The 71,739-nt window shown below is 38.0% G+C and overlaps 4 protein-coding genes and 3 long non-coding RNA genes across 8 annotated transcripts; 3 read left to right on the forward strand and 4 right to left on the reverse strand.

The window, feature by feature from the left end:
- Positions 1–2,544: 2,544 nt before the first annotated feature.
- LOC106412337 lies at positions 2,545–5,615 on the reverse strand. Its single transcript, XR_007319463.1, has 4 exons — positions 4,920–5,615; positions 4,319–4,432; positions 2,992–4,174; positions 2,545–2,839 (listed from the first exon to the last, which is right to left on the reverse strand). It is a non-coding gene; the product is annotated as an uncharacterized LOC106412337 (long non-coding RNA).
- A 12,128-nt stretch (positions 5,616–17,743) lies between these two features.
- Positions 17,744–19,485, forward strand: LOC106396961 (transcription initiation factor IIE subunit beta-like). The gene is made up of 5 exons (XM_013837476.3): positions 17,744–17,963; positions 18,212–18,466; positions 18,549–18,680; positions 18,742–18,858; positions 18,946–19,485. The coding sequence occupies exons 2-5, from the start codon at positions 18,215–18,217 to the stop codon at positions 19,297–19,299; spliced, it is 855 nt and encodes a 284-aa protein (XP_013692930.1). The 5' UTR covers positions 17,744–17,963; positions 18,212–18,214; the 3' UTR covers positions 19,300–19,485.
- A 1-nt stretch (position 19,486) lies between these two features.
- Positions 19,487–21,015, reverse strand: BNAC02G28900D. 2 transcript variants are annotated; one of them, XM_013837477.3, is made up of 3 exons: positions 20,853–21,015; positions 19,974–20,528; positions 19,487–19,897 (listed from the first exon to the last, which is right to left on the reverse strand). In XM_013837477.3, the coding sequence occupies exons 2-3, from the start codon at positions 20,509–20,511 to the stop codon at positions 19,686–19,688; spliced, it is 750 nt and encodes a 249-aa protein (XP_013692931.1). In that variant the 5' UTR covers positions 20,512–20,528; positions 20,853–21,015; the 3' UTR covers positions 19,487–19,685. The 2 variants fall into 2 exon arrangements, with proteins under 2 accessions (XP_013692931.1, XP_013692932.1); XM_013837478.3 differs by having other exon boundaries at positions 19,980–20,528; positions 20,853–21,012.
- Positions 21,016–34,929: 13,914 nt separating this feature from the next.
- LOC125581776 lies at positions 34,930–38,103 on the reverse strand. The gene is made up of 4 exons (XM_048747758.1): positions 37,859–38,103; positions 35,561–37,757; positions 35,353–35,475; positions 34,930–35,288 (listed from the first exon to the last, which is right to left on the reverse strand). Exons 2-4 carry the CDS (start codon positions 36,089–36,091, stop codon positions 35,133–35,135), a joined length of 810 nt encoding a protein of 269 aa, XP_048603715.1. The 5' UTR covers positions 36,092–37,757; positions 37,859–38,103; the 3' UTR covers positions 34,930–35,132.
- A 214-nt stretch (positions 38,104–38,317) lies between these two features.
- Positions 38,318–39,679, reverse strand: LOC106390582 (probable WRKY transcription factor 41). The gene is made up of 3 exons (XM_013831080.3): positions 39,240–39,679; positions 38,991–39,119; positions 38,318–38,896 (listed from the first exon to the last, which is right to left on the reverse strand). Exons 1-3 carry the CDS (start codon positions 39,623–39,625, stop codon positions 38,419–38,421), a joined length of 993 nt encoding a protein of 330 aa, XP_013686534.1. The 5' UTR covers positions 39,626–39,679; the 3' UTR covers positions 38,318–38,418.
- On the forward strand, positions 38,880–39,938 carry LOC125581777. The gene is made up of 2 exons (XR_007319469.1): positions 38,880–39,057; positions 39,226–39,938. It is a non-coding gene; the product is annotated as an uncharacterized LOC125581777 (long non-coding RNA).
- Positions 39,939–45,815: 5,877 nt separating this feature from the next.
- LOC106395604 lies at positions 45,816–53,371 on the forward strand. Its single transcript, XR_001279313.3, has 3 exons — positions 45,816–48,031; positions 48,233–48,434; positions 48,752–53,371. It is a non-coding gene; the product is annotated as an uncharacterized LOC106395604 (long non-coding RNA).
- The last annotated feature ends 18,368 nt before the right edge of the window (positions 53,372–71,739 follow it).

Below are 71,739 nucleotides of genomic sequence, written 5' to 3' on the forward strand. Positions count from 1 at the left end.
GTTCTTCTTCGACGAGACGGCAAGCTGAGAATCTTCGGTTCGTTGGTGACATTAACGGCAAGGTTTCGAATAAAGCTTCGTCCTTTTTCAAGACTCGTGTTTTTCCAGATTTTCTAGCCGTCCAAATCGAAGAAGAAAGAATCGATTTTTTTTTTTTTTTTTTTAACCATAGATCTAGAGTTTTCCCAAGTTTGATATGCTATGAAGATTGTTTTCTTTGGCCCCTTCCTTCTAGCGCCAACTGTTTGAACCGAAAATGGTATGTTTGACGGATTCATACAATAAAGAATTTAAGAAATAGATTTCTTAAATTTTTGTGGCTAAAGAGAAATCAACATAGAAATCAAATGGAAAATGAACATCAAAAAGAATTTATTGATTAAAGATTATATTACATGTATGATTACAAGTGTAAATAAATCTAAGAATCAATAAGCTCTTTGTATGAAGTGTTTAATGTGTAAAATGAGAGAAGAGATGGATCCTTTCTAAGAAGGAGGTAATTCCTTATTTATAGAAAGATATGTCTAGGGTTTTATAGCCAAATGAGCCTAGTTCCTTGTCTTATGGGCTTTGCTAGAGGATCAAGATCCACCCCCAACAGTTCAGGGTTGCTGCTGAAAGTTATCAACTTTCCTCTCCACGGCTCCTTCCATTAGCTCCCAGATGGGAACAAGCTCAAGCTCAGTCATGATCTCTAGAGCAGCTCAAAGGTTTGAGGACCCCAACACCGAGAAGCTCGAGCTTGCCATCACAAATACAATTCTGGTCTTGCCTTAGACGTATGAGACCTATACATTGTCGGCAGCTCCAAGCTCTGTTCAAGCTCCAAAAAAAGAGAGAGAGAGAGAGAGCGAGAAGATGACGACATCGGGTCTCTTTAACTTGACGAGGGAGCTTAGGAGTTTGGCAAGTTGATTATTGATGAGTTAATTGCACTAGAGGAAGCTCGTGCCCTGTAATGGGAGAGGCTTTGATGAAAGAAGACATGTTATGGGTTTAGCTTTTTGTGGAGGGTTTCGGTGAAGCAATCTCTTCGCCGTCAGTCACAAGCCATCTCTGCATCGTAAGGGCACAAGACAAAAGAAGTTGTTACGACAAGAACGAGGTCTTTAAATGACGACCACAATAACTTCTAAGACAAGATACGAAACCTCATAAGCTTGTTTCTTCCTCACCCCCAAAGATAAGCTCCTTTATTAAATCATCACATGCATTAATCACTTTTAATTTACACATGTGTCATGGTAGACATTATAGCTGTGGTTTAAATTATTAAACAACTAGGGTTTTTCCCGGGCGTATACATACATGATGGTACTGATTATAAATTTTTAATTTAATTTATATTTTTGACATTTTTATTTGAGTGTATACATATATGATGGTACTGATTATAAAAATAAAAATCCTCAGATAAATATTAAAAATTTAAACTATTTCTGTCAATCAAATTTAAGAGAATTAGAACTCAAAATTTATTATTATTCTTATATTTTTGATTGAGGTTCATATGAAAACAACTGTTAAATTGGCAACTAATTTAAACTTTGGAATAATTGAGTTTTCATTTTTCTACTAACAATAAATTTTTACTTACGCTATTGAAAATTAGGTTCTCTTTTGCATTGATCCTTGGATTTTCATTATATAATTAGTATCTATATCGATTTGTTTTTATCTTTCTTCAGAAAGTGGTGGAATTAGGAACAATTGAAATACAATGATTGAAGATACAATGGTCATGAGGTGAGTTGTAAGAATCATGTCATTATTTTCTTTGCCATGCGAGAAAGAAATTTAGAACAAAATGTCCTAGATAATATTAGTATTTTGCAACATCGATTTCAGTATTTGGTATGTTTCTTCTCCAATATCCAGATGAAATGAAGACAGTCTTCGGATGATTTACTGAGAAAACCGGTAACCTTTAAATAGCACATTTTACATATTAAATCTCCAAAACATTATTTGAGAAGTGATTTGCTATGTGTCATTACTATATTGATTTCGGAAAAGAAAATGCTGACACATTATTTTAACTATGATGACATCCTTTAAATTTAGTTGTGGCATGTATATTTATATTTAATGTTGATTTATATTTTTGGTAAGTTTTTTAAAATATGTTAATAACACATAAATCATCATTAATATAACAATAAATAATACAATACTAGGAACAAAAATGCTGTTCAAAAAAGGGAAGAAAAATATTATTATAATTTTAATTTTTTAAAAACAATTTTTATATATTATGTAATTTTTACTACAAATTATTCAAAATTGTATGCAGTTTTTTTTAAATTGTAATTTTATAATCTCAATACCATTAGTTTCTTTTTAATATCTACAAATTTAAAAATATTATTTAGTTTTTTATTTGAATAATTATATGTCTAACAAAACTTTCTTTTAATTTTATAGAATTTGATTTAATATATTTTAACCAAAAGTAATAAATAAAAACCTTTTCAAGATTATAATTTAAAATATATTCATATCTATTATTATTTAAACAAAAACATATGTATTATTACATATAAATGTTAATAAAAAGTATTTATATTACCTTTTACTTTTGCATATAGTTAAATTAAGATTTAAAATTAAATTTTAATTAAATAATAAACCTTAAAATTAATAAAAATTTATTTTTAAATATTGAAACTTCTATTTCTACACATGATGCAAAAATCACCAAGTAGACTATTAATATATCAGACAAAAAGAAATTTTTTTCTTACTTCCGCTTGTAGAAAGACAACAGCCGTAAAAAGAGGAGTACGTAGTCTAGATCCTCCGTTTTCACGTATGGTAGAGACCTTTACAAATTAGCCTGCCAGAAACACACTATGAGGACGACTCAGTTTCGGAAAAGGTTAATGGCCAAATCCATCAGCTCTAATGTGAAATTAAACCTAAGAAAGGAGAAAAATAATGATAAATATAATATATCAGATCCAAATAAAAAGAATGAGGAAAAAAGACCTTATCAATTATCATCCTCCACCAAAGTCTTTAAAATAACATCAAATCCAGATGTGAATATCTCAGAAGAGATGAATCCTAAAAGAACAACCGTTAAAGTATTTCCAGAAACATTCAACAAATAAATATAATGGGCACTGAATTCAGAATACTATATATTAATTGAAGTACGTTTGGTATCAGCATCATCCCAAGGTTCTTCAACAACATACCACAATAGTTTCTACACTCGAGATTTATCACATAAGACTGAAAACATCAATACTCCAAAGTCTAGTCAGAAACTTTTTCTAAGAAATGTGAATGATGTATCGAGAAAAAAATCAGAACAAATATAAATGTATGAGTCGGCTCTTCCTTAGCACTCTTGAATAATTTCTTCCTCGTCAAGAAGCTCTTCCAATGTGATTTTTTGGTTCAAGTCAGAAAAAAATAATTTCTCTTTAGCTCAAATCTTCGACAAAATCCACCTAGTTTTACCTTTGAGTGGTTCCTTCGACCTTTCTCTTTTTCCAGAAAGTCCTTGATTTTGTAGTGAAGTCTTCTCTCATGAAATCCATCTCAGCTGTTCCCAAGAATTTAAGAAACTGTTACCCTACACACATACTATGAGACACGGCTGGCCTAATTTTTAGCCAAATCTCTTGGACCATTTTCAACTCCCATTGGAACACCTTCTAGTTCCCCGATCTGAATACTTCCAATGGCAATAAAAGTTGTCGTAAAACCCTATTTTAGCACAGTTTCAAGTCCCAATCAAGGTGGATTCAATAGTTTCACACACATCAAAAATGCTTCCGAGACAATATCTTTAAAGGAAATTGGGATCAACTACTTGATTTGCAACTTTTGGAGGAAATGCTAAGTCTTTGTCATCTCCATGATTCATAAACATAACTCTAATCTATGTTACATGAACCCAATTTTGATATTAGAGAAAATAAAATTACCAAAAACGTCAAAACAAAATAAATCACACTAAGATTAAACAGTTACCAATCTGGTATTGAGACCCCATGAGTTATGCCATGTGATTGCTTTATGCCCTCCTTGTTTTCAACAGTGATGCCAAAAAATCTTCACAATTTTTTTGTCATAAACAATGCGAGATTGCTTGATGAAGAAAAAAAAAATAATGTGAGATTACAGCTTGTATACGACAGCCAATTGTTGGGAGGAAAGCCTGCAAATGGATTACAATGTTTTATTAGCTAGAGTAACCATTTTGTGGAGTTACCTTTTCTACATGTACATGTGCAGTGGCTTTTTAGAGAATAAAATGGAAGCAGAAAAGATCCTAAACTATTATTTGTATGAAACTCTTAACTGAAGTAAGGCGTTGACTTTTTTTTTTTGCAATCCTTGCTCTTCTGGTACCTTGCTTCAGTCCTTTCTTTACTCTGTTGGCTTAGTGTCTGAACTTCAAGACGAAGAAAACCACCTTTAAGTTTCAAGTAACAGAAGAGATGATATATTAAAAACTCATTATACACAAAAATAACTAACACAAATGGTATATAAACTCAATAGCCTCCTTAAATCAAAGCTCGATGATTTGTTTTACAATTATAAGAAACTCAGAAAGCACATTGACCAAAATGGAACTTAAAATGTGAATCTAGATATCGAATATGAATTTCTATATAGTGATCCAAAATACGCAATAATCAAAGGCATTGGGATGAACTAAAAATGCAAATGAACAGAAAGCAGCGGATTTAGCACATGGTCTTTATCAGTTTCGACATACAAACTGATATCAATATTCTTGAATTACAAACGTCGGATTACATCCTAAATATAAGAGTTTTGTCATGTTTTGGAAGCTTAACAACACATCACTGGATATACCTGTAATCCAAGCCAACGACTGTTAATATAAATATCACAGTTTATTGACCCTTTCGTTTGATTCCACACAGCTTTACCTTGATTTTTGGTTGGACTTGGACCTATTTTTAGTATTTCGTTCCACATCTCTCTGGTACGACTAATCCCTCCATGAATACTCACCGCCAGTGCTGTCGATACATTTGTTCCTCTCTTCTTGCTAATTATTTGATGTTTGCTTCGAATTTCCTTTCTGTTTGCAACCTTTAGTTCTCGTATTTTGTTCCTCACTTCAAGAAATGTAACAGTCGGAGGCGTAGCTCGGAACCATATAACCCTGGTGAGATGGAGACATGTTTCTCCGTTGGGTTCATCGCCATGGATTCGGCTTATTGAGAGGAGCTCTTCGGTCGTACCCTGGAAAGTTGATCACAAAAAAAGAGAGAGGAGCTCTTCGGTTTTGACTGGAAGACGAAGTAGTTTATAAAATAAGGAGATAGAGAGGGAGGTGAAACGAAAGACATGAAGTGTGTATTAAAGAGAACGATTGATTGATGGCAGAGAAGGCTTAGTAATGGAGATCGCAAGTAGAGAAAACGGAGAAGACGAAGAGGATGGAGAGATTCGTTGGACGGCTATCGGATGTTAGGGGTTTCTGTTTAGTGGGCTTAGCAAGTGAGCCCAACCGTAGAATCCCACTTTAGGTCATTTTCGAGTTGCAAATTGCAGCTTTAGAAGAGCTGGCCTGGCACAAAGGAACATTTTTATTGGTCGATTTAATTAAACGACGTGGCATGCTTCTCTGTTGAGGATATTCTCCTTTTACTTATTGTATGATTCTAAGCTGCCCACTCTCATATAGCTTTCATGAAATGACTCTTGTTACCGCTTTATTGTTAGTAGCCTATGCATGTCAATAACTAATGGTTATCATGTTATGAGAAACGAGCTCCACCGCTTGCTTAATATTGAGACAAAGCTGGATTTTTTCTTTTGATTAGTTTGATCTGATCATGATTGTGCCATTGGTTATCCAGAATCAATTACAGTCGTTGAGCCAAAAAGAAAAATCAGAACGGAGAGCAATACAAAGCCCTCAAGCCACGCTTTGTAAGACAAATTCAAAGTCTTGTGTTTTGCTTGCTCAAGCTCAAATTCCTCGCAACTCGGCGCTTACGACTTGGAACGTGTGATAAGAAGCAAACCTCCAAAGCAAGTGTTAGCAACTCATGATCACGTCAGCACATCATAGCTTGAGGAACACACCAACAAATTTCTCAGCATACAACAAGCTCGGCACGAGACATACGTTCGAGTCTCAGCACACCAGCGAAGTCACTGCAGTCTAGTTTCGATCTCGGCAGTGTGCGCAAACCAACAAGATGACTCGACGTGCCGACTCCACCATTCCATCTGCACATGGATCGCAACAATACTGCAAAGACATGTCCACCGTGATGATTCGATTGTGACGGTTCGTCCATGGTGGTACTGATGCACCTTGGATCGTAGACCCAGACAAGGATGGGGCACAACTCAACCCAACCAAGGTTTCCCCATCGGATGAAGCAACCATGGTCGAGCCAGAAGCTAACTTTGGACGAGCTGGACGAAGTGACACTTATTTGGGCGAGCTGGTCGAGCTGAATCAAAGTGACACTTACATATCTGAGCTGGATGAGCTGAGTGAGCTGAGTGAGCTAAGTGACACTAGCTTAGAGCTGAATGAGCTAAGTGACACTGAAGAAGGAGCTGGTTTAGTTGTTGGGCGAAATGGGCATTTTTCAGCCCATGGAAAAATTCATAAGAAACTCAATTTGGGTCGGTTTTACACCAAATTCGACTGGTGATGGTCTTCTGCCCATTTGCATCAAGAAATATCAACAAAAGAAGTCAAAGTCGTGGTCATATCAAGGGGCATTCAACAACACACTTATTTCTAGTCAAAAGTCATAGTCTTTGTTTGTGTTTTCTAGGTTTCTAGTTTTCTACAAAACTCTTAAGTATCTCTTTGACTCATTATAGTATATATATGTAAACTCTTCTATGAACAAAATCAGTCTATGTTTTGAGTTTATTTTCGTTTCTTCTCTGAGTGAGAGAGAGAGAGAGTTCTTTAGCTAGTTCATTGGTGTGAACCGACTTGTTGATTTGGTGGTCAGCCAATTCATCTTTGTGTGTTGTTTGGTGGTTAGCCAACACATTCATTCTTTCTTGGGTGGTTAGCCTTAGATCGTGGGTATATCAAGAGTCTTTCCGCATCTTTTGACGATCCATTCATTCCATTTCAGTTCCAGAAGTGTCATTTGCCTTCTCGGATCATATCCAACACCCAGCTAAAGTGATCTTCCCGATTTAGGGCGTATCAAGTGGTATCAGACCCACTTTGGCTGGCTTGTTTTCTTTCATCCTTTATCTTCTCATCTCTCCACGTTTTTCTTTTCTTATTTCTTGGATCCGAGATGTTTCTTTACTCCCTTGTGATCGCCTATTATTAAAACAAAAATATATTGATAAAAAAAAAGTTTTTGGCTTCACTTCTGAAGAGAAATCCAGGGGGAGTGGTTGAAGAGAAACCCTGCTGGCTGAAGAGAAACCCAGCCTTAGGATAGTTAAGGCGGATCCATATCAAAAATCTCTTCATATTTCTTTCTCTTTTCTTTTTCTCACAAAAGTTTGTTTTGGGTTTTTCATTGCTGAATTTTGACTGCCTATCATCCTTTGAACTAGTGGAAAGAACTTTGAGTGATCACCTAAAAATCGTGAGCTAAACAGTTTGAGAGTGTGAGGATTTTTATTTGCTAAATCTTTTGTTAAGTGTTTTCAGGATGTTTGGGCTTCTCAAGAAATCAAAACTACAACAAGACGTTTACTTTCCTTTTAAAACCGTGTTAGAAAAAGAGCAAATGATTTTTGGAAATAAGAAACAGTTTGCTTCTAGTGGGTTTGATTTTGTGAAGAACAAAGAAACCAAAGGAAGGGACAAAACAGGTTCGATGATGATGAGAAGTGGGTCAGAAGTGGTGATCGTCCCTTCACCCAAGCCAAGAGAAGCAACCGTGATGTGTTTGATCAGAATGAGCTTCAGACTTATGTCAGCTTGGAGAATATGTTGCATAAGGCAATTCATGCTATCCGACAACTCAAAAAGAAGGGAAACACCAACACTTCTTCTGCACCAAAAAAACAATGTAAGTTTTCTTCTCTTTCAAATTCCGGTTTGAAAACTAAATGTGTTTTCTTTTGATAGAAGCAAAGCTGTGAAATCCACAAGCAAAGCTCATTCTACCAGAATCTTCAAATGCCATAGGATCGGTCATTATGCTAACAAGTGCCAAAACAAGAAACCGTTGGTTACTTTGGAGTGAAAATGTTGAAACCAAGCCGGACAAGGAAGGTTTTTCAGACTTATTGCCAACTTTCGATGACCATGCACATGAGCCGATGGCAGGTAGTTCTGAATTGATTTTTCCGTTTGAAAAGGATTCTAAAAAGTTTTGAACAAGAAAGAATTTTCTGGTCCTTTGAATGATATTGGCGCATATGACCTTGGTCTTGGAAGCTTTGTGTCAATACAGAAAGGGTCAGATGAAGAACAAAACTGTGGTCATCAAGCAAACCAAGAAAGATCTTCTTCCATTCAAAAACCGGATCAAACTCAAGGTGAGCAATGTTCCGATTATGATTCATTTGCTTATAACCCTATTCCTTTTAATGTTCTAGATTTGCGGACAAATCTTTTTGAGGAGGGAGGGAATGATGCGCTCTGGACCGTAGTCCCATGCCAGGATGGTGCACAACTCGACCCAACCAAGGTTTCCCCATCGGATGAAGCAACCATGGTCGAGCCAGAAGCTAACTTTGGAAGAGCTGGACGAAGTGACACTTATTTGGGCGAGCTAGTCGAGCTGAATCAAAGTGACACTTACATATCTGAGTTGGATGAGCCGAGTGAGATAAGTGACGCTAGCTTGGAGCTGAATGAGCTAAGTGACACTGTAGAAGAAGTTGGTTTAGTTGCTGGGCGAAATGAGCCTTTTTCAGCCCACGGAAAAATTCATAAGAAATTCAATTTGGGTTGGTTTTACACCAAATTCGACCAGGCCTTTGGTGATGGTCTTCTGCCCATTTGCATCAAGAAATATCAACAAAAGGAGTCAAAGTCGTGGTCATATCAAGGGGCATTCAACAACACACTTATTTCTAGTCAAAAGTCTTAGTCTTTGTTTGTGTTTTCTAAGTTTCTAGTTTTCTACAAAACTCTTAAGTCTCTCTTTGACTCATTATAGTATAAATATGTAAACTCTTTTACGAATAAAATCAGTCTATGTTTTGAGTTTATTTTCGTTTCTTCTCTGAGTGAGAGAGAGAGAGTTCTTTAGCTAATTCACTGGTGTGAACCGGCTTGGTCAGCCAATTCATCTTTGTGTGTTGTTTGGTGGTTAGCCAACACATTCATTCTTTCTTGGGTGGTTAGCCTTAGATCGTGGGTATATCAAGAGCCTTTCCACATCTCTTGACGATCTTTTCATTCCATTTCAGTTCCAGAAGTATCATTTGTCTTCCCGGAAAATATCCAACACCCAGCTAAAGTGATCTTTCAATTCAGGACGTATCAGGTACGTTCATGATGATGTCTATGGCGACTTGTTCTTGGTTGTTAGTCGATTGACGCTTCATCCATGGCAACTTGCTCCGGTGGTTCAGAACACTGTCTTCACAGATCGTTCGCGCAACCATCCCGGAGTAGGAAGTCTGATCGGAATCAGAAGTATGTCGATGACAGCTCACCCGAGACGGTCCGTCTATGACACTTCATTTATGGCAACCTAACCATGACGACCCGTTCATGACAATCATATGCGACATGGGTATGTGCCTAGTTCATTGTCTCATAAACCCCATTCGTAAAATTCGCAGAGATCGATTTCATCTCTCTCTACGAACTTGGGAGGCTTACTGTTGGGGGTGGATTTACATCCTCCCTCAAGGCCCATTAGACAATAAATTATGTCCATTTTACTATGAAGCCCTAGCTTCTTCCTTGTATAACTAAAGAGACACTTCTCTTTAGCAAGGATCCTCTCTTTTCGATTTAGACATAGAACACATCCTATAAGGATTTTATACATTATTTGATTCACTTTACACTAGAAATCCTTCTTGTAATGCAATCTTTGATCAATAAAGTCTTTTGGATGTTCTTTATCTCATTTGATTCTATGAAGATTTCTCCTAAACCACAAGAATCTAATCTTATCCTTAGATTCTTTATTGTATGATTCCAACAAACATCACCAGCATAAACACCGTTTTTGGGTCAAACATCAACCTTCGCCGGAGCTTCAACCAACGGGATAAAGCGATATAAACAGAGATCCGGGGAGAAGAACCACCTCGAGCAAATCATGCACCGCCTGACGAGGAGGACCACAGGAGATCTACAAAGGTAAAATGAGATTCGGCTATCCTCTAGATCCTAAACGCTGACCCCAACCGCTCTCCTGTCTCACAATTCTCGTCGCTACACCGGAGAAGCCGGCCTTAATAAGACAACAAAACCGGTGTCCCAGCTCTCTAAATCTAAGATCCGCTGACCTCGCTAGGGATTTAACATATCGAACAGAAGACGAAGGAGAGAAAGTGAGGCAAAAGGAAAACAGAGGAAGGAAGAGAGACAAAACCGCCGTCGGTGCACCGTCAACTACCACGCGCCGGAGGATTACGATGCTCGGGAGATGAAACTTTTGTTTAGAGAGAAAGACTTTAGTTTCGAGAGAGAAAGACTTTGAGCTTGATTGTGGTTCACGGCGCCACCGCCGGCGGTTTTGTCTTACAAAATTACACATCACATTTATGATTTTAAAATATTTTCTTGTTTATCGTTTTAATCCTTTTAGAGATAATTTCTTAAGAGTATCTCTAAAAGATACTCTTTAACTTCAAATATGAAATTTTTTGCTCTAATTTTTTTTTAAACTTCAAATTTGAAGTTCTGAAGAGTGAAACTCTATATTTGAAGTTTCACTACTCAAAACTTCAAATTTCAGGTTTCATATTTTTGTTTGCATTTTGGTCCCAATAATTAAAATCACATTTATGATTTTAAAATATTTTCTCGTTTATCGTTTTAATCCTTAAAAAATTTATATCTCAAAATATTTCAATTTTTCATAAATTTAAGTTTTACTCATAAAATTAAATAAAGCTTTAAAATAAGATTTAAAATATTGAAAAAATCATTTAGACAATAAAAATATAAAAAAGAAACTTAACAATTTTTTTAAAAAAAATTACATGAAAACATAAATATTACACAAATTTAAATATTTCAACAACACTGATAGTCAAGTAAATTTGATCCGGAATCTCTATAATATTGTCCAAATAAATTTTGTGTAACCGAAGATGGTTGTTGTGGTTGTTTTTGATGTATTATTTCGTACAATTCTTTATTTTTCAGATTAAATGTATTCATGAGTATTAATATCATCGATAGAAGTTAAGTCGTTTAACAATATTTTATTTTTCTCTTTTACTTTCCTTTTCATATATAATGAATTTACAAGTATTAATATCACCCGTTTCCAACATTTTTACTTCAAAATGCACAAGAAGATCATATATGCATTGTTGGACCCAATATTGGTTAGTTAAGTAATTGGGCACGAATGGTTTGGGCCACGCGACCACGAAAGAAGCCCAACTTCGACGAAGGAAGAAGATCGATCCAGGGAATCGAAGATCGCTGAACAGTTGCGAAGATCACGGGAGCAGCCCGTTATAAGAAGAGATTGATGCATAAGAAAGGGAGACGTTGAAAACCCTAGAGAGAGCTACACCCATACTTCGACTTTGTTTTCATCCAGTTTTAGATCCTTTCTTTGAACGATCTCAATTGTAACATTCGATCTTGTTTAACTAATTGTATTCGATCTTACTCATCAATAAAGTCCATTTTCGCCTACTGGAATCTGATTATATCGTTGCCTACATCATTTATCTTCCCTAGATTAAACTTCCGATCAATATCAAATACTTAGTGTAGATTTTAGGATCTACATTTTGGCGCCGACTGTGGGGAAGATAAACGAAAAACATCTTTGCTAATAAACCGATCTAAGTTTCCTAAGCGCGACTATGGATCCTAATCACGCATGATCTGGCTGCGTCGAATCGATCAGTCTCGACCTCTCTAGATCGGGAAAACCGAAGTCGTCGAAAATCGTCCACGACACGAAGGATCAAAGCATCTCTCTCCAAAGACAAGATTGTCTCTCCAGTGACAAAAGATCCGATACCTCGTGACAAGCAACTAACGAGCCGGGCGTCGCACCTTCTGAAGAGATAATACGCGAAGTCGAGACTATAAATTTCCACGAAAACGAAATCGCTAAGCTTGACATGCCCCACGACGATGCCCTAGTCATCACGTTAGAGCTTGCAAGCACCATCTTCTCGAAGATTCTCGTCAACACCGGAAGCACCGTCAACGTCGTTTCACAAAACACACTGCGATCGATTAGCCAACCGACCCAAGTAATCGATCACGAAATGACTCCCCTCAATAGTATCGAAGGAAAGTCGGTCCGGTCACTCGGTATCGTGCCACTAACCACCAAAACTTACGATGCCGAAACTAGATACCCCGTAATGGAAAAGCTAGCACTAGCAGTGGTAACCGCCGTTCAAAAATTAAGACCCTACTTCCAGTCGCATTCGATCATGGTCATGACATCGCAACCTCTACGAACAGTACTCCACAGTCCAAGCCAATCTGGAAGGCTGGCAAAATAAGCAATAGAGCGCAGCGAATAAGACATCGAGTACAAACCACAAAAGAGCTCGAAGCGCAGGTGCTAGCGGATTTGGTCATCGAACTCGTCCCTAAGGAGGATAACGCAGGATTGAATACCAAAAAATGGAAACTACATGTCGATGGAGCCTCGTCAAAACAAGGATCCGGAATCGTAATACAACTGGAGTCCCCGACAGGAGAAATGATTAAACAATCATTTCCTCTGGGATTCAGCGCATCAAACAATGAAGCCGAATACGAATCCCTGATCGCCGGATACGGCTCGCTCGAAGCATCGGCGCCCAGGAAATTAGCGCCTTCAGCGACTCACAATTAGTCACGAGCCAATTCTATGGAGAATATGAAGCAAAAAACAAAAGAATGGAAGCATACCTTGCAATTCTACGAGAGATCACTCAGCAGTTCGACAAATTCGAGCTCACGAAAATCCCAAGGGGAGATAACATGTCGGCCGACGCTCTAGCCGCGTTAGCTTCAACTTCCAACCTAGCAATAAGAAGGGTAATACCAGTAGAAGGAATAGAGAAGCCCATAATAGATCTCTCATGCAAGGGAACCGACCTCCAAGGGGATAATCCTCCTCGCATCGGCGCGATTGTAACACGAAGCAAAGCCCAGAGAGCAACCCAAAATCTTGACGACAAAACCGATTACGAGCTCAAAGATCAAACATCCCCTAGCGAGCCACCCGTCAGGACTAGGAGGACAGCGACCATATCAACCATCCCCGAAGAAGGCATTCATGAAACTAACAACGAAGCGCACGAAACCTTCTGAAAGGAACTCGAGACCAGACCGGACTGGAGAACCCCAATATTTAACTACATAAAAGATGGTGAGCTCCCTGGAGAGAGATGGGAAACCCGAAAAATAAAAGCCCGAAGCTCACGTTATTGTATTATGGAAGAAAAACTATACAAACGTAGCCTGAACGAGCCCTATTTGCTAGGTGTATCGCCCAAAGACGCGTTCACAATCTTGAAACAGACCCACATAGGGTCGTGTGGGAGCCACTCCGGCAGACGATCTTTAGTAATTAGGATAAAAAAACTAGGCTATTTTTGGCCAACGATGGCCGACGACAGCGAGTAGTTCGCACTAAAATGCAACAAATGCCAACGACACGCACCGATGATACATCAACCGACACAAAAATAATCTACGATATAATCACCATACCCTTTCATGAAATGGTCCACAGATATAGTAGGTCCGCTGATATCTTTGGGACCGGGCCAATTATGATTCCTTTTGGTATTAACAGACTATTTCACCAAGTGGATCGAAGAGGAGGCATACCACAAAATCATCTCTGCGACGGTAACGAGCTTCATTTGCAAAAAAATGGACCGCAATTCATCTCGAAAATATTCAATGAATTCTGCCAAAAGTGGAAAATCAAGATCAAAGTCGCAAGCCCCCGATATCCAAAATGCAACGGTCATGTCGAAGCCGCACATAAAACCATAATAAACAACCTCAAGAAAAGACTCGACCTCAAGAAAGAGAGGTGGGGCGAAGAACTGAACGGTGTCCTCTAGGCCTACCAGACAACTCCTCACACATCAACCCAAGAAACTCCATTCTCACTATCTTACGGAATTGAGGCAGTAATCCCAGCCGAAATCGAGGTCCCAAGCCAACGACGCAGAATATGTCCAGAAGACATCGAGCTCAACGAAGAATTACTGATCGATCAACTAGATATGATCGAAGAACGACGAGAAAAAGCGGCAGTACGTGTACAAAATTACCAACAAGCCGCATCACGTTACTACGACTCCAATGTAAGAAACCGCGCCTTTTCCATAGGCGACCTAGTCCTTCGAAAAGTGTTTGACGGAACAAAGGAACTAGAAGCAGGAGAACTGGGAACGAGATGGGAAGGCCCATGCAAAGTAACCAAAGAAATCTGAACCAGAGTCTACGAGTTAGAGAAATGCAAAACTCGCCTCCCCGAAATGAGACCCTAGAACGCTTACAACTTAAAGAAATACTACAAGTAGTACAAACCCGAAACTCGACCAAGTCGGTCAAGCTTCGAGCTGGGAGGCTAGTGGTATCTACAGCTTAGTAAAAACGAAACAAAACTACGAATAGGCTTGATCCCTCGAAGAGGATACGTAGGCAACTCCTCTTCGAGCTCGAAACCACCTTCGCTGTACTCGGTCAAAGCCTCAATACGAGCTCGCACCTCCTGCAAACGAATCTCCGCAGCCGTTTCCTTCTTCTTTTTCTGAAGCTTATCCTTCACCACGGCCAGAACCGCGTCATATTCTCGAGCAAGAGATCGACGAGCAAGATTACACTCCTTGTGCGTTGCCGCGTCATGACCTTCGATCTCCCGCCTATGTTTTTCTTTCATCGAGTCGAGGTCATTCTGAACAGCGACCTTCTCCGTCTCAGCAGCAACCAACTTCCCCTTCAATCCCTCATTCTCGACTGCACGCTGCTGCGCCGTCACTCGAACGGCCTCCAACTCGCCTCGAAGTTGCTGAATTTTGAGAAGATGACTCCCGACCTCCTCTTTGCTCGGAAAGTCAGCCAGTCGCCTCTCCATAAAGGCAGCATATTCATTGCTCGCCTCCATAGCCTAAGGAAAAGCGATAATAAGTTCAGGCAGCCATCATTTTATCCAATGAAACGTCAGAAGCAGTCGCAGGATAGATTACCTTAGCATTCGCGACCGCCATCCGAACGTAAGCGTCACGTTCTCGCATGTCCCCCAAAGAAGAAAGCTCGCATCCCTTCTCTCTGATCTTACGCCAGATCAAGGCTAGACGCTCAGGATTCTCAAGGATCGGTACCTCGTTATCGTACGAAAATCTCCACGAAGAGGTCTCCCGCACGTCCGGGAGACGAGCACTCGGGTCAACTCGATCACCGACAGAACCGGCTGAAGTGTTCGGCATCTTTCGGGCCCCACCAACGGGAACGACGATCGACACCGGCCTAGCCATAAGGCCAGGAGACTGAGCTTGCGACCTCGATCTAAGAATCGGTCCGCGCCGAACTTTCTGAGCCCGACCTTAGAGGACTCGTCAGGACTATCAGGTAACACCTCATTCTCCCTCGCTCCTGAACGAAACAGATTTTGGAGAATTAAGGAACACACAAACAATCTAGCTCGAGTCTTTTCGAAAAAGGAGAGAAATAAAGATCAGATTACTTTTGTTACGACGACCCTTCCCTGGTCGAACAGGATTTGCCAGACCAATGGGGGTAGCACGGTTTTCACCTGGTGGAAGAGCGTAAGCAGCTCGAATTCGATCTACGGTAAATGCGAGCCATCGAGGGTTACCTCGCTGCAGAGTGGCGATTAGTCCACGAAGCTCGGGAGTCATAGGTTCGGGACCGAAGGGCTCTACAAATAAGTGGAGAAAAGGTTAAAAACACCAAAAACGACCAAAAAGTAGAATTCACTTCATAAAAAATACTTACCAATATCGTCGGACCACTCCCTAGGGATCCTTCCGAAGTCGAAGTCGCCGACCGACGCCGGGTTAGTCTTGAAGACGAATAACTTCTCTCTCCACCGGTCATCCCTGTTAGGGATGCCGTCTATAATAGAACGGCTGGCTCAAGGAGCGAGAATCATTGTGCCAGGGAAGCCACTGTTCCGCTTAATAGCAAACAGTTGCTTTAACTCACTGAGGCCAAACTCGAGACCTTCCTCCCTAGCTCGGACCCACGAAGCCAAGAAGTAGCGGAAGAAATTACGCGCCATCTGGGTAAAAGCCATCCCAAGCTCCGCAAGCGCCTCGAGAAGAAAACAAGGAACATGAAAGGACAAGCCTCCGTCTTCGAAATGCGACATATAGGCTCCATAGTACTCCGGCCTCACAGTCTCTGGAGTTTCGCCGTCGTCAGGAAGTTCGATTTCGACGGCATAATCAACTCCCCAGAGGTCATAGATGGCCTCGATATGTTTCGCATCGAGATATGAGGACCGAATTTTTCAGGTGCCATAGATTCGAAACAGGAAGACAATGAGAGAGAAAGTAGAACCGTTGTGTTGAAGAATACGATATATTCAGTAAGAATAATATATATACACGAAAAAAACGGTTCCCGAAGTGTTTAATTGTAACCGGCCACAAACTATCGATCTCAGCCGCCCAATTCAAAAAATGGCCGACAAGTCAAATCAAGCCGATGCACGTAATATCCCACTTTCCGAGAATCGCGACGACGTCGGGTTATGTCAGTTCTCACCCTTTCGGTTTCCCAATAAACCAAAAGGGCTGGGGGACAATGTTGGACCCAATATTGGTCAGTTAAGTAATTGGGCCCGAATGGTTTGGGCCACGCGACCACGAAAGAAGCCCAACTTCGACGAAGCAGGAAGAAGATTGATCCAGGGAATCGAAGATCGCGGAACGGTTACGAAGATCACGGGAGTAGCCCGTTATAAGAAGATATCGATGCATAAGAAAGGGAGACGTTGAAAACCCTAGAGAGAGCTACACCCATACTTCGACCTTGTTTTCATCCAGTTTTAGATCCTTTCTTTGAACGATCTCGTTTGTAACATTCGATCTTGTTTAACTCATTGTATTCGATCTTACTCATCAATAAAGTCCATTTTCGGCTACTAGAATCTGATTATATCGTTGTGTTCTAAAGATATTGTTGCCTACATCATTTATCTTTCCTAGATTAAACTCCCGATCACTATCAAATACTTAGTGTATATTTTAGGATCTACGCGTGACTGAAATAATTTTGTGAAATGTTATGGTATTTTTCTTAAATTTTAATATTACTTATGTTATTACTATTTAAATTTTATATTTTTATATAACATTTTACTAATTAATATTATTGTATTATATATGTGCTAGTAAATTTTTTATGAATTTAAAGTAATTATGTCAAATATAAAGACTATAATATAAAATATAAATAGTTTTGAAGTTAAGTTTGAAGTTTTGATTTTGGAGAACGATATCTTTAAATTTAAATATAGAATTTTGAAAATTTCGAAATAAAGTGTTTTTTTGGATACGTTAGAGGACAGAAAATGAATTTGACTTTTTGAGTAAGCAACGGACGAATACGATAATTTAATTTTCTAAGGCAGATTAAACTAAATTTAAGAAAAGAAGAAGAAGAAAAAAAAAAAGGAAAGATACAAGTATATATTTTTTAATTGTGTTATAAGAAAAACAAAAAACGTCTGATGGGGTAAATAAAAATCAAGAAAGAGAGACCGACCACCCTCATTCGCTCTCTCAAATTCGACTAACCAAAGCTCCCTATCATATCATCCTCTGTCTGGTTCCGTTTTCTAATCCTTCTTTGATTCTTCTCGCCTCCAAAGGTTTGTATCTTATCACTATTCCGATCGTGTAAATTGATTCTCATATTCTCAAATCCTAATTTTGTTTCCACAATCATGCTCCAATTCAACTTTATTGATTAAAGTCATCATGTTTTGATCAAATGATTTGATTCCCCTTTTCGTTTGATTCAAATCAGATAGCTTCTACCTAAGTAAATTTGCCTAGAGTTTTGTCTGCAAACACTTTTGAACTCAAGATTAATGTTCTGTCTGTAAACACTAATCAGGTAATGGATCTAAAGGGACAGCTAGACAGATTCAAGAAACAACAAGAAAGATGCCAATCTACACTCTCCAGCATCAATGCTTCCCGAGCACCTTCTGGTCCTTCCAGGCCCTCCTCTGTCCCTGCTGCCCCTAGCCTCAAGCCTACTCCTCCTGTCAAATTCTCCAACGACACTGAGCGTCTTCAGTTTATCAACAGCATCAGGAAAGGCCCTGTCGGTGCTCAAATCAAGCGTGTCATTGAGCTTCTCTTTGAGGTTTCTTGCTTCTTCCACTTTCTTTGTATAGCATTCACATATATAGAGGTGGAGAGTTGAATTTGTCTTCTTTCTCTTGTAGACAAGACAAGCCTTTACACCGGAGCAGATTAACGAAAGGTGTTATGTTGATATGCTTTCCAATAAAGCTGTCTTTGATAGTCTGAGGAACAATCCCAAAGTTTATTACGACGGAAGGAGGTTCTCTTACAAAGTAAGGTTGATTCGTTACTTCCTCTTTTGAAAAGTTTCTTACAATCCTTATCATGTCACAGGCTAAGCACGATGTCAAAGACAAGAACCAGCTTCTCTCGCTGATAAAGAAATATCCTGCTGGGATTGCGGCTGTTGATCTCAAAGACGCTTACCCCAATGTCATGGATGATCTACAGGTGCTTTTGGGTTCTTGAAACCAAAACAGTTATTATTATTAATGAATTTTTTTTCAAGATTATCTTTGTGTATTATTTATTGTGCAGGCTCTGAAAGCTTCAAAACACATATGGTTCCTGTCAAACGCTGATTCACAAGAGGACATTGCGTACCCAAACGACTTCAAAGGGCAGATTGAGGTTGATGACGAGTTCAAGTCTCTGTTCCGGGACATAGACATTCCCAGCGACCTTCTTGACGTGGAGAAGGAGCTGCAGAAGATTGGTTTGAAGCCGGTGATGAACACTGCCCAGAGGAGAGCTGCTGCGCAGATCCAAGGCGTATCGAATAAACCCAAGCAGAAGAAGAAGAAGCAAGAGATCAGCAAGAGAACCAAACTCACCAACGCTCATCTTCCCGAGCTATTCCAGAACCTCAATGCCAGCAGTTCCCGGAACTAAACTCTTCATAAATGGAATTTATGATTATGTGGTTCGATTACTGTAACTGGGATTCATCCCCCAGTTTTTGATTCTTATTATTCGACGTGATTTACATAGAACAAGTGCAATTTGTATTGATGTATGGGCTTACAATAGTTTTCACGTATTCCAGCAGAAAAGAAAACTCATCCGTACTTAAGACAAGTAGTGTTGGCTATTAGACACCAAAACGTTTTTGCCTTCTCTTGATTAGTTTCAAAACGCGTCAACACCTGTAGTCCCTTACGAATATAAACTGATTTAACAATAGTTCCTCAAAAGAGAGATTGTAATTATGCAATAAGAAGTTTCCCTTAGCTAGCTTTAAAGAGTCTGCAACTTCTATCTGCGTTCTCTGCATTCTTCTAAGACTTGCTGGAATCATCACCGGGACCTTTTGGGGTTGCCCACTCGGGCCAATTAGCTGGAAGCTTAAACACAACGTCATAGCCATCTGAAGATGAAGATGAAGTTGACGATGATGGTGAAGCAGAGGAAGGCGGTGAATGATGATTAGTGACAGCTCTCGGAGTGAAGATTTCTTGCTTCTTGCATTGATCATTGTGTTCACTTATCACTATCAAAGAAAAAATGACTTCTTAAGATAAAAGATGTTGCCTAGCTCAAGTCAAAAACACTATTATGACACATACATATACCTGTAGCATCGTTGTTCGCATTATTGTTCCCTGAAGCATCATAGAGCGACTTCAAGTATGAGCAATCTGCTTCAACCACGCAAAATCTCTCAGCTAATGCAACAAACTTGCTCTCCAGTTCCGCCGAATCTTCTTTCCCTTTCCTAGTCGCCATCAAAAGCTCCTCTTCTCTCTTCCTCAGCTCATCCATCTTGGCCTTTCTCTCACTCTCCATTTTCCTATACTTATCCTTCTCGCTTCTCTCCCTCGCACAATCCTCCACCAAGCGGGCATTGGTCACCTCCAGTCCCTCAGCTTTGCTCTGAAGCAGCTTCTTCATGACCTCATATGTCTCCTCTGCAAGCTTAACCCTTTTCTGAAGACTCTCGTAATCTACCTTCAGAGTCTCGTGATTCTCCTTGAGGAATTCGTACTCTATCTTCGTACAACTGTTTCCCCTGGAGGAAGAAGTGAATTCATCCTTCACAGTAGCCAAAGGCACGCCTTTGCTGTTCTTACCTGATTTGTCTGAGCAAGCCGATGTTCCAGCCATGACTTTAAAACCTTAACCTGGAACAAACACAAACACAAACAAAAGCTTACTCCTTTTTTTTTTAGTTTCCAGAAATTACTTGAAAACCCTGAATCCAGATTCTTTCACAGAGCTCAACATAAGATCCCATCTTATCTCGAAAGGGTTTACAGTAATTTCTCAACAATCTGAACCCCAAAAGAAGTCAACTGAGAAGAAATTTTCCAGAGATAATGTAAAAACCCAGAAAGTTTCTTTATCGGTAAGAAAGGGGAACGATGAACAACATTTTCTTCAACAATCTTGACCGAAATGCAAAACCCAGATATAAAAAGAGAGACTTTTGCAGAGGAAAAGCTTACCCAGATTAGTTCAGAAGAAAGCGAAGCTCTGAAACGCAGACGAAATAAAAGCGGGAATGCGATAGGAAACACGCATTAGTTTATGGTTAAGTATTTGATTTAACTAGGGTTTGAGTATTGTTCAGATTGTTACAAATTAAGCATTGAAATGATCATCCACTTCTTTACCAAACTCAAGCACTATGATCATCCACTCCTTTACCAACTCAAGCACTATGATCATCTACTCATCAAACACCATGATCACCCACTCATTTACCAAATTAAGCACTATCTTTGTTATTTTATGTATTGTTGTTCACTATAAATACCATCACTCATCTCACTCTTTTGTACACCATAAACAAGAACAAGAGTTTATAATCAAAGAACCATTACATCTTCTTCTTCTTCCTTATAATAAACTCTCTCCCTCATATTAGTGTTATTTGCTTCCTACGGGTATTAAATTCTACTCTTATTTAAATTTCTCGATACTATAAATTATAAGTTATTTCATAACACGTTATCAGCACGATCACTCTGCGATTCGGTAAAATTTATTTGTATCATTTATACCCTGTTATAATGGTCGGTATACCGCCTCTACTATTATTTATATCATGTTATAATGGCCGGAATACCGCCTATATTATTTACTAGTAATTTAATTTATTTATTGGTCGGCCGAGCCGCCTTATATCCTGTTTATTATTTATTGGTCGGCCGAGCCGCCTTATATCCTGTTTATTATTTATTGGTCGGCCGAGCCGCCTTATATCCTGTTTATTATTTATTGGTCGGCTGAGCCGCCTTATATTCTGTTTATTATTAATTGGTCGGCCGAGCCGCCGTATAATTTATTTGATATTATGCATTGATCGGCTGAGCCGTCGCATGATTTATTGTCATATAACATAAATATTTCATTGTCATAATTTTTCACTTTTATGAAATTTTATAGATTTGATTGACCGTTTAATACGATATTTTCGGACTAATTTTTGGTGCACTCGATTTAACCCCAACGGTCACAAAGAATTTTTTTCAAAAATTTCCCCTTTCTCCAACGGTCATGAACAGTAATTTTCATCTATAAATACAACTCATTTTCACTTCATTTCATCATCCAAAAAATTTCATCTTCTCTCAAAAATTTCAAAATCGCTCTCCTCCGATTTTTCACAAAAGATGATTCGCGCACTTTTGTTTTTATGTGCCATTTTTATTTGTGTTTCTATTTATGGTTTATTCGATGGAGAATTTACTCCGAGTGAATTTAAGATGATTATCGGTTTAATTTTCTTTACATCGCTTCTCCTTGTAATTGCTTGTATGATTAATGTAAACGGTTTTTAAATTATGAAGTTCATAATAAATGGTTCATTTTAAAATTGCGAAATTCTAAATATATATATATATATATAGTCATTTTAGACGATGATATATATATATATCAACGCTTGTCTATATGTAAGAATAATAGTTATTTGATGAATTAAATTTTGCTTATTATACTTTAATATGCTTCATGGTTTAATGGTATTAAGGAAACATACTTTATGATTCATGGTCTAACATCATAAAAGAAATTATTTGTAATCGGTTAGTTTTGTGGTCGATTAGTCTTTGGTCTAATATCATAAAAGAATTTGGATTATATGTTGATATTTACTAATGTAATGGCCATGTTTATATGAGCAAAATTTAAAGTTTTCAGGATTGTGTATTCTCTCGGAAAGATATGTACAAGTTATCAGCCAATTCAGAAACGTGAACAGCTGAAACTTTCATCGCCGATATACTTCTGTTTATAAGATAAGTATTTTTATGCTTTATATACAAGTTTAACAAACTTGATTAGATAAATCAATTTGCATGAAGTTGGCAGTGATATAAATTTGTTCATTAAATTGATTGATAGGTTAAACTTTGTTAAAAAGCATGAGAGTAATAATATAGTCTATATAATAATTACTATGAAAGTTTTATTTATTTTCTGATATAATAAGACACCTTTGTTAATACATATTTATATATATTTGAAATATTTTGATTTTATTACCATTTATATTGAGGATTTTAAGTTTAAAGCTTGACTCTAAAAGATCCATAAGTTTTGGAAGATAATATATATAAAAAGGTATTATCACCTGAAGTGATTACCTAAAGCTCATTTTGTATTTTGCATTTAAAGATTACAAGACCTGAAGTCTGTAAATAAAGCCAACTATGGATGTTAAGTTTAAAAGTAAAATTTCTTCAAGAAATTTTTTATGATGCATATATATTGAAAAATATCTATTGATAAATCACGTCTAGTTGATTATGATTCATTCTCCTGAAGAGAATATGACATTAAAAAAACTCATAAATAGTGGTTTTAGACGTGAGCATAAATGAGGTCAAGGTCCAAAGAGTTTCTTTATAGAACTCATACTCTCACTTAAAGTTGAGAAAATAAACATGGTAATAAAGAAAAGAAATTATGAATTCATCTGAAGATGAAAGAAAATTTATTGTGTGTACAATACAAGGTAGTAAAAACTTATAGAATGCTTAAAAAGAGGATATATATGATGCTCCAGAAGTGTACATAGTATTACTGCACATAAAAATTCAATTTAAAGTTCTTAAGAATGCAATTTAAAGTTCTTAAGGTATTGTATTTTTATAAGTATCAAAAGTTAAAAGGATCTACGAAAAATACATAACCCATGTAGGATATGTTGTTGATTAAGAAAATGAGATACATTCGAGATTGATAAACCTGTAGTATTATCATCTCGAGGGGAAGAGTTAAAGAATCTCACTTTTTATGATAAGTCAAACATCCAGAAGATTATGTTTACACTAAAACTAAGATTGATGAATTTTTCTCAAAGTAAATCCATGAGATTTTGAGACACTTATGTTGAGACAATAAGCAAACGAAATGATATATACATTTCAATCAGAAATAATTCTCAAAGCAGTATAAGTATTTTAGAGAAAATATCTACAGCCTCTTATATATTGTACTACACAAAGATTAGTATAATGAAGATAAATGTATAGTAAACTAGAAGTTTACATTTGGCATGAATCAGTTAGACCATTTTGGTTCATTAATAATGCGAATATATACTTAAAGGTCATATGCATAGGAACCAGAAGATTCTTCCGAATGATTTGACATATGTTGCTTACCCATAAGATAAAAGGGTAATATGGTTTTCACCAGCCAAAATAAGATATTGGCATAAATAACGAAGATGTTAGTGGACTGATCACCCACTATGCATTTTTATAATATTGGTGAATTCACTTCTTAAAGTCTTTAACGACTATAGCACATTCACTGAGATAAGTGCTAAACATTTTGAGCAACACTGGATCGCATCAAGCCAATAAATATTCACTAGTTCTCCCCATCATTGGTATAGAATCAGAAACCAATCATTTTCATCTAAGAATGTTGGATGTTGCTCCGCCACAGAGCTTCAAATGAAGATGTGTTTTCAAATGAGGTTGGAAATATATGTTGGATATAAATCTCTATTGACACTTAAGAATCCAGAGCCATCCCCGAAAAATATAAGTAAGGCTATACATGAATTCTAAAAGTGAGTTAGTACTTCCAACATAAGGGGGAGAAAATAAACAGCTGGAAAAGAAAATAAGTTGAAATGAATTATCATTGATCCTCGGGCTAAACACAATGTGAAATAGAAGTCCAAAAGATAATTCATTTCAAAACTTACTAAAGCAGTTGCCAGACACGACCCATATAAATATAGTGATCAAGTCACATATACCAGCTGTAAATGCTCCAATAAGAATAAATGTTCTACAAGAACAATATCAAACTGCTAGTCACGCCTGCAGCGTGGTAGACAGATTGGTTCCCAAGATAAATCCTCGTAAATGAAAAGGAGCATATATTGATAATGGTCAAAACGAGGCAATATAGTTTTGTATGATCTCCAGAAGAGAAATTAAACATGACTGACGAAAATTCAGGTACCTGAGACAAATGAAGAGATCTCAATAAGTTATGTCATGTATGAAACAAAATGGAACCGATAAGAAAATTGACGTCGATGATATTATACATGCAAAGTAGCAGTTGATATAATAAATGAGAAAGAGGATCATGAAAGAAAGTCTATTGAAAAGTGTACACAAAGAAATGATTGGCCAAATCAGAAAGATGCAATAGACAAAGATATAAACTTCTTGTGAAATAGAGAAGTATTTGGACCAGTAGTCCATACACTAAAAGGTGTAAAACAAGTGAGATGTAAATGAACCGTTGCACACAAAGAAGGATCAATATGAAATTAATTGTGAAGAGACATAATTTCATGTGGTAGATGCAACTAGTTTCAAGTTCCTTATAGTCTGGTAATAAAGGAAGAACTTGAATGAAACAATCCACTTGAAAAATGTTAATCCCTGAAAGTATAATCCATGAAGGATTGATGATATCAAAATCATGTTCCCGGGAACTCTGCATATTCGATCGAATTGAAACAAACTATTTTATGGAATATATGAAATATTATAAGGTTAACAAATGTATCCATTTGTATTTATCAAGAGATTATAAATCAATAGAATCATGATTTGAATATAATCAAAACTCCTGAAGAGTTATAGAAAAATTATATTTTGAAAGAAAACTCTTGACAATACTATATTGTTTTTATGTATTCTAAACTGGAGATCTAAAACTGAGATGTTATCATAAAGATCCTTAAAGTATTTTATTTAAGACGCTCGTATATGTTTGGTCCTGAAATACCATACGTAAGAGTGTTATTTAAGAAAATTATTAATCTTTTTCATTACTGAAAGATGTAATTTCATATGAAAAGAAAGAAAATCATAATAGTAACTTCTATAGTTACAAATGAATAATTCGTATGTACGAGACGAATTTCTATACGATTATATGTAAGAAATTTGGTTTGAAATCCAAATAGACCAATAAACTATTGTCTAAGTCAAAAGAGAATTATGGACAAGAAGTCTAAAGGCCCTAGATATCATAATAGAAATGAATAGAGTTTATTCTCTTAAGCTTAATTCTCTGAAGAGAGTTGATTGGAATGCATATCCTGAAGATATTGTTTCCAGGGAAAGAAATATGATAGTAAGTGTGGTTGTACTCTTTTTCCTTATCATGGTTTTTTTTATCCCATTGGGTTTTTCCATGACAAGGTTTTAACGAGGCAACAAAGAACATACAAAAGATAGACAACCAAAGAGAATGTTACAATTTGAGAGATGAAAATCTATCATTGTTCTAAAGGTTCTATGACTACTCATTCGAGGGGGAGCTTACGTAGTTGTACTCTTTTTACTTTTACTACGGTTTTTCCCATTGGGTTTTCCATGACTAGGTTTTTAACGAGGCACCACGTAATACAAGATGGATGATCAAGGGGGAGTGTTATAAATTAAGCATTGAAATGATCATCCACTTCTTTACCAAACTCAAGCACTATGATCATCCACTCCTTTACCAACTCAAGCACTATGATCATCTACTCATCAAACACTATGATCACCCACTCATTTACCAAATTAAGCACTATCTTTGTTATTTTATGTATTGTTGTTCACTATAAATACCATCACTCATCTCACTCTTTTGTACACCATAAACAAGAACAAGAGTTTATAATCAAAGAACCATTACATCTTCTTCTTCTTCCTTATAATAAACTCTCTCCCTCATATTAGTGTTATTTGCTTCCTACGGGTATTAAATTCTACTCTTATTTAAATTTCTCGATACTATAATTTATAAGTTATTTCATAACACAGATTAATTTGTTGTTTAATGTCTTAGATTAACTTAAATCCTTGCCTTTCGTGTATGCTCGTCCAAGGATGATTAAACTATTAATTAAATGTTTTTCCTTCTTTTTCTGGGCTACATTGGGCCTGTCCAATAGCCCAAAACTATAAGAGAAATTCGAGACTGCAGCAGAGAGGTGGGGCGGTCTAGGCCTGGGCATTTTACCCGGACCCGAAGACCCGAACCGGAACCGACCCGAAAATACAGGTTCGGGTCCGGGTCCATGCTAAGTACCTATTGGGTCTTTTTTTTTGGACCCGCGGGTCTCGGTTCGGGTTCGGGTCCTACTCGAGATCCGTTCGGGTACCCGAAGTACCCGCAAATAATTATATATACTAGGTATATTTGGGTGACTGGGTATATTTTTGGTATTTCGGATTTTTTTAAAAGTTTCGGGTTTGGATTTTCGGGTATAATTGTAGGTTTTTGGTGAAATTTTAGATTTTTAGAAAATATAATTTGGGTATTCAGGTAAAATTCGGGTATGTTTTGGGTTTTCGGATCTGATTTTGGATAAATTTTTGGGTATTTTTGCGGTTCTTCGGGTATTTTTAGAGTTTTCGGATCCAGTTCGGGTATTTCGAGTCTATTTCGGGTCCTAAATACCCGAACCGACCCGGATCCGAAATATACCCGAAAATTTTGGGTATTTTACGGGTATTGAAATTATAGACCCAAACTGACCCGGACCCGACAAGATCCGACCCGGAACCGACCCGAAAAGTTATAGGTATCTATATGGGTCTAAATTGCTAGGACCCGAACCCGACAATATCCGACCCGAACCCGACCCGAAGACCCGGATGCCCAGGGCGGTCTTCTCCTTATTTTTAAGAAACTTTTAATTAAAAAACAAAACAGAAACAAAAATGATAAATAATCATGCTATTAATTGAGAATACGAACAAATAAACATTATAATTTGATTGGTTTAAAAATATACACGTATTGATAAGTCAAATATGACTCAATTCCACATAAGATTAGATTATAAGAACTTGCTCACATGTGTGATGGAAAATTAGCTCAACTAAACCGATTTTAATTGGAACCATTACAAGATCAGTTCAATTTTTTTTTTTTTGCTGAAATGTAATTTATTTATCAATAAAAAATGTTTCAAAAGTGAGACCTAAATTGGGACAAATTGATCAGCCTCTACCAAACTTAACAAAAAAAACAGAGCAAATATAATAAACACTGGAGAAAACAGAGCATTGTTGTAGCAAAATCAGTTCAGTCTAAATAATTTGGTTGCCTAAGCTAATCTCGCTAGATTATTATGAGTTCGAATTTTGTTAGCCTAACTAAACTTGCCAAATTTAGTTTCATAAAACACTGTTTAGTTTTCTAATGTTCTCATTAAATCATTTCGAGATAATGTTTTTTCGAATAATTCTTGTCTGTATAGAAAATGCTTTATTAACTTTCCACGAAGAAGTATAAAAAGTTTATTCTGATGCATCGTTGTTTAAGTTGGCATGGTGTATGCAAAATTATTTTCTCAACATTTCCGGTTCATTCTCGTAGACAATACATTTTTGAGTGATTTTAGCTGTTTATGTCTCTATGACTGATCTTACTGCAACATCAACCTGTTTCAGAAGCCTTCTGGCTTTGATACCAAACTGATGTAGGCATGCAATCTCGTTCGATCTCAGGGTCAACAAAGTTTTTATTCTAGTCGACCAAATGGTGGTCGTTAAAGGCTGGAAGAAGGTTGGTCGTACAATATGAACCTGAAAAAAAAATAGGAACGAGATGATAGAGAAAATAAAAATAAGAATAATGAGGATGAATATGATAGAATGGTGGAAGGGATAGTTGGGTGGTTGATACGATGGTGGTTGGACGGTCAATAGATGATGTGATGGGCGAAGGCCAAAGAGCGAGAATCAGGAGAGAGATAATCAAGATTGCTGGATGTGTGGCACTCTCTACCTGAGCAGAAGATGATCGGGTGGATGGTGGTGAAATGTGGCTTGCTGGTTGTTTAACTCTCTCAAGCTTGGTCGGTGGTGGAATGGACGAAGGTGAGTGGAACAAGGATGCCACAAAGTTCTACGGATTTGAACTTTGATAAGTCGAGTTATTCTCGAGTATTGATTCTCACAAACACTCAAAAGACTTATTTATTTTCTTAGCCAAAAAGGTTCTTCTTTATTGATTTTTCGGTAAAAATACAAGACTTATCATATGAAACTTATATACTCATCCAATGCAGTTTTGCCTTCAAAGGGAATTGAATCAAATGCAATACAAAAGACTCGATTTCTGGAACCTAAGACGAGGCTAAACATATGCTTTTTTATTTGAATTGAACTTAGACAAAGCAACTAAGTAAACAAAAAGAGAAACCGGTTAGTCAAGTTATCAAAGTACTGAAAATATTTCCTTGCCTTGCGTTAGACGCGTCTTACATTTGGGGAAGGTTGACTAGCCTTTTTGGTGGAGCCGAGATTGAACCTGGACATGGTGAAGTGTAGAGTGTTGGCTCAGCTCAAGGTGCACGTTTCACTTATGTGGAAAGATGGTAAATATAGTAAGTCCATCTTCCTTTTGATAGTTGGCAGAATAAATGTTTGGACCATCTTGCATATTGTATGGTCGGTCTTGGTCCTCTTTGGTTTGGCCATTTTGATCTTTAACCTTAAATTAAACCATGAGTTCTTGGACGGCTTGGTTGAGTCCTTCTCTTAGGACTCTAGTTCCGGATCGGGTAGTTGGGCCTCGTAGTACAATTGGAACCTCATTTTCTATGGCCTCATCAAAACATCATAAAGGTTTATAACTTACTTCACATGCCCTTTAGCTAAGCCTAATAGTAAGAAAAAGTTTTGGGTTATGTCATTCACTAATAACACATGTTTATTGTAGAAGAAGAAAGAAACGACGAAGAACAAAAAGAAAGAGAATGTTGATCCTAACAAACCAAAGAAGCCTCTTCTTCATTATTTTTCTTCTGGTAGAGTGGTACTAAACTTGGAAACACACAAAACAAATAGATTTGAATATGATTTTCGAGTCTGGAATGTGTTATTAACAGTTTTGTAAAAGTAATTTTTACAGCACAGACACAAGAAAGAGCTCGTCAAAAACGCATCCTGAGATCAACAATTCAATTCTTACCGCACACATTTCCTTGAATTGGAAGGTATATACAACGAAGTATATGCCAAATTTAATGATAAATGTTTGTTAAGAGAAAATTCCTTAAAAATACACGGACTAAATTTCTTTTGCTAAAATAATACACGAACTATTTGGGCTCCCCAATTAATACACATACTAAATTGTGTTACCCATAAAATACATGAATTTTTGAATTTCAGAGGTTTCATACCTCAATTTTGACGGCGTTAACTATGTTTAACAGAGAATTAAGACGCAGTTATACCTTAACTGAACACGTGCTTAAGCTGTTAAAAACTCGGTTCTTTCAAAAAATCCCCAAATCGATTGAGAACAAACCCTAATTTCGTTCTTCTCTTTTTTTTTCTCAGAAATCACCAAACCGATGGCTAAGAGTGAAGGGTCGAGTTCAGGTGCAAGGTCATTCTATAAGAAGAAGTTCATGTTTGCTTACAGTTGCTACATGTCATCCTTCTTCCTTCTCTTGTGACCTTTATTGGATTTGTCTTTGACTGACGTGCCTCCTTGATCCTATCATAATTTTTTGGACGTCCTGGCATTTTCCTTTTTTTCAGGGATTTGTGTAGCTTTTTTTACCTGTCTTCTCCCACAATCTCTCACCGTTGACAGGTTTTATGTTGTTTTCATAAGTGTCTTGCCACCTTGATGTCAGATAGTAACTATCAACATAGCTACAAACGAGAGAGAGAGAGAGAGAGAGAGAGAGAGAGAGAGAGAGAGAGAGAGAGAGAGAGAGAGAGAGAGAGAGAGAGAGAGAGAGAGAGAGAGAGAGAGAGAGAGAGAGAGAGAGAGAGAGAGAGAGAGAGAGAGAGAGAGAGAGAGAGAGAGAGAGAGAGAGTTAGAACATATATAACACAAACAAATCCCATAATACAAACGAGAGAGAAGTTAAGGTACTCACTCTTCAGGTTCCTTGTTATGCTCATTGATGACATAAATAGCATGCTGGCAAGGTATTCATGTGATGTCCCATCGATTACAAGCACAATGTTTTTGTGGAAGACATACCTCGTAGCTACAGTCAAACTCAGTGACTTCATATAAGCTTTCACTACTTTTAATGACTGTGCAGTGTTTACTTGCTTTGCGGTTTTGCTAAAAAAATCTCCATGATGTTTGGTGGAAATGGAGTTGAACAACCACTTGTTTTGTCACGCCTTCGAGAGTTACGCTTCATTGCAAGTCTCGTAATCTCCTCAAGCATGTTAATCAATGGCAACTTACGAGCTTCCATGATTGTTCTATTGAAGCTTTCCGAGTGGTTTACACACATCCTCGCATCGTGCATATGGACTGAAAAACGCTCTACACCATGTCTTCGATTCTGTTTTCAGCAAGTCCTCATGTGCTGCTGCATCGAACACTTCTAAAGCGTGCAGATTGTACTTATAATCACCTTGAGTGACGCTGTATGCAATTTCCCAGAAGTAATCCTCATACTCTGACTGTCCATAAACCTTCTTTCAATTTGCAAAAATATGTCTAGCACAATGTCTATGCTCTGCGCCGGGAAGAAGGTCTGCAACAACATTTATCAAACATTTCTGCTTGTCAGATATGATAGTGAATCCATTTCCTAACCCCAAATCCAAATCAGACTTCAACTTATCAACAAACCAAATCCATGAGGCATTATCTTCGACTCTAACTATTTTCCACGCAATAGGATAAATCCTATTATCCGCATCTCGTCCAACAGCTGCAAGAATCTCACCTTTTAACTCCCATCTCATAAACGCCCCATCAAGTCCTATAATAGGCCGGCAACAACGCTTCCATGTGTTCTTAAGATACTCAAAGCAATTGTAGAATCTATCAAATACAAACTTACCATCTTCACGAGGAATAGTAACAATCTCAGTCTTCATATTATCAAATGAACGCTGAAGCTCCTTCTCGTAATCCCACAGTTTGGCGAATTGTTCCCTCTGGGTTTCTATAACCAAATCTAGAGCCATTCTTCTTGCTTTCGTGCATATCCTTTTAGAAACTGAGAGATTGTACCTCATCATTATCTCATCCTTGATGTCAGTCCACTTAATACAAGGCCTTTTATTTGCTTTATCCTTATACAACCTTGCAATTGTACCCTGCTTCAACATCCTTGCTTTGCTATTCTTCATATGGTTATGTCCATCTACATAAGATTTCACCATCTACTTCCCCTTTGGCTTCCCAACTGAGAAATAAATCTTCCACGTGCATTTGTCTTTTGTGCTCGTAACTTTGTTTTATCCCATTTACATAGCTTCACATCGTAGTTTGTCTTCAGAACATAGTGCAACAGTTGTTCTTTGAACTCTTCTCCACTCTTGAATGACTGCATTAACCACAGGTAATGAGGCTTCTCATTGCTGTATCTTGTTCTCGAAATGACATTTTTCTGTCGATTGAAGTATTCCCATTCATCGTCACTGTCAGCAGCAGGAGCCAGATGTTCATCATCCCTTAACTGTCTCTCAGATTCTTCTTCTTCATCATCATTAGCTCCACCTCTAACTTCTTCATCATCATTAGTTTCACCTCTAACTTCTTCATCACGAATATCCCCAAAGAGTGACTGAAATGGAATATCTTCTCCTCCTTCTTCGATGATTTCTTCCTCTGCCTCATCACCAGCATTTGACTGTTCTCCATCTATGCCTTATTCATCTCTGTCTTCTTCGCTTCTGTCTTCTTCGCCTCTGTCTTCTTCACCTCTTTCTTCTTCACCATCCTTCTGTACTTCTTCATCAACCCTTTCTTCTTCACCTCTGTTTTGCTCAATGTAAATATCGACCCCACCTACTTTCATAGCTTCACTACACATCTAATTAATAGACGCATCTTAAGTGAGTTCGGAAATCGCTCTCACCAAATCCATAGTTTCTTGTGGAAGCTTGTACCAAACATGTTTTACCGACCCACTTGACCCATTGTCTTCACAGAAACCTTCAAACATTGACCATGTCATGTAATCCGGATCAATAACAATATCTTTGTTGACAAATCCTCCTCGATAGAAAAAAAATGTTATCTTTGTGCTCCATTATGCCTCCATAGTGTAGAGAAACCTTCATTACCCCTTGTTCTCTACAATCAAAGTAAGAAATTAGAATCAAAAGCAAATTCAAAGCGACATGAAGAAAAGAGTCAAAAAACCACAATTTCGAGAAAACGAAATCACCTCATCTTCTTTGTCTCTCTGAAAACATGGAAATCAAAGCGACATAAGAAGAAGAACACAGTTTCGAGAAGAAGAGAATTCAGAATAAATTAGGGTTCTTAATCAATTTGGGGCTAGATGAAATTAGGGTTTGTTCTCAATCGATTTGGGAATTTTATGAAGATACCCAAGCTTTTCACGGCTCAAGCACGTGTCTAATTAGAAAATTAACGTCGTCTGAATTCTCAGTTAAACATAGTTAACACCGTCAAAATTGAGGTGTGAAATTCTAAAGTTCATGTATTTTATGGGTAACGAAATTTAGTTTGTGTATTAATTGGGAAGCCTAAATAGTTCGTGTATCATTTTAGCAAAGGGAATTTAGTCTATGTATTTTTAAGGAATTTTCCGGTTTGTTAATTATGAAACTAATGTGTTACTTTATGGTTAAATATTCTGAACAGGAACTCAATGAAGAAAAGAAGCAAGTTTATAGTGGAGAAGTTGCGAAGTTAATGGAAGCGTACAAAAAAAGGTGGAAGATTACAATAAGCATGTGTACTCGAGGAATACTACTAACTTACTCAGGGGCAGAGAAATGAGAGATGTTAAAATTTCCTCATATTTAACATCTGAAAAAATGACTCTTTGCTGTTTAAATATTTTAGGGTTTGTTTCTTCTCATCATTTTAGAATTCTCATTTTCTCTTAGTTGCTCTTCAATAACTTGACCCAATCCCAAATAGGTACCGAATTACTCAATTACTAAACCAAAATTTGATACAAAATTAGATATACATTAGTGTGATAAAAATAGTTGAAAATGTTTGGATTTTTAAGGTAAACACCCCCCCCCCCCGGTTAAAACCCCTCAATTAATGATTCAATGAATAAACCCCTCAAGCCACTTTCCTTAACGATTCGAACCCTCCGTCAATAGCGATGTTAAAAGCCGTGAATTGTCTGTTAAGTGCAAAACGCAGTGGTTCATTTATGAAAAAAAACGTTAAAGCTTTTTTATTTCTTCTTCTTCTCGTTCTAAAATCCCCAAATCAAAAGTTTTAGGGTGAAGCGGTTAACTGATTCGAGCAGCTTTCAATGGACGCGACGTTTATGAAACAAACATGGCCGGTAAAGAAATAATTGATGGAGCTGAAGCAAGACTTTCTTGATATGAAAAGACATAAGCGAGATTATTGATGTCGGGTTGGAGAGTGTTAGAGCTAAGTGTTAGAAGTGTTGTTGGTTTCTTTTGGTATAATTGTTGTTGTTTGTGGTGTTAAGATTCGTACTTTTTTGGTGTCGCTTATTGTTGCTGTTGGTATCATCTAGTCATATTGTGCTTTAATTGGAGTCATGTGCTTACATTTTGTCATTTTGTCTTCAAGTTATTAATTAAATCATAAAAATACAGAAGTAATATAAGACATATTTTACGTCCCTAACTTGTAAGAAAAGTAACTGGATCAAGAAGAGCTTTATTATCAATCACAGGTAGAAGGGACTAAAGCATTCGGTTTCATGGCGTGTGATGTCTTTTAACGGTACTGAGTTCGCCAACAAGCTCAACGCTAAACAAACCACTTCGACTTGTGCTGCTACAGAGCTCGACACAGGAATGGCTCACTACACGAGTTTCTTCATTTGTCAGATTGTTTCAGTAAACCTTTGACTTGGAACACAAGAGTCATAATCTCCTTGGGAACGCTCGAGCCGTTGAGTATGTTCTTAAGTAGAAAAACACACACACATAAACGTTTTAATGACCATGTTGTTTTAAGTGTAATTCTCTTTAAATTCTAGAAGTTTGGATTAAGAGTTAAGAGTATATGAATTATATGGTGTGACAGAGATCAAGTTAAAACCTTGGAGAAGGATGATCTTTCCTCGTCGTTTAGAGCACATGACGAACATGATTTCTAGTTAAAAAAGAAAAGTAGCCAAAGACACGATAGATATATATTATTCGTTTACTTTGCTGAATAAAATGTAAACATTTGATGAGTTGGGAAGAAGAGTAACATGGTTCGTATGACCTTAACCAGAGGTAATTTAAAACACCAAAAGAAGGATATAACACCTTAAGCCGTGAAAAATGAAACATCAAAACATAGTGACCTTAAGCTGAGATAATCCTAACATCAAATCAGCTAATTTATAAAGTCTCTCCAGTAGGGCCGACTTCAGTAGATGGCATTGAAGTCTTCGGTTTCTTGGATGGTCTTCCTTGTGGCATGTTAGGGGGCTTAGACACCGAGGCTACTTTACATTTTCGCTTGTTGTGTCCAGTTTGACAACAGTTACTACATGTCTACAAAAAAAAATGAGTCAAGTGAAGCAATAAAAGAGAAATGACTTAGGCGGATTGAGATTACCATTATAACGTTGGCATGAAAGGAAGGAAATTCCGGAGCTGGTTTTGGTGGGTTAGGCGGATTGACTGGTGCTTCCTTGCACGTTCTTTTGTTATGTCCGGGAGCTCCACAATTAGAACATTTCTGTAAAAAAAAATGATGTTCAAGAAATCATAGAACATGCCACACTGAAGAAAATATATTAACCAAAACAAGAAGACAAACTTACCACAATAATCTTTTCTGTTGGCTCAAGGTTTTCATTTTGGATTTGACTTGCTTTACAACGGTCTTTTTCACTCGGATCACGGATTCTGTCATTCTTTTTTGGTCTGCCCGGCATGATTCTATCAGGAGGAGGCATGACAACTACATCATAATGTTTATCCCATAACTCCATGCCATTGACAGGAAAAATAAGTGATCTGTAACAGAGCTTCCACTTCTCAATAGAATACCAATCCGATACCACGGTCTCTGACAACTTTGTGTCTTTGAATACATCGTACATTGCAGACATTATGTGGCAGTAAGGAATGCCACTTACGTCATAGGCCCGACAAGTGCAGGAAACACAGTCTCTTACTCGCACAACATACTTGTTTCTTCCATGATCAACCTCGTAGATGCCTCTGCCATTTGGATATGGATGACACCACTTCAGACTCCTCTTGCGCTTTTCTATGATAGCTAACGCTTTTGGTGTGATCAAGCCTTTAGCATTATTCATCTCATTGATCTTCACATTGTTGCTTGACATAATATGCCTCCTAATGTCTTCAAGCAATGCAATGATTGGTTTTCGACGAGCTTGTTTCAAGATAGCATTGTAAGACTCGCTAATATTGTTTTCAACAGCTGGCGACTTTGTAACGTCACTGAAAAATGCCTTGCAAAACAACAATGACAAGATGCATTACCGCCAAAAGATACAAAACTAGCCAAAATATACATATATTATTAAGAGAACATACATACCTAGACCAGTTTGAATTCACGCTCTTTTTCACTTGCTCATAAGCATCAATTTTAACGGTTTTCATCTTCTCTAGATTTTTCTCAAAGACATGCTTATTGTAAGCTCTTGCACACTTCCAAAATAGCTTATGTAGAGGATCAGCTGAGCCGTGCCTTTTCTTCAAGTTGGCAAAGATATGCCTCGCACACATTCTATGCTCCGCATAAGGAAGCACGTTTTTGATGGCATGTATCAAACCTTTTTGCTGGTCTGAAGATAATGCTAATCCATTTCCAAGATCTAAACCTAATTATTCTCGCAGTAACTCCATGAACCACTCCCAATACACCTTGTTTTCCACAGGAACAAGAGCCCAAGCAATGATGAACATTTGGTCATTTGGATCCCTTCCTACTGCAGTCAATAATTGCCCTTTCATTCGCCCTTTTAAGAATGTTCCATCCAAGTGAATGATACGCCGACAAGCACTCTTCCAACCAACTTTTTGAGACTCGAAACAAGTATAAAACGTCTCAAAAATTCTCTCTTTTGTACCTAATATTACTGTCGAGCCAGGATTTGTCTTCTTGAGTTCTTCGACATAGTCATACATCCTTGTAAACTGCTCAACATACTCATCACTGATATGTGCAACATCATTTGCCTTGCACTCTGACATTTTGTCTTAGGAACACGAAGACCTTTAAGAGCCAACCGCTGCATTATCTGGTCAGCTTTAAGGTTCGGGTTTGTCCTACACTCGTTTAGAAAATCAACAGCTATCTTTGGAGCAGTGTAGAGAGTAACAGTTCCTGTAGGGTAGCAAGAATGAGTTCCTTTGTATGATCTAACAACCATATTAGGTGATCTACTATTGATCGATGCATATAGCCTTCATGAGCATCCATCAGCTACACACTCTGCTGCTACTTTCTTCCTCTCTGATCTCTGAAAACGGATATTGACCCTCTCTTTCACTGAATACTTTTCTATTGTCTCTGTACATTTAGCTTGTGAAATAAATTCTTGGCCAACTAGAAACTCAACTTTGCCTTCATCATCATCTGAGTCTTCACTTTCAACATAATCATCCTTGTAAAAGTCAGTCCATTCATCATCACTCTTCGGTTCTTCTTCCTCTTTATCTCCTCCAATAAGAACATCATCGAGATAAGGATCATCACCTCTTACAACAAAAATATTTATGCTTTACAGTTCAGTTGTGGTGTTCACCATCTCCACCACATCTGTATCACAACATACATCCTTCCTACTCTGATCTACTATTCCAGACTGGAAATAAGAGAATTTATCCATGTTCTCTGGAAAGCCGCCACTTGCGATCATACTTTTAAGCATTCCGAAAGTTGATTCCACAAAATCAATCCTACAACATCTTGTTCCACCACCATTGTATGTTCCATCTGCTGCCCAGTATCCTCCAACGTGTAAACGAATATGAATTTTTCTGTTTACAAAAAAATTCAAACCCATCAAACACACATAATCAAACCAATAATAAATCACAAAATTCCATATAAATTTGAGATATAAGCAAGCCAAACTTACCTGTTCATCTTCCAGCGACCACTGAATCAACTCTTTCACTTTCACTTTTCGTTTTCAAACCCGCAGGAACTACTAGGCTTCTCGTTTTCAACTCTCGCACTAGATTCAAACTCACCCCCTCTCAAACTCAGTCTCTCTCAAGTTCTCACAAGAACCAAGCGAAACTCAAAACCCTTCTCTTTTGCAAACTAGGGTTCATCATTCTAAGCTATGTCGGCTTTGGAAATTTTTACTTGACTTAATTTTCAAGTTGGAAGGGTAAAACTACGTGACATTCTAATTAAAAATCGTGTTGTTTATCTACAATTGTGTTGTTTTATTCCTTTCCAAATACGCTATGTTTAACTTTGACGGAAAAAGTAACAGGAGGGTTTAATTCGTTAAGAAAAGTTACTTAGGGTTTTTATTTATTGAATCATTAATTGAGGGCTTTATACCCGAAACAAAATTAATTGGGGCTTTTACGTTAAAAATCCAAAATGTTTTATTTTTGTCAAACAGTAATCCTTATTTTGTACTATATTAATAATCTCAAAGAATATTTTAATCCCTAATTGAAGTTAAACCGAATCATGGAGAAATGTGTGGAGACCAGTGTTAATCTCGGCCGTTGGATCAAACTGAAAATCCACATCGAAAATTGGAGAACTTCCTGTAGAGGTATTAGTGGAGACCAATCCCGTAAAATCCGACGGACGAGAATAATTTCCCATGTCGCAGAACGTTCCACCACCGTTGCCGAAATCGGACTCGTACGAGTAAAACGGTGGCGTAACTGGGAATGAGAAACCGTCGCTCTCGATCCCGTTGGTACGGACAGAAAGATTGGTCCTGAGATTGGCGAGAAGGTCATTTTGGTAATTTATGAGTGTTGTGTTTGGTGTAGTGTCTGGCTTATCCCGAGGTGGGATTCCCTGTGAGCAAGTGTGTTTTCCTTTGTATGTCAAATCGAAGATCGTAGGATCATCGTCCGATCTCTGGACCTGTTTCGTGGCCCAACAATTCTGTGTGTTACGAAATGTACATCTGTAATAACTCCTGCAACACAAAAACAGCAGAGTATCTGATTAATTTCATTACATGATGCTGATGAATGTATAACATGAATGATGTCGTAAGATGATGATGATACCTTGGATACTTGGCGCCTAAAATGTCTTTCTGGCCATATTTTCTCCAGCTGAAGACATCATCATGAGGTCCTTCTAAGCCTCTCTCTGGGCTAATTCTCACTTGCTCTGTCCACTTTGGCAACATCTTCCTGCAATATTTCAATTAACTTTTCATATCTCTAATTAAATTATGAATTTATTTATTAAGTTTCGTAATTCTTGCAACTCTTATTTTCTTTCTTCTATTATGCTCAGGTTCAAAATTGTACCTCTTTTTAGAGCTCAAGTTGTAATCTTTCGATCCTCCGCCATCAATAAACTCTTCACTTCTCGGACTTCCGTTGATCGAAGTCGGAGATTCTGGAACTTTACCGGTGTTAGCTACAGGATTCGCCGCAAGATTTACCATCTCCGCCATCTGACTGTGTACTACGCTGGAACCGTTGAGCATCAAAATAGCTTTCTCATAGGAAGAAACGATCTGATGTAGGAGGGTTTCTCTCATCTCCGTCGTCATACATAAGGAAGAAGAAGACAACGATGGTGGTGGCGGAGAAGGAGCTGTTCCGAGCTCAGCTTGGAGCTGCTTTGCCGCCTTCAGCCCATGAACCAGCTCACTTAGCAAATTCTTCTGCTCCCAGTTCGACATATCCATATTATCTCACCAAAAGTGTAATTTGGTCAGTGCCAATGTTTCCGATCAAAGAAGCCCTTGCCGGATACTTACCGGTGAAGCGATCACCGGAAAAAATAGTTAATAGCAGTACCTTATATAGATTTCTTGGTAGCAGTTTTGACACAGAAGGGGAGGAAATGTAATGTTTATAAAACACGGTTATCTTTTAGCTCCTTATGGTAAGGTTTAGATTAAGAATTTATAGGATTGAGGAGGAGAAAAACGTAAGCTTTTGGGGTTGTGGTTAGATGAAGATTGATTTCTTTTGAAATTTAAAGGCTTTAGATCTGAATTGAGTGAAGAATGTGTTTGAACATTTGACCAATTCAAAGCTTGGAATAGTCATTGGTCTTCGTCAACAAGTATGTACAGTTCCAGAGTGTGCGTTTGTATATAATGGTTATGATTAGTGAAGGTCAAATGCTGACTAATTCAAATTCTGATTTATTTTAGTTTAACCAAGTTAATTAATTATATAATTCCAGTGGTTTAGTAAATAATTATTATAAAGTGCATATATGTAAATGTACCTTTCAATGTACCCTTTCAAACTATGGCTTTGTTGACGTAGTTAAGGTTCTTTTCAGTATTAATTAGAATTGTTAGATACTTGTTTTATATTTTATTTTTCGGTTGTTTGTTCTTGTATATTTAGCAAGTACGAATTCTGATCTCACATATATATATATTCACACTGCACACATGTATCTTATTGGACTTGAGGCTAAATGATGACATATAAGTGTAAATACAAACTATTACTATAAGTTGATTGTACATTTTCTTTTGTAATTTGAAGATTTTAAACTGAAATTCAAAATATAATCTGGTTTACATTTTAATAAAGAGAAATACCATGTAATAGTATTAAAAATACTACACAAGGGAAAAAAATCTCAAAATAGCACTAATTAAAAGTTAAAAGACTTTTTATTTTATTTTATATTTAGGTTTAAATTTAGTAATTAGAGTTTAAGTTTTAGAATTGAAGACTAAGTTATAGTAAGATTTTAGAATTTGGAGTAATTTAGTCATTTTCTCTTTTAACTAAACATCATTAACAATTTATTTTTCTTTAATATGCTCTTTTGTAAATGTGTTTGTACTATCTAAGAGCATCATTAAAGAAACTTTATAAACTCAAATATAAAGTTTTGTATGCTCCAAAACCCTTAAAACTTTAAATTTCAAGATTTTGAACATTGAAACATCAAGTTTACTGTTTTAAAGTTTAAAACCTTTTCTTTGAAGTTTCATATTTATTTATTTAACTTTCTACACTTATATTTCTTCTAAATAATTTTATCAACCTTTTCAAATCATTTTTAGTCCTTATAATTTTATATCTTATAAAATTTACATAACTTTACTGTTTAATTATTATATATAAATTTAAAATATTAAAATACTTAAATTTATGAAAATTTGATTTAAATCATTCAAATCTCCAAAATATTGTCCATATAATTTTGGCTTAATCCAAAGCCGTTTATTGTTATTGGATTCTTTTTATGGTTCTTTCATCTTTAGATTGAATAATTTTATGAATAGTTTTATAAAATATAGTTTTGTAGAATATATATATATATATATATATATATATTATTTAAAATATTATATTTTAATAAGTTTTTATCAGTTTTAAGAACTAAAATGTAAAACATAAAATATTTAAGGTTTAATATAAGGTTCTGATTTTGGATAGAAACACTATCAAACCTTAAATTTCAAGTTTTGCTAAACATTTAAATAACGATATTTCTGATGATTTTCTAAGAGATTTTCTCTTTAATAAATTTGGTTCGTTAGTTGTTTTTAACTACTAAAGAGTAGAACTCTAGTTTATTAAAATAATATAAGGATTGTTTTATTTGGATAAATTTAAATACATCAGGATATGGTATACCTATTTTGACATTATAATATCGAACTGCATGCACATGATATAGGTGGACGTAACGGAAATTCCTAATTTTCAAAAGAAACAAGATTACGAGCATTAAAAGTTGACAATCTTAAAAAAAAAAAATTCGTGGAATCTCCCTTAATCCAGTAGTTTGACGAAGGGTTCATTAATGATTTTACACCAGAAAATCTGAGTTTTAATTTTCGGAGAAGACGGAATTATGTGAATCAAGAGAGAAAAAACTTACAAACATGGCGCAAAGGGTACCGTTAAGCGTGGATCCCATAAAGCGGCTCAAGTGATGCAGTCAGAAGTAAATCCTTATACAGCAGGTAGATTTGTTGGCTGTAAAATCGTCTGTAATATTTCTCATAGTTGTAATTGCATAATTATTCGGTATTAAAAAAAAATTAACATTCTTTGAAAATTTATGAAAATACGAGATCGTACAGAAAGGTTTTTGCTGACCAAGTCCAACGTCAAAGACTACAATTATCTTAAATTCTATATCTGATGATTGATTTGCAAGCAGCTTCGTTGCATTTAGATTATAAATTGATGGGAAAATCATATTTTAATAAAACTAGTATTGCTTTATTATAGAATATTAAATTAAAGGTTTTCTTAACCAAGTCCACGGTGCCGTGCTTGATACTAAGCAGATCAAACATTGGCTTTAGGGCCGACAAGAACTATTTAATTTAGGGGCCACGTATAAACTACATTTCTCTCTAGTTTTGGTTAGAGGTGGGCAAAAAAACCAAACCGAACCGAGTCAAACCAAACCAACCGAACGAAAACCGATTCAAACCGAACCAAAATCTATTTCAAACCATTCGGTTGAAAATTTCTCCAACCCGAAACTGAACCGAAAAACCGATGTGTTTTTGTAATTATCTAAATTAAAAATATTAGTAATACCAATGTACTAAAATTCTAATACCAAACCACGTATTTTCCATTTTTTTCATTCATTAACATATATTCTTCTAACCTAATATGCAATCATCAAAATATTTGATTGAAAAAAATAAAAAACTCTGTATTTTTATATTCTTATATATGTAAACGTGGATGTTAAATCTAAACCTAAAACCTAAAGAAAATTTTATTAAAAAAAAAAGTTCTTCTCCGTAGCGTCACATGGAAGATGATTCATTGCAAGTTTTTAATAATGATATAAGAGACATTACTAATGATGTTGGTTTTTTTTAGTTAACTTTCATTTGTTTTAATTTTTATATACTTTTTGTGATTTTTTTAAAGGTTTTTGTTTCAGTTTTATATTTAATTTAGTTCACATAATTTATGTTTACATAATTTATGTTTTAAAACATAATTTTTTTACAAAAAATAAAACTAAGAAAAACCTAATTAAACCGATCCAAAAACAAACCGAACCAAACCGAATACAAACCGAACCGAACACAAACTGAACCGAACCAAACCAACCTAACTATGGTTTATCTCAGTTGGAAAAATACTAGAACCAAACTAACCAAACCAAACCGAACCCGAACCAAACCGAGAAAATAACCGAAGTGCCCACTCCTAGTTTTGGTGACAAAGGTTAGGTATATTGTTCAAGAGTTCATGGGTTCGAACACCTGGGAACACTCACTAATATTTTCATGTTTTATTTAGATCATGAGCCAAAACTCTTTTTTTTTGCTTCTGGGTCGGAAATTGTTAGGTCCGGCCTTGCAAATCCATACATTTACATTTAAAGTTAAACTAGATTTTGATCCGCAAGTCCGTGCAGATATTTTTTTTATTTTATAAATATATAGATATTATTAAAAATATTTTAAATATATAATTTCCATTTTAGTGTTATATATTTTGTAACTCTATAATATTATTGTTTATATTTTTATTCAACATTATTAATATATAGTGATTTGTGCAATATATTTTACTTTGTTACTTTCTAATATATTTTAAAATTAGGTACAATAAAATAACAATCTGAAATAATCAAATAGAGAACCTCCTCCAAAATATGTTTTTTCTTTAATTTATACATTTTGCATAGAGTACATTTTAAAAATATATTTATTTATATTATAGAAAGTATATATGCTTAAGATAATTTATATTTACATGTTGTGTTTAAAAACATATATACTTTAACATATATCATTTTAGTATTTTATGGGATTTACAAATAAAAACACTATTATGTTTAATTAATATAAGCCCTATTATTTTAGTAAATTTTATACATATTAGCATCTATCATATTATTTTGGTAAATTTTATTGATGTATGATATTTTTGGATCTTATGATATTAAATTTCTTTTTTTTTTTAATTAAGATTTCAAAATATTAGATTACTTTAATTTTTACAACATATAGTTTGTTTTTCGTTATCTATGATTTCATCTTTTGTAAAATTTGAAATTTTATTATTTTGAGTTTGAATAATTATTTTCAAATTGTATATTTTGTCAAGAAAACTTTGGAAAATTACACGAGTATTTTTTAGCTTGGAAAATTACATGAATTTTGAATTTTTGTTACTAATTAAAATATTATTTTAGAAAAAATATTTGAACTTTTGGTAATGCTTTCTAAATTTTCTAAACAGATTTTTTTTATAATTAAAATAATTTTTTATAATTTAAATTTGATTTGTCATTAATATTTTAAATGAATTATTAAAATTTCATAGTTTCTAATAACATATTTTTAAATAGTATATGAACTAAAGGTTATTATATAGAGAAAATTTGGGAAAATACATTTATATGAGATTTTAATTTGAAAACTACATCATTGTTTATTTATTTTGAGAACTACACTTTTATAAATGTAAATTAACTAAAGTATGCAATCTGGATATTTAAAATTATTTTTATATAATTTTGTCATAATAGTTATTAAAATATTTAAACTAACAACTTCACAAGAATGGTATTTTTATTTATTTTCTTTTCGGAAACAATACTATTAAATCTACAGAATATCTTTTAAGTATATCTTAATTTCTTTTGAAAGAAAAACAAAACGAAGAAGTGTTTTCTTCATCGTTTTTTCTTCTTATTTCTTTTAGTTATCCATTTTTATGAAGCATAATTTCTGTTATTTTCTTGGTTCTGCATTTCTATGTTGTATATATTTTCCGTCTTATAGTTTTTTATTTTGTGTCATTCACATATTTTTATTCTGCTTTTACGAAATTTTAATTTTAGGAGTGATAAATTCTAAAGCAATCATAGATGCAATCATATAATACAAAATAGATCCAGATAAATCTGAATTTAGAGAAGGGCTAAACACTTGTGGATAATCACAAAGAATCAGAAGCTGCCACTGAGAAACGACCTGAACATGGAGCATAACATTTTCTTACAACATTTAGAAAGTACGAAAACATTCTTCCTATGAATGATTCATCATAACAACGCAATATCCAAATAACAAATATGATATCAGTTTGTCCATGTATTTATAGTGTGATCTACGTAAATATATTGGAAAACATTTATTAAACTAATATCTATAAAAACTAGCACTCACTAACGGTTGGTATCATATTTCAGAAAAAAACAACACAAACAAATTGTCTTCATGAACGCACCGTGACAAAATTATATCTAAAAATGATTATATAAAATTTTTATTAACTTCTTGGGAGTCTTGAGTTTTTTTTTACAAACTAAATTAGGTACGAAAATAAAATAAAATTATAAATTATTGATCTAATATATAATGCTAGAAATGTTATGTGTAGTATGGTGACTATAATTTTTGCTTACAACGTACGTGTAAGTTGTTATGTAGATTTTAAATTCTTCCTGAATTGCCCTTTTTAAGTTTTCATCCCAAAAATAGCACCTCAAGCTAAAAATCACAAATATAGCATTCGGTAATAGGCTAAAAGACTATAATACTTTTACACACCAATCTATCTATATATATAAAGTTGAGTTTTTCCCTTCTTCTGCCAAGTGGCAAGGGAATTTTACGACACGTGTCATCCATGTATTTTTTTTTTTACATTTTAGGTCCTTCTTCTTTTAGATTATTGCAATTTGGCCAAGTACTTTCTAATTATGCACTATCTACTCTTTTAATATTAACCATCTTTGTATAAAATTTGATAATTTATTTTATTGGTCACTAAAATTTAAGATGAATAAAAAATAAATAAAAAATAAATAAATAATTTTAAATATTTTCTATTATTTTTGTTATTTTACCATTTTCTATTATTTTATGATGAGAGGATTCATGATGAGGAAGAAGAGAAGCATGACGAGCAAAACCAAGATAAACTTATGTATGCAGACTCCCAATCACAACAGGATATGTATGATTCGGGAAGAGGCGGTCGGTATGGATATCGAGGAAGAGGTCGTGGTAGATTTGGATATCAACAAAACGGATATTATAGGCAAGAGAGAGACGCATCAAAGGTTGAGTGTTACCGATGTGATAAGATAGGTCACTTCGCTCAGAACTGCCCTACAACTTCCACAAATAACCAAACTTATAAGAAAAAACTAGAATACAACGCATAATCTAAACCTACAACTTCCACAACCAAAAGAAAAAAGCCAATTATACTATAGTAACACTAACTCAATAAAAGTTTGGAGCCAGAAAAAGATCAACAAAAAAAACTAACTTACCTCATCTTACCAATAATATCATGGATAGAACAAGCAGATGTTAGAAAAGATAAAATGATATTCCTTCTGTTCCAAAATATTTGATGTTTTGAGTGTATGAACAAGAATTAAGGTATACACTTTTTTCTAAAAGAAACATTAAAAATATAAACCAAAATTAATTCATCCAATCCTTAAAAATAAATATAAAACATCACTGGTCACACAGTTTTCAATAAAATTTAAATTAATACAAAATATCAAAACATCATCTATTTTGAAACATCATAACTTTTCTAAAACATCATCTATTTTGGAACAGAGGGAGTAAAATATAAGACAAAACATTCCTCCGAGCTCAAAGGAGCGTGATCAAGCACCAACCCAAAAAACCCAAAAAACCCAAAAAACCAAAAAGGTCAGAGAAAGAATAATCATCAGGAGACCAGAGTCACCACGAAACAAGAAGACACATGCCTCAAGCACCGTAATCACAACCACCAGCTAAAAGGTAAGAAGCACCTCACAAACTAAACAAGCACATACAAGACGTTCATGCCAGCGAAGAACCACAAAGCTCTAAGTAGAAGAGACCAAAGCTCCAAAGACTAACTCCGCACACCTACACCAAGGAAAGTAAGAGAAGAAAAGAAACAACCTGAGGGAGGGAGAATGGAAGCCTACCACCGAAAAACAAGAGCTCAAACTTTAGACTAGAAATAATCTTTCAAGCACACAAAGCATACACATAAGAAAACACTATCCAAACCTGGAGTAGCAAATATGGCGAAAAAAAGAGCCACCAGAGAAGCGAGCAGCAATGAAAGGTGCAACAAGATGAGAGAACAAAGATAGAAAAGGAGACGAAACAAAATCATCAAACCGTGGAGCCATCCTCGAGCTATGAAAAAGAGCATAGAAGTCAGATCACCAAAAACCAGATCTTGAAAACCAAGACGAGCAGAGACTATCGACGGCAAGTCAACGAGAGGAAGACAACATCGAAGACAACATCAAAGACAACTGAACTCTGACTCAACCCAACAAGATGTAGTTCCTAAAATTAGCCAAAATCTAAAAAAGAAGAGGACCAATATTGACCAAAACAACCTACAACACATTGAAAAACAACCGCATAATTGGGAATTCGTAAGCATGATCTATAACAAATACCAGATAATATCCCAAGAGATGAATGTGAGGAAAAACAAGAACACAAAGGTCAGTCTTTTCTCAGTGATGGCGAGAAGCACCGCACACCGGAAAGGTAAGCGAATTACATAGATGAGGACGGCTCAGGGTCAAAATATGGAGAGTGGGCAAAAAACATTTTAAAAGAGTAATGTTCAAAATATGACAAATTAAAATACAATTCTGACGCTAAAACCATCAATCTTAAAATTAACAAATGCCTAAATGCAAAGTTATTAAAATTAAATATAATTTACATTAAAAGCTCACTTCACCACACAATTACTATTATACACACAACAACACATTATTGAAAAACAAACACATAATATATTAACATATTACCTAATACTACATAACACAATAAAACATCAAATAATTCTCTTTACAAATAAGAAAGACCACTTAATTACATCATCCAAAAAATCATATCTAACCGTAATAAAACAATATCCCGCGCTAAGCGCGGACACCCTTCTAGTATCAAATATAATTTTTTTAAAAAGTGTTTCTCTTTCGACATTTTTGGCGACGAACACCGGCGACGCTACCGACGAACTGACGACAACATCGGTGAACTAACGACGACACAGGCGACGATAGCAGTGTTAAAATCACCGTGATTCTACGTCGACAACACTCTTAACAATCTAAATTGAAGCTTATGCATGTAAGTTTGAGGATTTTCAATTGTTATTTGTAATTAGGGATTTTGATTCAAAATTTGGGGGTTTCGTTTCGGTGATGTCATAGGAGCATTTCAACTGAAACGAATGGAACCTTTTTTTTATATTCTCAGTAAAGTTTACCATAGCTATGGAGATAATTGGTTTTTTTTGTCAAGTTATTTTCTTCACTCTTGTTGTTTCAGATTTATAGGCTTGGAGCTTCTATTGTCGGCACTTCACTTCACCACACATTCTGATTTATGGATCAGATTCTTGAATCCATAAACTCCTGCTACAGATATGCAATGCTCATGTGCTGAAGAAATCTGAGGTGGTTCTGTCTACGACCCTGCCTATTACACCTCTCTTTTTGAAGAGACTCAAACCAATATGAATTCACCAAAGGTAACACATGTGACTTTTGTTTATAGTCAGGCATAGGTCCTTTTTAGTGCTGAGTTTGTGTAATTTTATCTAATTAGGTTTCTTAAATTAAGTTATTTTCTTGTTTGAGTGTCTGTTTCTTGCTCAAAACGTTTTAGCTGTAGTGGATGCAATACAATATACTGAGTCAGAAGTTCTTTGTTGTTTGCGTAAGATTCTTCGTGAGGTTATAAACCTGAGCAAGACAATTTGTGTAATTGTCAAAACAAAGTTATAGCTTTTTCTTGTTCTCGTTAATCGCAAATGTGACTCGTTAAACTATTTGGTACTGTTTGTAGCTGAAGAGAAACACCATTACCTGAGAAGTTGTTCTACTAAAGACAAAGCTCTGTTGCGTTTGTTGTCCAACGTTGGAAAGGTCCTTGGAAGTTGTTGAAGCTCAAATCAAAGGCTGCTAAATTTTGGGAACACAAGGTTTTGAGGTAATGTACCTTTGATTATGTTCTTTTCTAGACAATGTTGATTCTGTTGATTATGTGTGGTATTTTATCCGCAATCCCAATGTTCTTGAGTGTGACTGAGATGGTTTTTTTTTTTGTGAAAATTTGTGGGGTTTTTTTTTTTAGTTTCAGGAAGGTGTTTCAAACTTTCAGGATACCTTTCCAGAAAATTCGATACTAGAAAATTTGAATTTTTTTTGGCTTGGTTACGAAGGACAACAACGTGATGGGAGATTCAATACATGTCATGCTAAGACTATGTTTTTGAACTTTGATGGGTTTCCAGAATAGTAGAATATAAGTGTGTTTCTTTCTAGCAAAATTTTATATTATAACGTTAGAAAGAATTTTAGAATTTCTGGATGAGTTTCCAGAATAGTAGAATATAAGTGTGTTTCTTTCTAGCAAAAAAGTTTAACCTAAAAAAAATGAAATGAGATTAAAAAAAAAACTAATGATTGATATCTGCATATTTGGGAAATTTCAAATTGTGATTTAGAATTTTGGAGAAAAAAAGAACAAATATACATCTACTAGGTTTCGAACACGAGATCTCTGGGAAAGGGGGAATAAAGTGTGGCCACTAGGAAAATGTGTTTCAATTGTTTGTTGATGTAAAGTAAATGAATATAATCCAATGAGTGTTATTCAATTAAAAAATAAAAAGCGATCCAACTCCAAGGGGAATCGAACACGGGATGAGGCAAGTGTTTCAGTTTCGTAAGAGTGGGAGTTTAGCCGCTAGGCTGAGGAAAATCATCTGGTAGAAGCTAAAACATAAATGTATTTAACCATAAATTTTATATTATAAAAGTTGGAAAGAAGTTTGGAATTTCTGGATGGGTTTCAAGAATAATTGAATATTAGTGTTTTCCTTTTTAGCAAAGAAGTTTAAACTAAAAAAATGAATTCAGACCAAAAACTAAGGATTGATATCTGCATATTTGAGAAATTTCAAATTGTGAATTGGAATTTTTGAGAAAAAATGCATTTAAACCTAAATTGTATATTATATAAGTTGGAAAGCATCCAACTTGCACCAAATGTCAAGTTCGAAGTTCAGCTTGCACCCAGTCACTTAGTTTCTTTACCAAAAAAAATAAGCATCCAACTTATTCAGGATAGGCTTCCAAAAGAAAATATATATGTGGTCTGGTGAATATCACATAACCATTAAATAAACAACATCCAGAAATGATCAATAAAAATGTAAATCATCAACAAACCATTGAAATGAAAAAGAATAGAACAATAGGAAACTTCACCATATAGCAGGATAAGAAAATGTATCAATAGTTTGCTTGTTACAGCTCGCTGAATCAGTAATAAACTGCGTGATTCAATTTGTTTGGAAGGTTTAGTACATGGTCAGGAAGCCTATCCTGAATAGTCTAAGAAAGAAGAAAATCATACCAAAAACTGGATTATCATTCAAAGGAGCATGAGAAGTAAATGTATCAGTAGTTTGCTTGTTACAGCTAGCTGAATTAGTTCAGTAATAACCTGCAGGATTCAATTTTTTTTGAAGGTTTAGTACATGATCAGAAAGTTTATCGTGAATAGTCTAAAAAAAAGAAAATCATACAAACACAAACAAAAAAAAGAAATTAGAAACGATGTACTTGTTTCTCTCTCTGCACAGTAGAACCAAAAACTGGAATATCATTCAAAGGAGTAGGAGAAGCAAATATATCAGTAGTGTGCTTGTTACAACTAGCTGAATGAGTAATAATCTGCATGATTCAATTTGTTTGGAAGGTTTATTACATGATCATGAAGCCTATCCTGAATAGTCTAAAAAGGAAAAAAATCATACCAAAAATCATAACCTGCTCGGACTTGTGCATTCTTTCATCAACTGGTCCCAACTCAATTATGTATCATGGCAGCTCGTCCAACGATGGGTGTCGATCGATATTAGGTGGGTGTGGTAGATCGATGCAATCAGATAAGTGTTGATCAATGCAATCAGATAAGTGTCGATCGATGCTGTTGGGTGGGTGGTGATCAATGTTAGTTTTCGGTGAAGTCTCCAGATCAATTCTCATAGTGTACTGATTGTCATCAAGCTTATGCTCTGAGTCAAGCCCTTCTTCCAGCTCCAAAAAGTCTTCCATAGTGACTTCCCTATCAGTATCCCAATATTCAAGTTTTTCTCCATCCTCTAGTTCCAAAAATTCTTTTAGCTCCAAGAAATATTCTATGGTGATCTCTTTGTCTACATCTGAGGTAAGATAACATCTTGATTCATCGGTGCTCTACAATATCGAGTCTGCAATGTCCTGAGGACAACTCAAAATTTCAAGGATTTTAAGTGATGTCGATCGACAACATGAGTGTATGTCGATCGATGCTGAAGTAGTGTTGATCGATGCTGAAGTCGTAGCCTCATCTACTTGTGGAACCTGAATGTCTGGTTTCTTGATGTGAGTGCTCATGGTTTCAAATTCTTCTTTCTGCTCATTGTAGACAACACCCAACATCTGACTGAAACTAGACATCAATTCCTTCTCCCATCTTTAATCATCTTGTCCAACATATCATCAAGCTTCCTCTGTCGAGTTGTTGTAGCTTCTCTGAAAATTTTGATCAGTAAGGAAATTTTAATGTCCTCTCAGCAGGTTAGAGATCCTGGCTACAGTTGACTGAACCAGCTAAATGCACCTCCAAAGAGAGAGTGAGGGAAAATCTTACAGAGAATGTGGTCTACAGATACTTCATGCTGCTCGCTCACTGAGGCTAACTCCTCAAGCTCCTTGATGTGGTTTCTGAGATCTTCGCAAGAAAGACTCTGGAAGGGGTCTTGACCTACTCAATCATACCATTTGCGGCTCAGATCAAAGTCATTCATCTCAGCAACAACAATCACATCAGGGATTACAGCTCCTTATGCATTAATCATTTATCCTGTGTTTTTGCGAGTGCGATCTTCTTCGTCTCGTAAGATCCCATTCTCATCAAAAATCATTATGAGCACTTCGACATTCTCTGTCTCCCGCAAGTGATATCGATCGACACTTGATGAATAGTGTTGTTCGTCACCGGGGAAATAGTGTCAGGATGAACAGTGTCAGTATAAACAGTGTCATTCGACATGGGATGAATAGTATCGTTTGACATGGGATGAACAGTGTCATTCGGTGCTTGGTTTCACGCTATCAATCGCTGCTGCTTGGAGGGTGTCGATCGATATTTTCCTAGTATACTTATGGATCGTGGGTGAATCAGAAGGCTCCTTCTTTGAAGAACCTAAAAAATCCTCTATTCATAGTTGTTCCTCGTACTAAGATGTATGTGCCTAAAACATACTTTTTATTTTAATAAACTAATATAGAAAAACCTAGCCAAAATCAAACTGATTGAGTCTAATGGTTCAGTTGTAGTACTTAGGGATCGAATCCACATGGAGCGTAGGCATACAATAGTCTCAAGCAAGTCGCGATTAAGCTAAGCTAACATATTATAAAGCAATAGATATAGTAAAGCAAGTTGAACAAGGTAGTTGTTCAGTCGATTGATGAGTTGTTTGATAGAAGGAGGGTTGCCAGACTTAGGGTTTTATTCAGGTTATCAGAACTCAATATATAGTTGCTAAGGTTGATCATAGAACTCGATATCCAATGTAAAAGACAACCGGCTGTCGCCGCGAGTCTAATATATTGACTAAGTCCAGTGTCTCAGCTGTCGTTTGTTAACACGGACCGAGCGTCGATTGATGTTATTGAGTTAGTGTCGTTCGATGCTTCCTTAGGCAAGCTTTATCGAACTAATCTATTGGTTCACTAGTTTTACCAGATCAGCTCAACAAAATTAATTCAGGCATTAAACCATGTTGTCGCGTGCGCCTAACTATCTTATGATCAGGGTTCTAGGTAGCTACTCTAGGACACAAGCTGTAAGAACAATTCAATGAAGGATTCAGTTATCACCCTAGTAATTGTATGTCTTACATGAACATCAAAACTCTAAAAATCCTAGATCTAGCAGGTCGATCTATTCAAACATGTAGTTTGTCACAAAAATCATAGAAGAATAAATATGTAATAAAACCAAGAAGATACTAAAGGAGTTCCAAGATGACTCTGAAGTAGTTCCTATCTTCTTTCCTAACATAAACTAAGAACAAAAGATCTAAAGAAAGCGTTGAAAGCGTAGCCATCAACAATGGCTTAGAAAACATATAAATAGGGTTTAACTCGTGCAGGGGTATACTAGTAATAATTGGTGACATCTGGGCATAAGTCGGTCATCGTTGATTGAAACCAAGGGTCTGTCATTGTTCAACATTCCTTCATCTTCTCGACAACTTCCTCTCGCGAGGCAGACGTACCACTCTTCAGTAAATCAGGAATAACTTCTGTTATAGGTTGATGATTGACCGAAAACCAGCGACATTGGAAAGCTAACTCAAAGCTATATCTTATGTCGAAAGATGGGCTCAATCGAACTGTGGGAAGATCTCCATACATAGCTAAACATCTGACGCGTCTGTGTAGTTCTGCACCTCAAAAGATCCAAATTCACCAAAGTTCTCCAGAACGTACCTAAACCTGAAAACACTCTAAAACATATTAAAAATCCATAATACCATGGCTAAAAACAAGAAAGATGCATGGTATATCAGATACTAAGGTTGCTTCTAGCTCTATGGTGTTAAAGGCCATAGTGCCATAAGGTGCTCTCAACTCGGTAACCCCAACTCATCTGCCAACTCTCACTAGTATAATGCCACATATCCTCCGTGGCAGTCTCGTGCCAACCTTGCAGTTGGATATTCTAATCCCACAAATGTGTGGCTCATGGATAGCGGTGCCACAGATCATATGACAGGTGATTTTGAGAACCTCTTAATCCACCAGACATACAAAAGCAACAATACATTATTCATAGGAGATGGCTCTCCATTGCTGATAACACACACTGGTTCACTTTTTCTCAACCCACACAAAAACTTCATATCTGTCTATCATTTGTGCATGTTAAAAAGTCTCGTTGAATTTTTTCCTGCTCATTTTCAGGTAAATGATCTATCCTTGGGTGTCCCATTGCCATAGATTCTTCACCAGGATTGATACCTCAACAGACTACATATTCCACCGATACTGATGGATCACAGAATGACGAAACAAACCCACCTCTGATACCTCAGCCTCTAAATATCTCTACAGCCCAAATCTAACCCCATCCGAAAATAGGCCTACCAACTCAAGTCATCCCTTATAGCCCAAATACAGAAGCCCAAACAACCGAATCCATTCACCAGTCATTGTTTTCCTCAACTCATCCTTAACCTATTCCTCAACCCACCAATAACAATCACTCAATAACAATCACTCAATGACCACTCACCGTAAAAACAATATCATCAAGCCAAAATCCAAGCTCAACCTAACTGCCTCCCACACCAAACACATCCCACCTGAACCGAGAACAGTGAAACAAGCATTGTCGGATAAACAGTGGAGAGGTTCCATGTTTACTGAGCTCGACGCCTTTGCTCAAAATAAGACATACGTTATGGTTCCTTGCCAGCCTCATCAAAATATTGTTCGATGTTGTTGGATTTATAAAAACATATTTTTACCTAATGGTGATCATGGCAGGTACAAGTCTCAATTGGTAGCCAGATAATACCACCAATAGTATGGACGTGACTACACTGCTACTTTCAGCCTGGCCAAAAAATGCTCAACAATTCGCCTCATTCTAGATGTCTCAGTCTCTCGCTCCTAGCCGATCTTCAACTTGAAGTCAACAACACATTTATTTAAGGCACACTAACTGAGGAAGTTTACATGGAGCAGCCTCCTGGCTTCATTGATCTGGACAAACCAAACCATGTGTGCCGACTGCGCAAGAAAATTTGTGGACTCAAGCAAGCTCCTTGTGCCTTGTACTTGGGACTAAAGACTTTCTCCTATATCTTTGTTTCAAGAACTCTCTCGCAGATACTTCAATGTTTGTGCTACAAACTGGTAAAGAAGTTATCTATCTACAGGTTTATGTTGATGATATCCTGATTACATTCGACAACAAACCGGCTGATATTTGATAGGCCAAAGATTTTACCCACTTTTAGCCACGGTTTATAAGTGTTTTAATATATATTTACTACTATATAGAGTCTAGTATTTACAGGTTCAGGGACAATTTGGAGGAAAGCGGAGATTTTGGTGTCTTTTGGAGCCTTTTGAGTGCAGAGCTACACAGACGCGTCAGATGTTTAACTATGGACTGAGACCTTACCACCGTTAGATTGAGATAATATTTTGATAAAGGATAGAGCTTTAAGTTAGCTTTCCAATGCCTCCGGCTTGAGGTCAATAATCATCCTGTAACAGAATTTATGCTCGTTTTACTGAAGAGTGGTCAGTCTGCCTCGCGAGAGGAAGCTGTCAAAGAGATGAAGGACTGTCGATCGACGGTGCATCCTTGGTGTCGATCGACGGTGATGCCAGAATGCGGGCCAAGTATATTTAAAGACTGACTTAAGCCCAGAAGTAACCACAAATTACCAAGATGCCCCTTGACGACTTGAAACCCTATTTATGTTATTTATAAGTCATTGTTGACGACTATGCTATCTAAGCTTTCTATTCATTGTTTCTCTTAGATAGGAGAGAAGGGAGGAACTCCTTCATAGTCCTCCTGGAACTCCTTTGGTTTTTATATTTATTTTATTGCAGTTTTATATCTATTCATCTATGATTTCTGTGACAAACTTCATGCTTGAATAGATCCACCTGTTAGGTTTAGGGTTCAAATAAGTTATGAGGGATTAGCCCCAAATATAGAATTGCTAGGTTGTGATATTCATCACTATGATGTTCTTACTGCTTGTGTTCTAGAGTCACGAATTAGAAACCTGATCTTAGAATCATTAGGCACAAGTGATAGCTGCTCTTTTCTCTGAATAGATCCTCATTGAACTAGGATTGCTAGAAACAAGTGATAACTGATCTAGGAACCCTAGTGAGAACTTTATCAACCCGCGCACAAAGCTTGCTAGAAGCGTGTCGATCGATATTCAAATAGAATAATCGATCAACGTCGTGAAAGGTGTATCGATCGATATTCCTCTAGAATCATCGATCGACACTTTCTAATTGATCGGCAATCGATTGTTGAGATCATTAGATCTAGTCAATAGACGAATTTAGAAAGCGAATGTTGATCGATTTGTTCTTATAAGTGTTGAGCTCTTTAATATTTATAATCATGATTACCTGAATAGAAACCCTAGATCTAGCAACCATCCTTCCATCAAACAACTCTCAGTCCCATAAGAACAACTATCTTGTTTGCCCCTGAAAATTTACTATATTTACTGTTTTATAATCTATTAGCCTAGCTTAATAATATAACTATTAGATCTTTTGTGTGCCCTAGCTCCATGTGAATTCGATCCCTAAGTGCTACAACTCAACCTCTTATTTGAGAGAGTATAAATCACTCCTTAGGGTAATTTGAGTGATATCAAATTTGGCGCCTTTGTCGGGGAGCTTTGATCGCCATTAGATCTTGTCTAGTTAGATTTAGTCTAGGTTTTACTACTGTTTAAAAAACTGATAAATTTTTTTCTTCTGTTTCAGGTACATACATCTCAGTACCAGGAACAACAATGAAGAGAGGAATTTTAGGTCCTTAAAAGAAGGAGCCTGCTGGTTTATGCATAATCCGTAAGTATACAAGGAAGTATCGATCGACACCCTCCAAGAAGCAGTGATCGACAACGTACACCATCAATTGATCGACACCCGACAAACAACACTGATCGACAGAGTCAATCAACCAACAAAAGACACTGTTCATCTCAGCACTGTTCACCCAATATCGATCAACACTTTTAACCCGACGTCAATCGATACTGTTCACTCGACGTTGATCGACACTGTTCATCCCGCATCGATCGACGTTGTTCATCTAAACATTGTTCATTGAAGCATTGTTCATCCCGACACTGTTCATCCGATGACGAACACCACTTGCGGGGAGACAGAGATGATATAGGTACTCATGCCAAGTATTGCTGAGAGGGAGGACTTTGTGCTGAAACCTATATACATAACTCTTATGGAACATCGTCCCTTTCATGGCTTTCCTCACGAACAAGAAATGGATCACATCAACATGGTTGAGGAATTAATTGGTATTGTTTATCTTCAATGGAGTCTTTGAAGATCACTACTTCTGCACTCTTCCCATACTCCCTTACTGCAGATGCAACTCACTGATTCAAGAAATTACCACCATGATCTCTCACTACCTGGAATGACAAGAGAGATGCCTTCCTCAACAAATTTCTCCATGATGCTGCCGTAAATCTAGAGATTGAGATGGAATCTATGAGGAGATATATGGTAGAGGGTGATGAACAACATGTATCTGGAGAGCTGAGCAGAGTAGAAGAAGCCGACATTAGTGACACGAGCTCAGCATCGATCGACAGTACGACCTCAGCATCGATCAACAGTACGACCCAGCATCGATGGACAGTACGACCTCAACATCGATTGACTGTACGACTTCAACGTCGATCGACGATTCGACTTCAACGTCGATCAACGGTTCGACTTCAACGTCGATCGATGGTTCGACCTCAACGTCAACCAACGGGACAACCTCAACGTCGACCGACGGTACGACCTCAACGTCGACTGACGGTACGACTTCAACGTCGACTGACGGTACGACTTCAACGTCGACCAACAGGACAACCTCAACGTCAATCAACGGTACGACATCAACGTCGATAAACGGTACGACATCAACGTCGATCGACGGTACAACCTCAAAAAGATCGACATCACCATCTCAGCATCGATCGACAGAAAACCATGTTGCCGGTTGACACCTACTGAAATCCCTGAAAGTTTGAGTATTCCTCTGGACATTGCAGACTCGACACTGGAGAGCACATATGGATCAAGCTGTTATCTTACCTCATATGTGGACAAAGACACCATGGAAGATTTCTTGGAGCTAGAAGAATTCTTGGAACTAGAGGAACAAGAAACACTTGAATATCTGGATTTGAGTAGGGAAGTCACTATGGAAGACTTCTTGGAGCTGGAGGAATGGCTTGACACAGAGCAGAAGCTTGATGATGAACGAAACACTACGAGAAAAGATCTGGAGACTTCACCAAAGGCTAGCATCGATCGACGCTAACATGATGAAATTGGTCGATATCCACCCTACATCACCGATCAACATCCACCCTATGACATCGATCGACATCATCCACCCGACATCGATCGACACCCACCTGACGATAACGATCGACACTCATGGTTGGACGAGCTATCATGATACATAATCGAGCTGGAACAATTTGAGGAAAGGATGTACAAGTATAAGGCCTCACACCTTGCTGTCCCTAAACATCAGAGACCACCTATCTGGACAGAAGAAGCTGTTGGGTTTCACAAAAGAGTGAAGAGGATACATGATCCTGTGAGGATTGTGGTTCCTTGCGCAGTATTTGATGTTGAATTTCCAATCCCACCAGATAAAGGTGCGCATCTTAGTTCTTACATTGAGGTATTGGATGATCATCAGCACACAGAAGCTTCTCAGAGAGGGTTGCGATTTAGAGATGAAGTCGATAAGGGCCCAGTAGAAGCAACATCGATCGACACCGAACGAATACCATCGAACGACACCAACCAACCGGCATCGATCGACACTATCACCTCAACATCGATCGACACCCATCGCGTATCAGAGAAGAAAGAGTATGAAGTGTGTCGGAATCCTTTTGATGGAGGCACCACCACGCGATCAGATAAGTCTGGGGGAATGAAGATGAAGAATTGGAAGAAGAGGAAACAGACTAAGGGAGGTTCTCAGTTATCTTTGATTACTCACTTCTGAGATGGTGTCAGGAAATCCAGAGTGCGCAGCAGATGCTTCTCACAACCATTTGCAAAGCTTCGAACACTCCTTATTGCTGAGATGATAGACAAATGAGAAGAGTCTATGGAGGAGGCTTTCACACAAGAATGATAAAAGCTTCACAGAACATACATTGAGACTTCTTTTGGAGCATGTTCTCATTCTCATCCGGACTAAATCAGATCTCCAAAGTCAAGCTAAATGACTATAACAAAGCACTGAGTGGGAGACAACCCACTATTAGGTAACTTCATTCAGTTTATGTTAGATTTTTACTGATTTTTATATTTATATTTATATTTGTATTTATTTTTATGCAGGTCAAAAAAAAAGGTGAACAGTAACGACAGCACTGTAGCAGAGCCGAGCGACACTATAGCAAGAAAATCGAGCGACACTGTAGCAAGAACATCGACCGACATTGGGAACCGAAATTCGCACTATCTATTTCCGTTTAAATTAGGAAACTAGGAATACCCTAATTTTCCAGAGGTCCCAGGGATTTGTTAATACCACACGCTAAGCAATAAGAACACGAGATATCAATGACAAAGTACAAAAATCGTAAAAAGAGAGCAAAAGGAGTTTTATTCCAAATTCGCGTATGAGCGTTACAACAAGGTAGAAGCCTCGGCTATGAGAGCTGTCGGCGAGATTCCTAGTTCTAACAACCTAAGACTGCAAAACCTAGTTGAGTCACAGCTCGAAATAACAAAAAAAACGGAAAGTTGGCTAATTGCTCTAAGTGATAAGTTTGCTCTGAAAAAGTTCTCGTCTCATGCCTCTTGCCTAGGAATCCTTATATACTGGCTCCTAGGTCGGTTTACGCTTTTCCTCTTCTGCCCTTAAGCCGTCATAGCATAAAAATGGAGATATTCTATTTTTTCCGATCTTCGTAATTATCTTCAAAATTTCGTATTTATCTGCGGAAACTTGACATTTATCCTTCCTTGCGAACCAAGCGTAAACCGTCATGCGGCTTACGGGCTGTTGGTTAAGAAATCGTAAGTTGGGCCTCGAGTCATGTCTTAGGTCCCTTTGGGCCGTCTTCTGACTCGAAGGGTTTATTACGACTTCTTTCGATAAAGAACGAACTTTCCGCGGTTTTTACCGTAAAGTTTGATCGATGACTTAGAATGGCGGGAAACATGAAATGGGTTCGCTACGGACTTTGGGAGATAGCATCGAAGGGTAGACGAGAATGAATGGACTAATGTCGTATCGACATTTCGGAAGAGCTCGGTTGCTACGTAGCGACCGAGCTTGGCTCGAGCTCGGTCGCTACGTAGCGACCGAACGGAACGGACGCTCAGTCGCTACGTAGCGACCGAGCTTGGCTCGAGCTCGGTCGCTACGTAGCGCCCGATCGGAATGGACGCTCGGTTGCTACGTAGCGATCGTCCCGCTCGGTCGCTTTGTAGCGACCGTGCGACCTTTTTCGGGCTTTTCTCCGATTTTTCGTGAATGTGTTTTCTCCGCAAGATTCTTCGTAAAAATAAATCTTTTTCGAAGATTTGTTTTTCGTACAAACGTTCATGCCGATTTTTACGGACTTTCAGACATTGATTCCGTTGTGACCGATTTTGACCCCAACAGTTAGCCCCCCAGGTCGTTAGAACCATGAGCTTACAGTGTGAGGTTCTAGCGAGTGGCTTGGCAAGTTAGGCAAGTTAGGTGAGTTAGGCGGAATTAATGGTCGAAAAAGTCCGTGGTATGTTTTCTTCTCGCTCTAGAACGCGATAAGATTGGGGCTGCGCCTTATGACAGCTGCCTACGTACCCTTGTTGAAGGAATCAAGCCTTTCGTAGTTCGTCGTGGAGTTAAGGTTCATATGACTTGTTTTCCAGCGAGACCTTTACGGTCTAGTTTTTATGTAGAGGTTATCAGGCGTGTTGCTGCCGATGGCATTTTATATGGGTGTAGATGGAAGACTACGAGTTGTCATCTCGTAATCTAACTATGTGTGAACTGCTATAACCGTGATCTGTTTCGAGAGTTTTCTGCAGTGTGTAAGCTTGTGGGATTTCTGAAGACGCTCGAATATTGGCAAAGAGACAAATTTTGGGATCTCGTATCAAGGTTTTTGATACTATGCCTAGAGATGTTAGAGACCATTGCGCTGGGTTTAGGGCAAGACCTAGGTTTACTCCTGGTTTTAGAGGGTGCGATGACTAATTCGACTTACGTATCCCGTTTCAGTTTCATCCTGATTCCATACCGATTTAAAGTCCACGATAGGTTCTCGGCTTATATGACTTGTATGGTTGGAACCGAGCATCTCTCCAAGGACAATTTTAAAGCCTCCTGGAAGTGCAGACCAAAAATTTTGAGCTCGGTCCCTACTTAGCGACAGAGCGATCGTCCCGCTCGGTCGCTACGTAGCAACCAAGCACTCGTCCCGCTCGGTCGCTACGTAGCGACCAAGCTCAAGCCAAAGCTCGGTCGCTACGTAGCGACCAAGCGCTCGTCCCGCTCGGTCGCCACTTAGCGACCGAGCGTTCGTCCCGCTCGGTCGCTACGTAGCAACCGGGCTCGAGCCGAAGTTCAGTCGCTGTGTATCGATTGAACCCTTCCAAACATTGATACGACATCAATCCATGCATTCTCGTCAAACCTTCGAATGCTATCTCCCAAAGACCGTAGCAAGCTCAGTCCATGTTTTCCGCTATTCAAATTCATCGATCAAACTTCGCGGATTAGAAGCCGCGGAAAGTTTGTTCTTTATCAAAAAGAATTCGTAGTAAACGTGTCGAGTCGGAAGACGGCCCAAAGGGATCTAAAACACGACTCGAGGCCCATCCTACGATTTCTTAACCAAAAGCCCGTAAACCGCAGCACGGTTTACGCTTGGTCCACAAGGAAGGATAAATGTCAAGTTTCCGCGGATAAATACGGAAGTTTTGAAGATAATTGGAAGATCGAGAAAATGGAATATCTCCATTTTTATGCTATGACGTCTTAAGGGCAGAAGAGTAAAAGCGTAAACCGACCTTGGAGCTAGTATATAAGGAGTCCTAGGCGAGGAGCATGGCAGAGGACTTTTCAGAGCAAACTTAGCACTTAGAGCAATTTAGGCAATTTTCCGTTTTTGTTATTTCGAGCTGCGACTCAATAAGATCTACTTTGCTCTCTTTTTCGATTTCTTATTCTTATCGTTGTTATTCTCGTGTTCTGATTGCTTGACGTGTGGTAATTAGCAGATATCCGGGTCCTCTGGGAAATTAGGGTTTTCCTAGTTTCCTTATTTAAACGGAAATCGACAGTGCGAATTTCGGTTCCCACAGTTTGGCGCTAGAAGGAGGGGGGGTACATGAAACAGAAAGACGAGCATCTCTCTTTCGATAACTATTCCACCTCTCATAATCCAAAGCCAAAGTCCCCGGACAATGAAGCACCAAACGCATCCGCGGGACGATCCACTTCCTCGCCATCATCGGGAAACCCAGTCGAAACCTCCTCGGTATCAAGGGAAACCGGGATGGAATCCCAGAACCCTTGAATCCGCTCGTCGATCGGAGGGATAAGCGCCTCAGTGTGGGCACGTTCATTCATCCCACTCTTCATCAAGCTCATTTCCTCCTCAAACGCATAGTCATCGGCTCGCGTCCTCCAAAGACTTCCGACCGAACCGCGGCACTCACGAAAGTCACCCACCAAGGTAAAGGCATTCTTGAGGTTCCCATACTCAACCTGGAATTGAGAGGCACGAGTCTTCATCACCTCGACGATTTCCCTCTTGCCTTTCCTTTCCGCTTTGCGGATGGCCCGCGCATGATCACGAGTAAGTTGCGCCTCTCGCTCCAACATCTCGCCTTGCACGCGAGCGAGATCCCGCTCCGCTTTCTCCGCTTTGAAGCGGTAGACCATGGCTTCTCTATGGCCCGCCTCAATGGCCGAGCCAAGCAAGCTCAACCCTGCAAAATCGATTAACATGTTATAAATATATATATACATAGGACAATCACCAAAAAATTCTCAAAAAACTAACCCCATTGATGATACGAGATCCTTCCGCAACGACTCTCGGCCTCGCCGATTCTTTCGTAGGAGGAGGAGCATCGAAACCCGGTGGCAGATCAGCAAAGAAATCATCGAAATCCGGAATAGGGACCTCGCTCGAACCACTCCCATCGCCGTAAGCAAGGTTCGGATCCCATCCTGGAAGCATAGAGTCATCCATCGAAAATTCTATGTCGCCAAGATCGACATCTTTTCCTTTCCGAGAGCTCGACTCCGGCACAGCTGTTGGAGCTTCGACGGGATTCTGGTCGTCAGATTCGGAGTCGCTTCCCGTGTCTGCAGCCAAAGCTGGACCGGGTTGCACGAATCTCAGTGCCTTCCGAACCCTCTTCGGCGTAAAAGAAGTCCAGAAGAAGGGACCGTTCCTGAGAAGATCCCTCACCACAATGATGTGCTCAGGGAACGGAGCAAGAGGGTTGATGAAGGGACGATCATTCGGCAACCACCGGAACAGTGGAATGCAACTCTCTTCGACGGACGCAGCGTCTATACGAACAAAGAAAAAGAACTTCTTCCACGAGTTGAAGTTCGAAATGAACTTCTTAACCACTGACATAAATTTCCGAGGGACCAACCTATGCTTATCCGTATCTGTGACAAGTTTAAGCCTCAAAAGCGCTTCATAATGATCGACGGAAAGGGAAAGGCCATGCTCGTAGCTTAGGATCAGGATCCCAATAAGATGCTGAATGGCAAGGGGAGTCAACTGGCTTATTGCAACTTCGAAACGGTCCAACACTCGGACGAGAATTTCGGGTATTTGAAACCATAGGCGACAACGCACTACGAACTCCTCGTAGCAAGTGAAGTAACCCTCTGGGGGGCTGTTAGCAAATTCCCCACGGCGAGGAACCCGAAACTCCACAACATCTGGGATATGGTAGAACGATCGCATGATCGCGAGAAACTCGTCGGTACTCCTGCTTACATCCCCTTTCTCGACTCCACGATGGGTCAGGACCGGGAACGACTTCTCCTTGGGAGGGGTCAACGAGCCATAATGAGCAATCCACCATGCCTCGTTCTCGGCAGGATGTACCGAGTGAGGCACGAACTCCATCTTCGGAACAATGAGCTCTTCGTAAGCACTCGTGGATGAAGACCCTTTTTTCGCAATCTTTTTCTTGCTCGACATCTTTAAATTTCTCCTAAGAAAATAGAGGAAAAGGGTGGAGAGAAAGAAAGAAAATTTTTTCTTAAGAAAGATCTTAGAGAAAGACAAGAAAGTGAAAAAATTATGAAACAAGTTACCTCCCTTCTTATAAGCATGAGGATTTACTGTTCAAGCTCGGACTTTCGGATATTAATTCCATCCATCACGCCTAACTTGCCGAACATGCCTAACCGCACGCTAGGATCCTACGATGCATGATCCTAACGGGCTGGGGGGCTAACTGTTGGGGTCAAAAACGGTTACGACGGAATTACCACCCGAAAATCCTCGGAGATCGTATTTCCGTAAGAGATAGTAAAAAGGAAGATGTAACTTTCGTAAAATACAACCAAGCTCGACCGTTGCGTAATTACGACGCATACACGCTGTCCGGTCGCTGCGTAGCAACGAAGTCCGAGCCAAAGCTCGGTCGCTATGAAGCGACCGAGCTTGAGTCAAAGTTCGGTCGCTACGTAGCGACCGAGCGCTCGTCCAGCTCGGTCGCTACGTAGCGACCGAGCTCGACCCATAGCTCGGTCGCTACATAACGACCGAGTGCTCGTCCCGCTCGGTTGCTACGTAGCGCAAGCTCGAGCCAAAGCTTGGTCGCTACGTAGCGACCGAGCTCTAGCCAAAGCTCGGTCGCTACGTAGCGACCAATCGATCGTCCCGCTCGGTCGCTACGTAGCGACCGAGCTCGATCTAAAGCTCGGTCGCAACGTAACGACCGAGCGATCGTCCCGCTCGGTCGCTACGTAGCGCAAGCTCGAGCCAAAGCTCGGTCGCTGCATAGTGACCGAGCGATCGTCCCGCTCGATCGCTACGTAGCGACCGAGCTCGAGCCGAAGCTCGGTCGCTACGTAGCGACCGAGCTCGAGCCAAAGCTCGGTCGTTACGTAGCGACCGAGCTCGAGCCGAAGCTCGGTCGCTACGTAGCGACCGAGCGCTCGCCCCGCTCGGTCGTTACGTAGCAACCGGGCTCGAGCCGAAGTTCAGTCGCTGTGTAGCGATTGAACCCTTCCAAACATCGATACGACATCAATCCATGCATTCTCGTCAAACCTTCGAATGCTATCTCCCGAAGACCGTAGCAACCTCAGTCCATGTTTTCCGCTATTCAAATTCATCGATCAAACTTCGCGGATTAGAAACCGCGGAAAGTTCGTTCTTTATCAAAAAGAATTCGTAGTAAACGTGTCGAGTCGGAAGACGGCCCAAAGGGATCTAAAACACGACTCGAGGCCCATCCTACGATTTCTTAACCAAAAGCCCGTAAACCGCAGCACTGTTTACGCTTGGTCCACAATGAAGGATAAATGTTAAGTTTCCGCGGATAAATACGAAAGTTTTCAAGATAATTGGAAGATCGGGAAAAATGGAATATCTCCATTTTTATGCTATGACGGCTTAAGGGCAGAAGAGTAAAAGCGTAAACCGACCTTGGAGCTAGTATATAAGGAGTCCTAGGCGAGGAGCATGGCAGAGGACTTTTCAGAGCAAACTTAGCACTTTGAGCAATTTAGGCAATTTTCCGTTTTTGTTATTTCGAGCTGCGACTCAATTAGGTTTAGCCGTCTTAGGGTTGCTAGAACTAGGAATCTCGCTGACAGCTCTCGAGCCCAGGCTTATACCTTGTTGTAAACGCTCATACGCAGATTCGGAATAAGATCTACTTTGCTCTCTTTTTCGATTTCTTATTCTTATCGTTGTTATTCTCGTGTTCTGATTGCTTGACGTGTGGTAATTAGCAGATATCCGGGTCCTCTGGGAATTAGGGTTTTCCTAGTTTCCTTATTTAAACGGAAATCGACAGTGCGAATTTCGGTTCCCGCAGAAGTTGTTTACTTTGTTTCCGAGGGAGATAAAGCCTAAGAAGCTCGATATAGAGCCTGTGCGGAGTCAGTTGCGGGGTGATTTCCTGCTCGGACGTGACCAAACGGAATGAGAGCGGATGCCAGTGAGTCGCGGGGCTAAAAAATGAGACCTTTCAGATCGTGGTGCGAGGAAGTAAAGTTTATATTGGTCGTCCAATGTCGGATCATACAGCTTGGTTTTTTGCTATAAGGAAGGTACTTTTTCGTAAAATATGTTACGTTTACTTTCGAAAGTTACTTCGTATGACATGATCTGATTATACGAAGGATTTTTTGCGTAAGTAACGGGCGACCGGTTTTTACGCATTTATTAAATTGACGCGACATATGGAGATGTCAAAATAACGATGTTTCCGCAGATTTTTGAGAAACGTTTTCGCTTTTGTTTTTATTCTTCGGTGAAATTTTCTCTGAGTCGCTCATGGAGTTTTACCAAAGGTTATTTCACCGAGATCTAGTCGCGAAACGTTTTTGCAGGTTACTTGAATGAATCAGTTAAACAGTGACAGACTTAGTCGACGAGCGTAGAGGACGTGTTCTCTTTGTCGTATTTTCTGTTACTTTTGTTCTTGATTTTGCTTTGTCGCAAATGTTTTTGATGTTTTTCCGTGAGTCGGTTGGTTCAACGGAAAATGAGAGTGATGCTTTGATGCCTGAAGATTTCTCGTATAGTGATTCTTATACGAAACTCGTTTTATCAAATCGGAAAAGATCTTTATGACTTCAGCAAATCATCGACTTTCATTCTGAAGTTTGGCAGAGGTTTTCTAAACGAATGATTGCGATGATAGATGCTGTATAGTCTTTGAGAATTTTTCCAACATGGTTTGGATCAGTTCCTTGCGTTTAGCCGAATCTCAGATTGTCGTTTGCTTTTAGGATGATCTTGACGAGACATCGCATTGTATGAATATTTTTTCCCATATTTCTACGAGAGTTTGCTTTGTCGAAAGCGTTTTCTTGATCTTGACGAGACATCGCATTGTTTGAATATGTTTTTGAAGTATGGGAGTATACGAGTATAGTATACGCACCTACTCCGTCCCTTTTTTTCTCGAGGAATAGAATGATCGACAGTCCGAGTCGGTTTGAAGACGATGCTTGGACTGTGATTTGGTTGTTTCCAGGTTGAAGACTTGAAATATGTCGGTTCCGAGAGAATTGCCAGAAACAAATCGGTTTTAAGACGACGTTCATGTCTCTAGTTTTTTCTCTCCTTAGGAAGCGAGCTTGATATGCGTGGCGATCGTTTCTCGATTTTCGGAGAGTTTAGATCGGTTTGCAAGATCTGGACGAACAGTTATGGGAAAATATATCGAGACAGGAATAATCACCTAAGACTTAGTTCCCTAGACTATCCACCTAGGTTTTACGTTCCCTAAAGTTCTATGGCAGTCTCAAAGACATTTTTATTTATTAGTAATTTCCTACGAAAACTCCAAGTCTGATTTCAAAAATTTTAAGTCGCAAATACCTTAGTTCTCTCAAAGATGCAGTTTTTTCTCTTCTCAGTTTTGCTTGCTCATTTCCCCTTCCTCTTCTTGTGTATGTTCGCCTTTTTCGATATTGGTGTTTATCCTTTGAAACTTGACATTTATCTTCCGAACTTGACTGATACGAAGTCAATAAAAGTTCAACGTAATCGTATAGTTGAGGCGGCTAAGGTGTTAAGTTAACTGTTGCCGTATTATACGATTAATCTGAATCCACGCGAGAAAACTAGTCTTTGCGGGTTTTTTTTTTTTTTATCGTAAAGTTTCAATGGTAACTCCAATCGAGACGAAAAAGAGACGTTTCGATCGAGATTTAAAGGAGAACACAAAGATGGAGGTAAGGGCGAGTAGGAGCAAGCAAATGAGTTTAGACGAGTCTTACTTGTTTTCGTCGTAAAATCTCAACGGAAACTCCGATTGAGATGAAACGAAAAGCATTTCGATTGGGATTCTAAAGAGAACACAAAGGAGGAGCTTTTGAGGCCTAACAGGTCGCTATGTAGCGAGCTGGAGGTCTGACAGGTCGCTATTTAGCGAGTAGAAGTAAGCCAAGAAGAGTCCTACTTGTTTTTGACGTAAAATCTCAACGGAAACTCCGATTGAGACAAAACGAAAAGTTTTTCGTTGAGAATTCAAAAGGGAACGCAAAGTAGGAATTTTCTGAGGCCTTACAGGTCGCTATGTAGCGGGTGGAGGTCTGACTGGTCTCTACGTAACGAGTGAAAGCAAGCCAAGAAGAGTCCTACTTGTTTTCGTCGTAAAATCTCAACGAAAACTCCGATTGAGACGAAACGAAAAGCGTTACGATGAGGATTCAAAAGAGAACGCAAAGGAGGACCCTTTTTAGGCCTGACAGGTCGCTACGTAGCGAGTGGAGATTTGGCTTGAGCTCGGTCGCTACGTAGCGAGCGAGCTGTGTGCGTGCTCGGTCGCTACGTCGCGACCGAGCTGTGTGCGTGCTCGGTCGCTACGTAGCGCCCGAGCTTGGCTTGAGCTTGGTCGTTACGTAGCAACTGAGCCGTGTGCTTGCTCGGTCGCTATGTAATCGATTTGTTGCGCTTCCTTTTTCCGCGAATAACCTAGGGGTTTTCTGCGGTTTTTGGGAGAACAAGTTTTACCCTTCCGAAATGTTTTCGGAAAACGTGTTTTGGTAAAACCCTTACGCATTGAGATTTCTTTTGTTCGGTAATGAGCCAAACTTACAGGGTTTGATAAGATTTATCGTTTCCCTTTATGTTTAAAAAGAGAAATCGCGAGCGCGTTTCATTACACTTCCTGTTGGCGAAAAGTCGCGGCTAGGTTTTTTTGATTTTTTTTAGGCACTATGGCGTTTGCGTAAGCGTTGGCCATAGGCGTAGTGGTGGCTGAGTTGTCTTACCAGCGTTGTTGCGAACTGCGATTTTGTCTTTCGTATTTCCAGACATTTTTTTGATCAAGCGTTTTGTGGTTTAGAGTTAGATTGATCCGTACCCCCCCCTCCTTCTTGCGCCAAACTGTGGGAACCGAAATTCGCACTGTCGATTTCCGTTTAAATTAGAAAACTAGGAATTCCCTAATTTCCCAGAGATCCCGGAGATCTGTTAATACCACACGCTAAGCAATCAGAACACGAGATATCAACGACAAAGTACAAAAATCGTAAAAAGAGAGCAAAAGGAGTTTTATTCCGAATTCGCGTATGAGCATTACAACAAGGTAGAAGCCTCGCCTATGAGAGCTGTCGGCGAGATTCCTAGTTCTAACAACCTAAGACTGCAAAACCTAGTTGAGTCGCAGCTCGAAATGACAAAAAAAAATGGAAAGTTGCCTAATTGCTCTATGTGATAAGTTTGCTCTGAAGAAGTTCTCCTCTCATGCCTCTCGCCTAGGACTCCTTATATACTGGCTCCTAGGTCGGTTTACGCTTTTTCTCTTCTGCCCTTAAGCCGTCATAGCATAAAAATGGAGATATTCCATTTTTTCCGATCTTCGTAATTATCTTCAAAATTTCGTATTTATCCGCGGAAACTTGACATTTATCTTTCCTTGCGAACCAAGCGTAAACCGTCATGCGGCTTACGGGCTGTTGGTTAAGAAATCGTAAGTTGAGCCTCGAGTCATGTCTTAGGTCCCTTTTGGCCGTCTTCTGACTCGAAGGGTTTATTACGGCTTCTTTCGATAAAGAACGAACTTTCCGCGGTTTTTACCGTAAAGTTTGATCAATGACTTAGAATGTCGGGAAACATGAAATGGGTTCGCTACGGTTTTCGGGAGATAGCATCGAAGGGTAGACGAGAATGCATGGACTAATGTCGTATCGACGTTTCGGAAGAGCTCGGTTGCTACGTAGCGACCGAGTGGAACGGACGCTCGGTCGCGACGTAACGACCGTGGCTCGAGCTCGGTCGCTACGTCGCGACCGAGCGGAACGGACGCTCGGTCGCTATGTAACGACCGTGGCTCGAGCTCGGTTGCTACGTAGCGACCGAGCAGAATGGACGCTCGATCGCTACGTAGCGACCGAGCGGGACGGACGTTCGGTCGCTACGTAGCGACCGAGCGGGACGTGCGCTCGGTCACTTCGTAGCGACCGTGCAACCTTTTTCGGGCTTTTCTCCGATTTTTCGTGAATGTGTTTTCTCCGCAAGATTCTTCGTAAAAATAAATCTTTTTCAAAGATTTGTTTTTCGTAAAAACGTTCATGCCGATTTTTACGGACTTTCAGACATTGATTTTTTCGTGACCGATTTTGACCACAACACCGAAAATGTAGAAGAAAATTGGGAGTTACTGTAGCTGCGATACTGTAGTAGGGCTACTGTAGCAGGGCTACTGTAGCAGGGCTATTCATCGAAAATTCTTTTATTTTAAAGATAATTGGTTATATAATTTATTTATTACTTACTTTTAGTGTTTTATTTATGTTAGGTAAAAGGAAATAGGTACGAGGAAGACGAGTGCACCAGCATTGATAGACAATCGGCCAGTGTCGCACGACAGAGAATCACAAGTATCGATCGCCACTTAACTGTGTTGATCGATACTCTCATCAATGGCAGGTATACTCGCGAAAGCTTGTTAATATTGTCTTTATGATTTATTTTACCACCAATCTTAGACTGTTTAACACTGGTCACAGTGTTGTTTAAGTATGAGGGAAGTTCTACTAATATTGTGTTTTATGATGAGTCTTAAAAAATAAAAAATAAAAAACAGATCCGAGTACAAGTTTCCTCAGCACATCAACCGATGAGACCAGCTAGATATCGATCGACAACACTTCAGACCCAACGATCGATTGTCTCTTCATTGTGTCGAATGATTGCTCTAGCCATCGACCGATGAGACAATGTAGCTATCATTCGACAGCACTTCAGCAACAACGATCGATTGTCACTTCATTGTGTTGATCAACACTAACATTAGCGAGCAGGTTAACGTTCTTACTTGTTAAATTGTGTACTTATGTTTATGTTATCACCATAACTCCGACAAAATTTACACTAGGGACAATGTAGTTTAAGCATGGGGAGAGGTTTACTGATATTAGTTTATTTCTTTAGTCTTATTAAAATGTTTTCAAAAAGAAGTTTTTATTGAGTCAAGAAGGAGACAATGAACTTATTGATTTTGCTTGTTATCTAACCACACCATTCTAGACTTTCTAGTTGCAGATAGCACCAAAGATACTAAAGTGGATCAACATGTCAACTATGTTACACTTGCTGAGAATGTTTGAAGGAACCAAAGCTGACCTCCAACCTAATTGCGCTCAACTTTGCTTGTCTTGGGGCTTGGTATATATGAGATCAGATTCTTCAAACAAGTTTGGAAGGTAAAGCCGTGTGTAGATATGTCACCCTTTCTCTCTTTATTTCGAAATTTAGATTATAGGTCAGAAAGAAGTGAACAAGATTTGGTGGCTAAAACCATTAAAGCTTGATTCATGGAAGCCTGTCCAATCTTGGTCAATGATCCTGCAATAAAAACACATTTTGACTAAGAGATAAACTAGTAGAGAGAGGAAAGGAACTCCCATTTACCTGCATGTCAAGATACTTGTTTGAGCATCCTTGCATCCTGTGATCGATACTCCCAAGGTAAAGCCTACACTTTTATTTATGGAAGAAATGAGGTTGGTAGAGGGGATTGTCAGACATGATTTGCAAAGTTGTTGACTTGGTGAATTTCGTTGCTAGACTAGGATATGGTATAATGTGCTTCTGAGATTAGGATTTTCTAAGCTGATGATTCTGAGTTTTGAATTTGTGAGTCCCTGCTGTTTTCAAACCTCTTTCAGAGAGACTACCTGTATGTTTTGCTTGAGGACAAGCAAAAGGGTAAGTCTGGGGGAGTTGATAGGCCATGGATTTTACCCAGTTTTATCCATGAATTAGGGCATTACCAATC

The sequence above is a fragment of the Brassica napus genome, chromosome C2 (assembly GCF_020379485.1).
Source record: "Brassica napus cultivar Da-Ae chromosome C2, Da-Ae, whole genome shotgun sequence".
Classification (NCBI taxonomy): Eukaryota; Viridiplantae; Streptophyta; class Magnoliopsida; order Brassicales; family Brassicaceae; genus Brassica; species Brassica napus.

Excerpts from the sequence above, each read along its gene's own strand:
- LOC106396961 (XM_013837476.3), top strand. The coding sequence starts at position 18,215 with ATGGATCTAAAGGGACAGCTAGACAGATTCAAGAAACAACAAGAAAGA. Across the intron at positions 18,467-18,548 it reads TCATTGAGCTTCTCTTTGAG|ACAAGACAAGCCTTTACACC; the intron begins GTTTCTTGCTTC and ends TTTCTCTTGTAG. Across the intron at positions 18,681-18,741 it reads GAAGGAGGTTCTCTTACAAA|GCTAAGCACGATGTCAAAGA; the intron begins GTAAGGTTGATT and ends ATCATGTCACAG.
- BNAC02G28900D (XM_013837477.3), bottom strand. The coding sequence starts at position 20,511 with ATGGCTGGAACATCGGCTTGCTCAGACAAATCAGGTAAGAACAGCAAA. Across the intron at positions 19,898-19,973 it reads CAACGATGCTACAGGTATAT|TGATAAGTGAACACAATGAT; the intron begins GTATGTGTCATA and ends TTTCTTTGATAG.
- LOC106390582 (XM_013831080.3), bottom strand. The coding sequence starts at position 39,625 with ATGGATATGTCGAACTGGGAGCAGAAGAATTTGCTAAGTGAGCTGGTT. Across the intron at positions 39,120-39,239 it reads AACTTGAGCTCTAAAAAGAG|GAAGATGTTGCCAAAGTGGA; the intron begins GTACAATTTTGA and ends GAAATATTGCAG. Across the intron at positions 38,897-38,990 it reads TTAGGCGCCAAGTATCCAAG|GAGTTATTACAGATGTACAT; the intron begins GTATCATCATCA and ends TTTGTGTTGCAG.
- LOC125581776 (XM_048747758.1), bottom strand. The coding sequence starts at position 36,091 with ATGTCAAGCAACAATGTGAAGATCAATGAGATGAATAATGCTAAAGGC. Across the intron at positions 35,476-35,560 it reads CAACAGAAAAGATTATTGTG|AAATGTTCTAATTGTGGAGC; the intron begins GTAAGTTTGTCT and ends TTTTTTTTACAG. Across the intron at positions 35,289-35,352 it reads TTCATGCCAACGTTATAATG|ACATGTAGTAACTGTTGTCA; the intron begins GTAATCTCAATC and ends TTTTTTTTGTAG.